Consider the following 72,089-nt stretch of genomic DNA (forward strand, 5'->3'; position numbering starts at 1 on the left):
TTAACAATATGGAAAATTACCTGGGTATTTCTTGCACACAAAAAGCAGAACAGGTGCAAACCCGCCAATTACCACCCCATCAGTCTACTGTTGATTGTCAATAAAATAGTGGAAGGTGTCATCAAGCCACCACAATCCCATGGCACCTTCCTCTGCAACCGCTGAAGGTGTAACACCTGCCCATTTACCTCTACCTTCCTTAATATCCAAGGTCCCCCAACATACATTCCAGTTGAAACAGCATTTTGCCTGCACTTCTCACAATCTAGTTTTTGGCATTCACTGCTCATAAATGTGGTCTCCTCTACATTGGGGAAATGAAGTGTGGACCGTGTGACCATTTAACAAAACACTGATGTTCTACCCCAAAAATGAACTTGTACTTCAAGTTGCCTGCCACTTTAACACAACACCCTGCTCCCTGGCCAACATTTCTTTCTCCGGCTTGCTGCAGTGCGCCAGTGAAAGAACAACACCTCATTTTCTGCTTGGGGACTTTACAGCCCTCTGGACTCAACATTGAGTTCAATAATTTTAGGGCCTGAACTCCCCCATATCCTAGCTCCCAATCCCACACACCAGGCCTTGTTCCCACATAGTCTGCCATCACACACTACCTATTTTTAGCCACTAACAGTCTCTATTAACAGCTACTCACTCTCCCAGCCAGATCGCTATCCACTTCTTTGTCTGTCCAATGTTCTTCTCTCTCTTTGGGCTGTATCTCCACCTATCATTTATTTCTTACCTCCTCCCCCACCCTATCTTCTGCATATAAACCAACATTTTCCTAGCTGCCATCAGTTCTGAGGAGAGGTCACCAGACCCAAAATGTTAACTTTGATTTCTCTTCAAAGATGCTGCCAGACCTGCTGAGTTTTTTCAGCAATTTCTGTTTTTTTCTTATTCACAGCATTCGCTGTTCTTTCAGCTTTTACATGGGAATGTAGAGTTCAAATTAAAGTCAAGTCAGCCATGATGCAATTGAATGTAGACAAGCAGGGGGCTGGAAGGACAAAGCAAGCCAGGCAGCATCAGGAGGTGGAGAAGTTGACATTTCAGGGGTTACCCTTCTTGAATGTTGTTGAATGGCAGAACAGGCTTGAAGGGACAATTAGCCCATTCTTGTGCCTGCTTAATTTGTTTATATGTGACTGGAAGCCTGTGTCGAGTGGTGTACTACTGGGTCAGAGCTCGGTCATAGAATTATAGAATCCCTACAGTGTGGAAACAGGCCATTTGGCCCAACAAGTCCACACCAACCCTCCGAAGAGTAACCCATCCACACCCATTCCACTACATTTACCCTGACTAATGCACCTAGCTTACACATCCCTGAACACTATGGGCAAGTTAGCATAACTAATTCAGCTAACCCACACGTCTTTGGATTGTGGGAAGAAACAAGAGCACCCAGAGGAAGAAACCAGTACATCGGTTGGCTGTTTTTTTTTTCAGTACAGTAATGATCTAGACATGAATGTAAATAGTTTGATCAGTACATTCACAGATGACACCAAAATTGGTGATGTTGTAAATACTGAAAGGAAAGCCTAGGACTAGTACATTACAGATAGGCGGGTCTGATGGGCAGAACAGTGGAAAATGGGATGTAGGAATATTAGCTAAGTTTCTGGGTTAATAATGCAATGATATCACTGGGTCATCACATACCCCCAGAAGAGATTCATTATGAAGTTATCTGGACCAGAGCAATTCACCTATGAAGAGAGACTACATAGGTTAGTGTTGCTTTTTTCCTTAGAGAAGAAAAGTCTGGGGAGGATCAGATTGAAATGCACATAGTTCTGAGTGGTATAGACAAGGCAGAAACATTCCCCCTTAGTAGAGAAATCAATAATTGGGAACATTGTTTTAAGGCAAGAAGCAGAAGATTTTAATTTGATTGTTTTTCTGATTTGAGTGAACGCTTTGTTTTTGCTTCAGAGAGTTGTCAGTATCTGGAACCTACTGCCTGAAAATGTAGTAGTGGCAGGAATCCACAAAGTGTTTAAGGTATAGATGGTGACATCTTGAAAAATGTCCATATTATGGAGGAGGAGGTGCTGGATGTCTTGAAATGCATAAAAGTGGATAAATACCAGGACCTGATCAGGTGTAGCCTGGAACTCTGTGGGAAGCTAGGAAAATGATTTCTGGGCCCTTTGCTGAGATAATTGTATCATTGATAGTCACAGATGATGTGCCAGAAGACTGGAGGTCAGCTAACGTGGTGCCACTTTAAGAAAGGTGGTAAGGAAAAGCCAGGGAACTATAGACCAGTGGGCCTGACATCAGTGATAGGCAAGTTTTTTTAGATTAGATTCTGTGCAGTATTGAAACAAGCCCTTCAGCCCAACAAGTCCACACCGACCCACAGAAGAGTAACCCACCCTACCCTATATGTACCCCGACTAATGCACCTAACACTACAGGCAATTTAGCATGGTCAATTCACCTGACCTGGACATCTTTGGACTGTGGGAGGAAACTCACACAGACACGGGGAGAATGTGCAAACTCCACACAGACAGTCGCCCAAGGTGGGAGTCGAATCCGGTCCCTGACACTGTGAGGCAGTAGTGCTAACCACTGAGCCACTGTGCAGACATGATGGACTGAAGGGTTGTAAAAATTCCAAAACTCTAGCTCTATGACACCTACACTCCCCACCATCTACCTAACTTCCTGCCATCAAAGCCAATTTTTCCTACTTATTCAGAACTTCCAAAAGGCTATATTGCTTACCTTATTAACTTATCACCTTTGTACTATACCCACTTGACAAGTAATTTCTTCCCACTTGGCATGTGACCCTCACCTGGCACACTACCCACACCCTACTGGTACCATATCCAGCTGCCACCTCATCAGGCACCCTATAGATTGGGCATTCTATGGCCCCCAACATTTATCCCACCCACCTTGCCTGGCATCCTACCCTCAAGCCTCTAACATCACTCTTACCATGCCTACTTACAGCTACTGACAAAACAGCTGTCAGAATCTTTACATTTCAGAAAAAGGCAGTAAAAACGTTGATACAGAGTTTGTTAAACTTTGTGAAAGATCGTGATTTGTGTTCAGTGAAATTGGGGTTGTTCTGCAGGACTTGGATATTCAGTCGACTGAAGGCCAGGTTACAGTGTTTTGCACCTTCACCCTATGTGAATGATACTGTTGTACTTCGCCTAGAAATAAATACCAAGCTCAGTGTATACCATCTACAAGTAACACATCGAACTTCCATCCGGAGCATACATTGTGGGCGAGTATTATACAGAGCTTGCGATATTGCGCCAGCCATAGCAAATACATTTACCTCTTTCTCATTTCCGTTTGCAGGGTGGTATGTATGGATCCCAAGTTTGTAAAATAGCTCTTATCTCTGCTCTAGCATAATTTCCGCCTACCGGTCTGCCTCTGCTCTTAACACTCTTCACGTTCATTCAGTTTTATGTTTCTTTTTCACCAAATGTCAGATGGACAGTGTCCACTACAGCTCGAAGTCGTGTTGCGGAGCCCCCAGATTGTGCAGGAATTCGGCTGTAGTCCCCTAAAATCCGCTTGGTTAATAGTCTGTCTTGTGATCTACGCTTATTCTCTCTTAAAAATAAGGAATCCTTATGGTGGGCATGTGTTTTGCTTAAGAGTAAAACACTCCTCTTGTCCACCAGGCGTTACTCTATCATGCTATTCCTACTTGTTGACATTTGCAATATAAATCGATTGAAAGTTAGTGGGTGTCTATTTTCACTCCTTATGTTAAGTAATTTGATACCGCGATAGTTGATTCCTAGAGGCGCATAGATATTCTGTCTAACGAACAGCAACATTGCAATGAATTTATTATTTAACTGTCATCACCGATTTGCTCAACTTAATTGAAACACGTACTGCAGAGAGCCAATTCACTGATTTAATTGTAATCTATGCATCCATTTGTCAACTCAATCGTCAGCAACAGAAAAATAAATTGCACTTTTTGAATGACAACGGTATAACATTGCAACGTAATGTTACCAAAGGGACTTCAACATTGCAATACCTTATCAAATTGAATCAGATTCATGCAGTGCTTTTTGTGGGATGGTACAGAAAATAAATGATGCTGATTTTAACTTCCTAGAACAGTAAACTCTTTGGGAAATTAGCTTTCACAGGTTGGAATACCAATTAAGTAACTGTAGAATTTAATGCATAATTGGTACACAATTGCAGAGTTTACATGCTCGTAGGATGCTGCCTGAACTGCTGTGCTCTTCCAGCACCACTGATCCAGAATCTGGTTTCCAGCATCTGCAGTCATTGTTTTTACCTCATAGAATGTAACTAGACTAGTGTGCACAGTTGGCAATATGATAAATATATGTTGCCCTCTTTATATAATTGATTTAGTTAGTTAGCCCGAAAACCTTGCACTTGTGTAGAAAAAAATAATCTTTTGCGGACAGCTGGAGTCTGAGATGCGCTCTCATGCCTTTCGAAGGAAGCGTTAGGTGAAAGCTTATCCTAGATACTAACTTTGAATCCTGGGAGAAGATCGCTGCACCTGACCTAACTAAACTGAAAAGGGTGCAGCCTCTTTAGAAAGTAAGTGCAGAGAGGAGCAGGGAGGAATGAAAGGAGAAGAAATTGCAGTTGCAAACCGACCTTAGCAGTCACTTATTTACCACTGGAACCCTGCCAAACACCCCAGAGAGGTAAACATGGTCATCGCCGCCTCAAAGGATGATCAAGATTAGCAGCGTGCCTCCCCCCCCCCCCCCTCCACTAAGATGAAGTAATATGCTCCCTCTACAGTTCATTTCACTTGATTTTGTACATTTCTTTCTACGATGATTTGGAGTGAAACAAGCGCAAATAACAACTTCTACTTCACCCGCAGTTTAACATCGAGATCTAGAGATAAAATTGACAAAACTAAGCAATTTCTTAAACACTTACATTTGTGAATCAATCCAATCTTTGCTAATTTGATTTGTCAGTCTAAAGCAATGTACATATATTAATTGAATTTACATATACAACAAAGTTAATATGCTTCACGATCCTTTTTATCTGTTTGTCACGTAAACAAAATCCATGCTATGCTAAAGAAAACATTCTCAACATTAATTACCGAGATTTTTCTAAGGCAGGAACAGAAATGGTGGAAGGCCGATCCTGCCTGGTTTTATTTCATGACTGTCTCTGGACAGCATTTAAAATTCAAACCTTCCTTTCAATGACTAATTTGTGTTTTAAAACCTGTAGCTATGATGTGCTTGATTTATTCCAGGCTATTGATGATGGTAACGGCAGCAATGTGCGGGCTTGTCCTATTTCTTACAGTCTAGTGAACCAAGTTTGGTCATTTTGTAGACAGCTATGTATTTAGTCTCTAATCTGTCCACAACCTGGCAGTTAAAATAGCCAGGGAGGGTCACTTCATGGAAAGAAAGAGATCCATTCCCACTTCGAAATTCGGAAGCCAGGTAAATCGTTGTTCGTTGGCTGCAGAGATGCCTCAGAGTGTCTACAAGTGCAGTGTAAGAAGATGAAGAATAGACAATATCCGACCCCAGGACGACATCGTAGTCGGTATTAAAGTTAATTAGGTCTTCACCCCAGGTCAGGGCACACACTTTTAAACGGTGCCTGCAGGCAAAAGGGACGTTAATGGAGATGTTGTTGTTTATTTGCCTCAGAATTGCTGGTTGGTCTGTCATGGTAACATTTCCACCTGAGAACAAGAACATACAAGGAGGGTTTATTCATAATATGCTCTTGATTCCATTTTGATCTCGCATTAGGTTCATCGAAACAAAATATAACCGCCTTCAAGGAACAATGTACGTCCATAAGAAGTTAGGAAGAGCAAGCTTTCTGACCCACTATTAAACTGATACTCAGACCACCTCTCCAGAAGCTACTGACAACAGTAATGTGAAAGCAATTGACACAAAGTATATATAATATTGAGCTATCGGGTACCCAGAAATTAGATTGATTTAAAATGAAGATTTTAAGACCACATTTGCTTTAAAGTATTTTAGTGCATGTTGATAGATGAGGAAATTCCAGCACTCGAATGTTTCAAACTTGAGGTCTTCAATAAGGTGTCGGTACTTAGAGTCATAGAGATGTATAGCATGGAAACAGACCCTTAGGTCCAACTCACCCATGCCAACCTAAATTAACCTAGAAAAATTTGTCAGCACTTGGCCCATATCTCTCTAAACTTTTCCTATTCAAATAACCATCCAGATTTAAATTGCAATTATACCCGCCTCCACCATCTCCCTTGACAATTCATTCCATACACACACCACCCGCTGCGTGCCTCTCACCTTAAACCTATGCCCTCTAGTTCTGGACTTCCCCATCCTGTGGGGAAAAACCTTGACGATTTACCCTATTCCTCTCATGATATTATAAACCTCTATAAGGTCGCCCCTCAGCTTTCGTTGCTTCAGGGAAAACAGCCCTAGCCTATTCAGCCTCTATCTAATAGCTCAAACCCTCCAGACTTGGCAACCTCCTTGTAAATATTTTCTGCATCTTTTCAAGTTTCACAACATCCTTCCAATAGAAGGGAGACCAGAATTGCATGTAATATTACAAAAATGGCCTAACAAATGTCCTGAACAGCCATAATATGACCACGCAACTCTTATACTCAATGCTCTGACCAATAAAGGAAACCACACCAAATGCCTTCTTTACTATCCTATCTACCTCTGATTCATTTTTCATGGAACTATGAACCTGCACTCCAAGGTCGCTTTGTTCAGCAACACTCTCCAGGACCTTATAATTAAGTTTAAAAGTCCTGCTCTGATTTGCCTCACATTTATCTAAGTTAACATCCATCTGCCACTCCTGAGCCCATTTACCCAGCTGATCACAATCCCATTGTACTCTGAGGTAATCTTCCTTACTGTTCACTACACTCCTAATTTTGGTGTCATCTGCAAACCTACTAGCTATACCTCCCATGTTCACATCCAAATCATTTACATAAATAACAAAAAGCAGTGGACCCAGCACCAATCCTTGTGGCACACCACTGGTCACAGTCTGAAAAGCAACCCTTCACCTCTCACCTCTGTTTCTATCTTCCAGCAAGTTATGTATTCAAATGGTGAGTTGACCCTGTATTCCAAGTGACCTAACCTTACTAACCACAAGGAACCTTGTTGAATGCCTTACTGACATCCAAATGGATCACATCCACTACTCTGCCATTATCAATCCTCTTCATTACTTCAAAAAACTCAATCAAGTTTGTGAGACATGACTCCCCATGCACAAAGCTATGATGACTATCCCTAATCAGTCCTTAAGTTGACACGGAGCTGGAACTGGATGAGATACATTGAAGGATACTGAAAAAAGTGAGAGTGCAAATTTCTGAGTCTTCCTGAAATTCATGGGCAGTGCCATTCATTCTGGATAATTGCAAATAAGAAAGAGAGAGCAAGAATTAACCAAGCAACTACAGGTCATTAAGTTTAAGTTCTAAACTGAGAAAATGATTAGAAATAATAAATTGAGATAGAATTAAAGACTTTGAGTTCAATTTGAGTTTGATTTATTGTTATCCCATGCCAAAGTACAGTGAAAAGTGTTATTTTGCATGCTATACGAGCAGATCATAATGTACAAAATGTATCAGGCTAGTAGAAGAGAGTATAGAATGCAATATTACAAACACAGAGAAGGTGCAGAGAGAAAGAGAGATCAACACTAAAATTTAAGCAGTCCATTCAAACATCTGACAACAGTGGGGAAGAAGCACTGGTCAAACTTTTATATCTTCTGCCCAATGGAAGAGGGTGGAAGAGAGTATAACTGGAGTGGTTTTATATTGGTTGCTTTCCAAGACAGCAGGCAAGTATAGATGGAGTCAATAGATGGAAGGCTGGCTTAAGTGATGAACTGGGCTGTATTCACGACTGTCTGTAGTTTCATGCACTCTTAGGAAGTGCAGTTGCCATATCACACTGTGATGCATCCAGATAGGATACTCTCCATTGTGCGTCTATAAAAATTGGCAGGAGTCTTTGTGGATATGCCAAATTTCTTAGCTTCCTGAGGAAGTAGATGCATTGTTCTGCTTTCTTGACCATCATACTAATCGATGTAGCCTCAGAGTATCTACAAGTGCAGTATAAGAAGATGGGTGAGGTGGACCAGGACAGATTATTGATGGGTCATCACTCCCAAAACTTGATACCCCAGACCATCTCTTCTTCAGCATAATAGAATCCCTTCAGTGTGGAAATAGGCCATTTGGCCCAACATGTCCACACCGACCCTCCGAAGAGTAACCCACCTAGACCCATTCCCCTGACCTATTTCTCCACATTTACCACTGACTAATGCACCTAACCTACACATCCGTGAACACTATCGACAATTTAGCATGGCCAACTCACCTAACCTGCGCATCTTTAGATTGCAGAAGGAAACCAGGGCACCCAAAGGAAACCCGTGCAGACACAGGGAGAACATGCAAACTCCACACAGACAGTCGCCAAAGGCTGGAATCGAACCCGGGTCCCTGGCGCTGTGAGGCAGCAGTGCTAACCACTGAGCCACTGTGCCACTCATCATTGATGCAGACAGGGGCATGCACTCCACTCTACTTCCTGAAGTCAATGTCCAAATCCTTAATTTTGCTGATGTTTTTAAATCTATGCTGCTAATCATTCAATCTCTTTCCTGTACTCTGTCTCATCATTCAGTTCCAAACTTAACAGTCCCAACCTCCAACCTCCAACCTCATAGTCAGAGAACCTTGCACTGCTTGATTCTATCTCCTACTGAAGGTTCACAAACCTGACTTCCCCAGTCAACCCATTGTCTCAGCCTCCTCCTGTCCCACTGAACCCATTTCTGCATACCTTGACCCATCCAGCCTGCCCCCCCTTAGTGTAGCAAATATCCACCTATGTTCAGGACACCACCCATGCCCTTCACTTCATCCAAGACTTTTGTTTCCTCAGCTCCCTACACCGTATCTTCACCATGTAAATCCAGTTCCTGCACACATCTATCCACTGCGATGAAGGCCTCCAAGCCCTGCATTTCACCCTTTTGCACCATCACAATCAGTACCCTTCCACTGACACCCTCATCTGCATGTCTAAACTGGTCCTCACCCTTAAGAACTTCTTCAAATCTTCCCATTTCCTCCAAACCAAACAGGCAGCCATGGACACGTGCATCGTCCCCAGCTATGCCTGCCTCTTTTTCAGGTACATGGAACAGTCCATCTTCCACAGTTACACTGGTTCCACCCCCCACCTGTTCCTCTGCTACATCAATTGGTGCTACCATGTGTTCCCACAGGGACATTGAACAGTTCATCAACTTCACTAACATCTTTCACCCCGACCTCAAATTCACCTGGGCCATCTCAGGCATGTCCCTCCCATTCCTGGACCACTCCATCTCCACCTCAAGTGACTGACTAACCATGGACATCTACTACAAACCCACCGACTCCCACAACTACCTGCACTACACTTCCTCCCACCCGCCTCTTGTAAACATATCATCCCTTATTCCCAACTCCTCCGCTTCCTCTGCATCTGTTCCCAGGATGACCAATTCCATAATAGAAAATTGCAAATGGCCTCCTTCTTCAAAGACTGAAATTACCCCTCCCAAGTGGTTGATGATGCCCTCCAGTGCATCTCCTCCACTTCCCGCACCTCTGCCCTTGAATATCACCCCTTCAAATGCAACAAGGACAGAACCCAACTCCCCCCCCCCACGTCCTTACCTTCCATCCCACCAACTTCCATATATATTGCATCATCATCTGCCACTTCCGCCAGCTATAAACAGACCCCACCATTAGGGATATAATTCTCTCCCACCCCTATCGGCATCTTGGAGAGACCATTCCCTCCATGACTCCCTTGTCAGATCCACAACCCCCACCAGGCCACACTGCACACCCGGCACCTTCCCCTGCCAACACCAGAAGTGCAAAGCTTGCGCCCACACCTCCCCCTCACCTCTGTCCAAGGCGTCAAAGGATCCTTCCACATCCATCAGAGATTCACCTGCACTTCCACAAATGTCATCTACTGTATCCATTGCACCTGATTGTGGTCTCCTCTACATCGGGGAGACAGGACGCCAACTTGTGGATGGTTTCAGAGAACACCTCTGGGACACCTGCACCAACCAACCCCACCACCCCATGGATGAACACATAAGACCCCCTCCCACTCCATAAAGGACATGCAGGTCCTGGATCTCCTCCATCACTAAATCCTAACCACCTGACACCTGGAGGAAGAACACCTCATCTTCCACCTTGGAACCCTGCATCACACAAGATTAATGTGGATTTCACCAGTTTCCTCATTTCCCCTTCCCCCACCTTATCCCAGTCCCAAGCCTCCAACTCAGCACCACCCACTTGACCTGCCCATCATCTTTCCCAACTATCCATTCCACCCTCATCTTTGACCTATCACCTTTCCCCCCACGTTCATCTACCTATTGCATCCTCAGCTACCTTTCCCCAGCTTTACGCCTCTCCCATTTATCTCTCAGTCCTCCTGGCCCACATGCCTCATTCCTGATGAACAGCTGATGCCCAAAATGTCAATTCTCCTGATCCTCGGATGCCGCCTGACCTGCTGTGCTTTTCCAGCACTACACTCTTGACTCTGTCTCATCATTGTTCTGACCTATAATGGTGTCATCAACAAATGTGTAATGGGAGTTCAGGCAGACTTTGGTCACACACTCGTGAATGTTTAAGTAGTATAATAAGAGGCTGAATATGGAATCTTGCAGAGCAGTAGTGCTAAGGATTATCATGGAGGAGGTGTTGTTATGTCTTCTTACTGATTGCAATGTATGGGTCAGGAGGTCAAGGATCCAGTTACAGAAGGGGGAGCTGAGACCAAGGTCTCACAGTTCGGAGACGAGTTTGATTGAAATTATGGTGTTGAATGTATATCTGTAGTCAATAAGTAAGACCTGACATTGGTGTCATTGTTGTCTAAGTGTTCCATAGATGAGTGTAGGACCAGAGAGATGGCATCTGCCATTGACCTGTTGCAACGTTAGACAAATTACAAAAGATCAAGGTAATATAGGAGGCTAGAGTTGATGTGAACCATGACTAATCTCTCAAAGCACTTCATAATTATGGAGGTCAGTAATACTGGGCAGTAGTCATTGGGGTATGTTGCATGAATTTTCTTTGGCACTGGGATGATGGTGGTCTTCTTAAAGCAGGTAGGGACTTCAGCTCATAGTAAGGAGCATTTAAAGATGTTAGCAAATACTCCCGCCAGCTAGTCCACATAATAGTCATATAGGTAAATCCAGATTAATGAAGGAGGGATGGATATATTAAGGGAAATTGTGATTAACTAAATTGTTTGACTTTTTTGAGGAGGGAACAGGGAGGGTTGATGAGGGTCATACTGGCAATTGTGTGTGCACTGACTGTAAAAAATAATTTGATGCAGTGCAGTACACACTGTGAGAACTATGAACAGAATTAGAGCTGTGGAATGAAAGCAATAGTAGAAATGGAGGTACAGTATTGACTCAGTGATTTGAAAAATTCCTATAATTTTGCTAAAGACTTGTGTTGCAGAATCTATCACCACCAGCCCACCAACAGATCCACACCCCCCATCCCCCACACCCCCCCCCCCCCACACACACCAAGCCAAGCTGTTATTAGCTTGACAATATGCAAACATGCCCAGTAATACCTTTTACACAAAACAAAACCTGTGTCCAACCAATAATAGTCACTCCATTGGTCCACTTTCAATCATCAGTAAAGCAATAATCTGCTTACTGATGCTAAACATGGGTTCTGTTAAGGCTACTTAGTTCCTAACCTCTTTACATCCTTCGTTCAATTGGACCAAACTGCTGAATTCCAGAAGTGATTTGCACATAATTGCACTTGATATTAAGGCTACACATGATGGAATGTGGCATCAAGTATTTCTGGAAAAGCTGGAATCAATAGGAATCCAGAGGAAAGCTTTTCTCCTGTTTTGAGTAATACCTGGTGTAACGGAAGATGATTCTGTTTGTTGAAGGACCACCATCTCAGTTCAAGGATATCTGTCAGATGTTCTTCAAGATTATGTCCTAGGTTTAACCTTCTACGGTTGATGGAACAATGATATTCCCTCTATCATAAGGTCAGAATTGGAGATGGCCACTGATGATTGCACAGTATTGAGCATCTGCAATACTGCATGACTCTGCAAAGACTGAAGAAGTTCATATCCAAAATCTTGCAAAATCTGGACAATATCCTGGCTTGGACTGACAAGTGGAAAGCAACATTTAAACCACAGAAGTGTCAGGCAATAACAATTTCCAACAAGAAAGAATCTAACCATCGCCCCTTGACAGTCAATGACATTACCAAATCTGAATCCTCTATCATCAACATCCTGAAGGATGCCTTTGACCAGAAAATGCATTGGATTAGCCATATAGGTACTGTGGGTACAAGAGCAGGTATCTTGCTGTGAGCAACTAACCTTATCAAAAGAGCCTGTGGTCTACCTACGAGACACAAGTTTGGAGTGTGATGGTATACTCCCAACTCCCAACTCCCATGAGGCTGGAATTGAATCTGAAGTATAGTTCCAACAACACTCAAGGAAGTTTGACACCATCCAGCATGAAACAGCCTACACAATTGGCACCAGACATCCAATCCCTACATTATTCAGTAGCATTAGTGGATACCAACCATAAGATGAACTACAGAAATTCATCAAAACCTTTTAAACTTCATCATAGATACCCACCGCTACTTCTGGCATTAAATACATGGAAGCATCACCACTTACAAGATCCCTCCAAACTCCTAACCACCCCATTTAAAATATCTCATCATTCCTTCAGTGTTGCTAGGTCAAAATCCAGGAATTCCCTTCCTTGTATCATTAGTCTATAGTGAATCAAGAAGGGAGCTTATCACCACTCTCTCTATGGCAATAAATAATGGCCCAGCCAGGGATGGCTGCAACCCATGAATGAATAGACAAAAAAAAATACACACAGGCAAGATCACATTCAGAATGCCCAAATGACAATTAAATTGCCAGTGTAAATCTTTCCTGGAATTAGCATCATTATATTCAGGTTTATCAGGATACTGTTGTCCAATTGTAGAATCTCATCTTGCATTGTGTGCTTTGTAAGCACGAGCTCATTGATAAATCTCAATATCTTGCTTGCAGTAAACAGTTGAATTGACATGGTGATTGATATGATCAACCAGTCATTGGGATGTATGACCTACATTATTGGGGATATTCTCCATTGTAAAGATTCTGCCAAATAGAGTTAACTTGCCAACCAGTCAGCACTCTCCTTTCAAGCAGTATAAATGTTGGTTCCAACATGAATTTGCATTCTGATGCAATGCCTAGATGTATGCAAAACAAAATTTTGAACAAAATGTGTATTTTCATCAGCAATTCCCAAATATTTAATTGGAGGAACTCTCCACTCACGCAATGCTCAATTTATTTTTACATAAACAGCCTGGTAATTCTGCAGTGGTTAAGGAGCTAAGTGAAGTGGCGGTAAGGTGCAGTTGGGTGTCATCAGCATGCATGTACAAATTAATGCCATATTTTGGATAGTGTTAGTGAAGCTGTATGTCAATATAAAACAGAAGGAACTAAGAATAGACCCTCAGGGGACACCCAGGTTTATGCTGCAGGAACTGGAAGAAAACTCTTTGTAAATGATTAATGAAAATAAAATACTGTGTATGCTGCAAATCTGAAATCAAAAGAGGTTTGCTTGAGAAACCCAACTCATCTGGCAGCATCTGTGGAGAGAGAAACAGAGTGAATGTTTTGACTCCAGCATGATTTTTCTTTGAAGCTGAAGCAAGATGGGACAGTCATGGATATTGAGCTGCTGAAAGGATGCAGAGACAAGTGGAACATAGGGTTTGTGAAATGATAAAGGTCATTTAGAGATTACAATTGTAGGATAAAAGGCAAAAGGAGTGGTAATTGTTAGAGAGAAAACAAGGATTAGATCCATAGTAAGTGCCAGTAACATTTGTCTCCAGTTCCAAAGAACAGCTGAGACTTTTGGAATGTTACTGTCGTATTATTGTAACATGTATTCTGCCTACCACTGGATTGTTAAGAATCATAACAGGTAAGAGCAAGATGGAATGGTCAAGTGCATCAATTCTGATGACAGACCAAGAAGGACACAGAAGGATCTGCAGTCAATAATTTGTGGCTTTGATCAGAAAAATTTTGGCAATTGACAGTGGTGGAAGCTTAATAGGAGGGATTGAAACGTGGTAGTCATGAAAGATAGGTCTGAATTAGGGAGTCAAGAATGAGATACCAAATTTTGGGAGAGAAAAGGGAAATTGACAAGGAGCTAAGGTTTTTCTTTTCTGTATCTGAGGAGAGAGATGAGGTTGACTGATGGAAAATAGGAGAAACTTACTAGCATTATTCTCTAACATGGGAAGTGCTGAGTGAGTTTTGGTGATGTGCAGTTTAGTGGGAATTATGGTCAAGGAAGCAGGTGGTGGGTCTAATGACAAGCAAAACTGGGAGATGAAATTAGGGTGAATATGGGAGGAACTAAAGATCACAATTCTAGGGAAGGGGCATCCTTATAGGACGCTTGACCTGGTAGGTCTGTGGACAAAAAGGACCTGGCAGAGACCACTTATTGGATGGTATTGACCTTTGTGGAAAATGTAGACCTACATTCCTGGCACAACTTGATATAAATGAAAATGAAAGAGACAGGGCAAGGGATATGATGCAGATGGTAAAGGAAGATAGGTTAAATCATTAGATGTTAGAAGAATAAGGATTGACTTCATGAAACATATCAAATTGCAATGGTTTGAGCAAGTAGGTGTGGAGAAACCTCCTGTCTGGGGAATGTAGAAGACGATTCACAATCTCAGAAGGAAGGGCTGATCATTTAGGCAGGATTACGCAGTTCATTGCATGCTGAACTTTGAAATTCTGTATTCTAAAAAGTTGTAGTCTTTCAGTCATTGAGTTTATTCATGAAAGATCTGGGTTAGACAAATGATTGCATAGTACGGTCAGTAAGAGATATGGGGTTAGTGAGGAAAAGGGAGTTGATGTACAATGCCATCCGTGATTATGTTCACTGACGTAGTACTCTCGAAGAGCCAATTGACTGCATGCTTCCCATTTCTTATATTCTTACGTTCATCACACAGTAGTGTAAATCTCTCGCACCCAGACCACTTTGTGATTGATATTGATGTGCCTTTCTGTTTCTCCACTCGCCAGCCTATTTTTGCTTCAATTCCATGATATAACTCACCTAGCAAGGTTGCTAGGATCCCCACGATTCCAGTGCCTGATCCCAATTCAATCACTTTCTTCCCAGTAAAACTGACGTTTTCCTTTTCGAAGTACCGGCAAAGCGCAACCCCCTGAAAATAAGAGAAAAAAATGCTGCTCACAAGCTTCTGTCTAAGAAATGTTTGCTTGGAAGCGGACGTGCCGTTGCAAGCAAGTTTGCAGAGTAGATTAGTCTCGACAAGTAGGATAAGGGAAGGTTCTATGCGCATTTCATGAATCGTTCATTGGTTGCAATAGCATTTCGATTATCTCTGAGTAGCACCTTAAGACTGCCCAAAGCGTCATGCAGCCGTTTGAGTTCATTTGACTTACTGTCCATGTCAATTCGCGCAGGGCAAAATGTTTTAGAGCGACAACAGACACCTATTTCAGTCCTCTCCATTGAAGGAATCGGCAGACAGAGTGAAACGCATAGAGTTGTGGGGCCTTACGTTCTCACTGGATGGCAGAACCGAACCTGACTTTAACGTTTACCGTGATGAGTGTCGATTACAATGCAGCGTTCCTCCGCGCTGTTACTCTAGATTGTATGACTATAGTCTCCAGTAGAGATTAACTCCACTAGCCTCTGACAGTTCTATCACCCAGCTATGGCTGACACTGCAATAAATGAAAAGTATCAGAAATTCCGCCGTGCATTCACCAAACAAATAATTTTCAGTCCGGATACGTGTATTTAAAACTGCGGGGTGAACTCAATTCGAAAATATAACACTCTCTGTAAATCGTATCTTCAAGGTAAGGCAGACAATTGGAACGTGCAACTCCTATTTATTCTATCATTTAAACCTCTGAATCCCATTTTAGTTTTGAAAAACGGATATGCTAGTATGTAAGAGGCATCGGTTACATTAATGCATTAAAATATGTGAAAGAAACACAATTCACATTTATAGAATGAACTACATGTAAATTATGCTTGACACCTGAAAAATGTTCAAAACTCATCTTCCTAAGATGTCAAATAATATGCAACTAAGAGTGGGGTTTTTTCGAAGTTAGTAAAATGCAGTTTCGCTTCCACTCCATTCTACTAACGCAGTTCACTCACAGCCTCCCAGACATACGAGGAGACGCCCAATTCAGCGTCCATGAATCGAACGATCTTTAGATTAAATCCGCAAAATTCGAAGTTGCTCCTGCGAATTGCAGCAGTCGGGGTGCGATTCTCACTCTCGCGAGCTTTGGAGCTACATTGCTCTCGACTCTGGGTCGCCGCCATGTTTTGTTTTCTATTTGAACTCCTGAACCCGTACACAATGGTTTGCAATGAGGTTGACGCCGGCTACAGATTGGCAGCAATTGTTGGAACTGGAATTATATATCGAGCTATGAGGCGTCATGGCGCCTCAGATTGCGTCACAGCCAATGATGTGTCATCATTTCTCAAGCATTCGTACATAGCAGTTAATTTTGCTAACAAGGATTTGAGTATCAGTAATGGTGGCCCCAACAACAAAGCACTATCTTAATGCACAGAGGATCGTGGAAAGTCGAACTTTCTTGCGTTTGCGTTGAATTATCAAAACAACTAGGCCCCAATGTCTCCATTGGTGAATTATCCGACTCCGCAAGATACCTCAGAAACAGAATATTGCGGTTGACGTCTGGTTCTAATTCTTGGAGCACAAAGTCTATTCTTAACGCAGTACTGAGGGAATACTGTTGTGCTCATAATGCTGTAACGTGATGGCCAAGTGGAAAGGCCTCTTGCCGCATGTGGACATTCACGGCCATTTTGAAGTTGTACTTGGGACCTAGCCTTGTGGTGTGGCCAATCGCTCCCACTCAATTACCACCGAAATCAGAAGATCTGGCGGGTGCCTCTTGCTCGTTTGCTCCGAGCGAATTAGTCAGTCGTCTCCTGTATACTAACAAATATTGTTCTTCAAAATAATTAATTTGAAAATACTTCAACGTTCAGTAATGGCTAAGGATCTATCTGCTCTTCCAAATGTAGGTGAATCCAAAAGCAATTTTCAAACAACCTCTTCCAAAAATCAAATGATCGACTCTGAAATTCCTGAGAAGAATCATATCGAACTCGGAACGTTAACTCCCCTTCTCTCTCCATAGACGCTGCCAGAATGACAGAGTTTTCCAGCTTTATTTTTAACCGCAGATCTCCAACATCAGCGGTAATCTGATTTCATCCGTTTTTAACAAATTCTCTTGTTGCAGAAGCTGCATCCATGGTACCGTCCATGGTGACTTGTCTATTCTCTTGCATTGATCGTGAAAACTTCAGTAGTAGTTCCAAACGCAGGACGGAGCTATCTCTTTTCCTGATGAGAAAGCCTCCCGGGAAACCTGGGCGCATTTTAAAAGGTTACTGACATCGTTATTTACTTAAGAAATTCCCAATGAAAAATTCTCCCTTAGATATTCGGAATGATAAGCAAATCTCCAATCTTTCAAATGGTGCCCCTTTACCATTTTGGAGGGCAAAGCACGAAGGACAACACCAAGTCAATAAGGCACATATCCTCCCGGCTTACTGCTATATAATCATCCATTGTCATTGGGCCAAAAACCCTGAACTAACTTCCGAACAGCAGCGCGGCTATACCTGAACTGAAATGAATGGCTCTGATCAGGACAGGAGCTCAACACATCCTACTCATTGAATATTATGAGCCACAACTAGTATTGTTCTTGTGAGACAACCTTGCCCTTCGTGAAATATTCACTTCACCATCCTGCGATCGTAAGTGATTTCACAATATTTGAATAACTAATAGAGCAGAGGATTGAGGGGCATAAAACTGATGTTCAGTTATCCCAATCGCCGTGAACGAAGTTTACAGCACAGTAAAGATAAGCATCCGTGTTTCAGAAGGGACCTAGGGGATAAGCGGCGACGCCGAGCCAATAGACAACAGTAACAAGTGGACTTCAGAATGTTAGATGACGAAACACTGGGATATGTAAGGGCATGGAGAAGGTGGGCGGGGGCGGAGGGGAGAGGGGGAGAGAGACAAAGTGCCACAACGTGGCAACTATTGCATTTTCATATTGATGGAAAGCGTTTCATACGCAATTGAAAGGATATTGAATACATTGAAACACGGTGCTTTGCAGCTCAAAATTCCTTTAGAGTTAATTTTGAGCTACATTCCTTTCAGTGACGACATAACAAAACACCAAAATATGCGCCCTTGAATAAATTATTACATTTCATTACATTGTTTCCCGAAGTTTTTGCATCTAGGTTAATTTAACTGCTCCTCACTTTATTAATCCAGTGACGAAAAAATAACTTATTTTTTTTTTAGATCCAGTGAGAAATGTCCTTTCAGATTTGGTGCAGTCGATCAGCAATGGTGCTCCTATGACAAGGTAGCGTCTTGGTGATATCAATTGAACCTGCCGTCCCCCATCTCGAGTACATTCTGTGTTGTAACCACCCTCAAAGTTTCTTAAATTTGGTGGACCATCTAATTTATCGCGAGGCAGGGACAGTTGGGGAGACAGGGGTGCAGGTGGTAGTTTGTAGACAGCAACTGGTTCCTTTACCCATGTTTGAAATGATATCACTAGACTTCCATGGGCTCCGAGTCAATGTTGAGAAACACCAAAGCAAGTCCATACTGATTATATGCCAGGACATACCGAGGCTTTTGTCGGTGGTCTTGGGAACATTAGTTGTAAGCTTAAATTCTGTGAGCATTTCTATCAGGTTGCTGCTTTATTAGTCTGCAGGACCTCTGTCCCAATTTTGGCATTAGACCCTGGATTTTACTAAGAATCACTTTGCAGGGTCGATTGCTTTATGTGTGCAAATGTTCCTCTCAGTGTGTCGGTCAATGCCGGGTGGCCCTTCCACTTTGTTTTTGTAATTGCAGACCACTGGAATGGCTTTCTGTAACATTTCGGAGGACAGTTATGACTCAACCGCATATATCTGAAATCGTATGTTGGCCAGATCAGGTAAAGACAGACCTTCAGAAGGACATTAGTGAGACTCACTCCTCTACTTCCTCCTCCACCAAGGTGTTGGGCAAACTCATCCTAACACACAGCTCAGGTGTTGGCAAGTTGTGCAACATCCAGTGCACCAGCGCAATTCAAATGTCGTACTGGTGGATTGTACCAGATCTTTCAAAGCACTAGACTGTGAACTTCGGATGCACAAAGCCAGTTTGATTGCTGTCCTGTTGGAGACATAAGAGGTATTTAGTATTCCAGCGCCCGTGGTCCTCTCTTATTTCCTGCGTGTCAACCCCAACGTCACCCAACAACCATAACTGAAGGCTTTCTAATGGCCAAGACATTTGAAGCACTTGCGACTGTCTCAGTCTCATCATTGCAATCACCAGAGAACGCAGTTTACCTTGCATAATATCACCTGGCATGTGCACTTCAGCAATATTGCAGAACGGCAATTTCTCAGCACCAGTTATTTGTCTAATGCAAGAAATCATCCTTGCTCTTTCATCTCTTATGCTGCTTATTACATTTCAATGTTATGGTCCTCTTAGCAAATGTGGGAATATCAAACTTTTATCGGCAAAATAAACAAAATCGGGAGATATCAACGTAAATTCCCAGAGCTGTTCTTAAAAACGAGTTTAAGTAGACATCCCTAATGCTGATGGAGGCTGATCGTTATTGCTAAGAAACATAATCAGTACAGCAATAGCCGTAACAACAGAAGAGACAAGGGCAGGGGTACATGATATCATGTTCCAGGCTGTTATACTACACAATGAGATAATAACTAACCTTATTCCCTGCTAAATCCACAAATCGCTTTACTTGCTTAGTGCCCAAAATGCAGTCAGTTTCAGTCTTGAATAGTAGAATCCATTGAGCCTCCTCTACCCTCTTGAGTAGAGAACTCCAAAGAATCAGGACACATCAAATCTCCTTATCGTTTAATCGGATACTGGGAAGATATTTTCTGTGTGGTGGGTGTTTAGGACCAGGGATTGCAATATTGAAAGAAGCAACTGCTATTTAAATCAAAGAATAGAAGAATTCCTACGTTCAAACAGTTGTGACCTCTGTAATTTTCTTGTATAGATAACTGTGGGCGACCTGTTGTTCAGTATCAGGTCAGAAATCAACAAATCTTAGAATGCTAAGAAAATCCAAGGATTTGGGGGCAGTGTGAGAAATGACATGAGAAGCGTCTGAGGACTCTGGGACTGAACTCGATGGAGTTTAGAAGGATGAGGGATGATCTGATTGAAACTTGCAGGATACTGAATAGTCTGGACAGAGCGGATGTTGGAAAGATGTTTCTATTTGCAGGAGAGATGAGCATCTGAGGTCTCTCCACCCTGGAGGCTCCCTGCCTCATTCTTGATATAGGGCTTTTGCCCGAAGCATCGATTTTCCTGCTCCTTGGATGCTACCTGACCTCCTGTGCTTTTCCAGCACCACACTCTCGCCTGATGTCACAACTTTTTAGACCTTTAGAGATAAGGAGAAATGTCTTTAGCTATAGAGCGGCGAATCTGTGGAATTCATTGCCACAGAAGGCTGTGAAACCAGGTCATTGAGATTATTTAAAACAGAGATAGATAAGTTTTTGATAGCCAAGGGGATCAAAGATTTTTTTAATGCATTTGTGCGACTTGGAACTCACTGGTTGGCCAGTATTGATAGCCCATCCCTATTTCCCTTGAGAAGATAGTGGTGAGCTGCTTTCTTGCATCGCTTCAGTCGCCTTGCTGTCGGTTGACCCACGATACCGGTAGAGAGGGAATTCCACGATTTTGACTCAACCGGCCATACTGTTTTAGGCATTGGTGTACATGAATCCAGGTTGGAGGATTTGAGTTATATGGGGAGGTTAGATAGGCTGTGGCTGTTTTCCCTGGAGCTTCGGAGACTGAGGTGTGGCCTTACAGAGGTTTACAAAATCATGAGTAGCACGGATAGAATAAATAGACAAGGTATTTTCCTTGGGATGGGGATGTCCAGAACTAGAGTGCATAGGTTTAGGGTGAGAAGGGAAAGATATAAAAGGGACCTAAGGGGCAACATTTTCACACAGGTTTTGATGTATGTATGGAATGAGCTGGCAGAGGAAGTGGTGGAGGCTGATACAATACAGCATTTAAAAGGCATCGATATGGTTATGTGAATACGAAGGGTTTGGAGGGATATGGGCCAAGTGCTGACCAACGAGACTAGATTGGGTTAGGATATCTGGTAGGCATGGATGAGTTAAAAGTGTCTGTATCTGTGTTGTACATTTCTATGATTCTATGACTCAGCTCTTTTTGTTTGTATAAAAAATTGTGTATCTATGTGTTACTGCAAAATAGATTAATTAGCACCGACTTGAATTCAGCTTCCCTGGATTTCAATGTTGACGGCCCCTTCTCGTGTATCATCCTCCATGCTGTAGTTAGTTGGTGAGAGGTCTTTGTGCCAAGCGGGTAAGAAGGTGATGCCAGACGACTAGGTCAAAGAAGCTTGGATGGAGATCACAGAAGAAATCAGCACCCTTGGGACCTTCCAAAGTAGCTGAAAGCAGTGTATTAAAAGGCTGAGTGGTCCCTTGCGATAGGAAAGCGTAAGTATGGAGCAATTCTGTAGATGTAATTCCAATCATGATGTGTGGATGTGAAAAGTGTGGAAAATAGTTACACCAGGCCCAAATGCTAAAATAGACACACCATGTTGAATAGCACTGAGGAATTCTGAGCCAGGGCTCCTGGAAACGCAAGATCTGTTCATTTTAAATGCCATTAGAAAATGGTTGCAGTAAGAATGGATATATTGGCTACCAGCGTGAACTGGTTACCCCTAAAATTTCATTACATTGCTGCTTTCCCTTAGGAGGGGAAACGAGGTCAAAAAGCCTATGGACAGAGAAAGGCCTGGAGGAGCATCTCAAATCTTGGCCATTTTCACTACCCTGAACGAGGGAACTCTACAGCTCAGGAGAAACTAATGCTATGTGACTGTGGGTCATCAAGACACTGTCTGACAACCTCGGGTGATGAAAATATGGAGCCACAAGTGTCTCCTGCTAAGATTATGCTGAATTGGTGGGTCGAAATTGGGAAACGGAGACTGGAAGGGAGCATTGATGGAGTGATTTTGGTCGATGTCAGGAGAGGCATGAGAAATAGATGTTTAAAATCTAGGCATCATTTGTTTGGGCATGTGTGTGTGTGGGGGGGGGGGGAGGAATGGGGACAGCAATTGTGTATCTCTGGACTAATTTCTCCAACAGATGAAAATAAGGGTGAATTTTTCATCCGGAGATATTTAAGACCTAGACTGCAATTTATTTAAGATTGGAAGAAGACGATTCCTTGTAAACGTGCAACAGTCATCTAGACACTTATGTGACTGGGACTAGTTTGCAGGGCAACATAAAATTGGGTTCTGAGATGATTAGATTCGATTCCCTACAACATAGAAACAGGCCCTTCAGCCCAACCTGTCCACACCGACCCTCCGAAGCGTAACCCACCCAGATCAATTCCCCTACCCGACATTTACCCCGACTAAAGCACCTATCACTATGGGCAATTTAGCATGACCAATTCACCTAAACTGCACACTTTCGGATTGTGGGAGGAAACCGGAGCACCCGGAGGAAAGCCACGCAGACACAGGGAGAATGTGCAAACTCCACACAGTCAGTCGCCCGAGGTGGGAAACGAGCGCAGGTCCCTGGTGCTGTGAGGCAGCAGTGCTAACCACTGAGCCATGATATCGGGCAATTTAAGTAAAGAACGGCCATAAACATGATAGTACGACTGACCTCTTTCTGCGTTGCAGGATTCGCTGACACATTGATATTTTTCGCGACAGCGAGCAAAAATCATTGTGTTTTATTTTGCACTGAAAATACCTTTGGAAATTCCCCCGTTTTTCACGCGCATCAGCGGCTGCCACAAGGGTGGGAAAATTAGATGCACAGGCGAACAAATTACAACGTTGCAATTTTAATTCTTCCAGTTATTATCCACTAGCCTGCGTTGAAAGTAATATGCCTTCGCCAGAAGACAGTTTAGCCCGTGGCATACAATACATTTATTTCATTTCATCTTTGCATTAATTTGTCACTCAGAAGTAGCACGACTGCGTTTTTCACAGTCACAATGAAACATATTGACAGGGTTCAACTTAACCATTCCCAAATTCAATTCAGCACTAAAACCGTTCTGCGTCAGACGCAGGTGCTCTATGTATTCGACGCTTTGCAGTAGAATATATGACAAAGGTGCTCATTGTTTCCAACTTATTATAAAGAACGAACAGGGAAAATGAGCCCCTAATCACGACCCCCAGCGTCAGTGTCTTTGAGCTAAAGTTTCCACATTTACATTAGGAACCAGTCCTCAGGACCTCTTCCGATTTTGGTCATTTTGTACACAGTAATATCCTTGTCCGCTAACTTGTCAACAACCAAGCATTTAAAGTACACGGGTAAAAGCACGTCATGAAAAGATAGGGAGCCATTTCCTTTTCGGAATGCGGAAGCCAGGTAGATGATGGTATCTGGATGAGCGAGATAATGCAATGTTCTGATCAGTGAGGAGTACGAAGCTGAGCTGTAAACAAGATCCGAACCCAGAATGAAGTCATACTCGTTGGTAAATCTAATGTGGTCTTCACCCCAAATCAGGGGGCGGACATTTATACGGTGTCTACAGGCAGCAGGGATGTTGATGGCGATGTTGTGTTCTATCTGCTGCAGTGCGTTCGGCTGATCTGTAAAGGTAACATTTCCACCTGACAAGACGAAGAGAGAAATTATTCATCCACGTTGAAGGTTGGCCCTGACAGCACACTACTATGCTATTTGATCACAGTACTCAGTGAGGTCCTGGTGAATTCCGGGATTCACTCACATTGAGTAATTGGAATCAGCATGGACCGAGACGCCCCTAACGCAAATGCTCAGACATTGATCTAAATAAGGAACACTTCAGCGCAACGTAAATTCCGGTCGTTTAAATAAGGAAGTCTGATTTATTTTAAAGTGCGCGGGGAAGGAAGTTAATCTCGTCCCTCCAATGTAGAGGAGACCACATCGGATGCAAAGGATGCAGTAGATGATGTGTGTGGAAGTACAGATAAATTTCTGATGGATTTGGAAGGATCCTTTGGGGCCTTGGACAAACCTGAGGGGTGAACCCAGGTTCTGCACTTCTTCCAATGGCATGGAGGAGAGGGTGAGTTGGTGGGTGGTGTGGACCTCACAAGTGTGCCAAGGAGGGAATGGTCCCTCTGAAACGCAGATACAGGTGGGAAGGAAATATATCTCTGGTAGTAGGGCATGTTTGTAGGCAGCAGAAATGTGGACAATCATGCCATGTATCCAGAGGTTAGTGGGGTAGAAGGTGAGTGTGGGGGGGAGGCGGTTCTGTCCTTGTTCCAATTAGAGGGGTGGTGTTCAGGGGTAGAGGTGCAGGAAGTAGAAAAGATGCACTGGAGGGCTTTGTCGACGACGTGGGATGGGTAATTGTGGTCTTTGAAGAAGGAAGCCATCTGGGATATTCTACGGTGGAATTGGTCCTCCTGGGAGCAGATACGGTGGAGTTAGAGGAATTGGAAATAAGGGATAGCGGTTTTACAGGAGGCAGAGTGGAGGGGGGGGGGAGGTGTTGACTAGATAGCTGTGGGAGTCTGTGGGTTTGTAGTAGTTGTCCATGTTGAGTCAGTTGCCGGAAAAGGAGATATAGAGGTCTAGAAAGGGGAAGGAGGTGGCTGAGATGGTCCAGGTGAACTTGAAGTTGGGGTGAAAAGTGTTTGTGAAGTTGATGAACTGTTCAACTTCCTTGCGGGAACATGAGGTAGCGTCAATACAGTCATTGATGTAATGGAATAAAAGGTGGGGAATGATGCCAATGTAGCTGCAGAAGGTGGACTCGTTCCACATACCCGATGAAGAGGCAGGCATAGATGAGGCCCATGCGAGTGCACATGGCTATCCCTTTGGTTTGGAGGATGGGGGAGGACTGGAAGGAGATGTTGTTGGGAATGAGGACCAGTCCAGCCAGTCGAATGAGAGTGTCAGTGAAAGGGTACTGGCTGGGTCAGCGTGAGAGGAAGAAATATAGGGTTCAGAGGCCTTTGTCATGGTGGATAGATGTGTGCAGTTATTGGATGTTCATGGTGAAGATAAGGCATTGGGGGCTGCGGAAAGGAAGTGGAGGAGGTGGAGGGGGAGGGCGTGGCTGGTGTCCTGAACATAGGCTGGGAGTTGCTGTACTAAAGGGGACAGGATGCAGAGATAAGTTCGGTGGGGGAGGAGTAGGCTGAGACAATGGGTCGACTGGGGTAGTCATGTTTGTGGATGTTGGGTAGGAGGTAGAATCAGGTGGTATGGGGTTCCCAGACAATGAGGTTGGAGAATGTGGGTTCCTGAAAGTCACCATTGACACTGTTTCTACCAGCTTTTCATGTGGTATATTGTGGAAAGGAAGTGAGGTAAATGCTCCTAATATCTCTCGTGATTTTTGTCAATTATCCTAAACATGCGCGTTTTCGATAACAACCATTCGGAAGAATCAGCTCTCCCATTTTACTCTATCAAGACACGTGCATGATTTTAAAGATATTATTGGATCGAGTGAAGTTCACAGCTGTAAGAAAAACGGTGGCTGTTCATCTCATCTTTCTAAAGTTTGTCATCTCTGATAATCCCACAATGCAATATCTAACATGAACATTAAAATAATTGGTTATCATCTGCACTGAGACTGAACGTCGCTCTGCTTTACCACTTAACTCCAATTTACAAGCTCAACGCGTTCGATGGCCCCAAACCACGACATTCTGGATCAGTGGTGCTGGAAGAGCACAGCAATTCAGGCAGCATCCGAGGACATGCTGCCTGAATTGCTGTGCTCTTCCAGCACCACTGATCCAGAATCTGGTTTCCAGCATCTGCAGTCATTGTTTTTACCAAACCACGACATAGTTACATCATATCACTGATATTTGGATATTGTTTTGTATTCGACATCAATGTTGTTCCTCTGGTGTCACATGCAGTATATTACAAAGGCAGGAGTTTTCATCTTTGAAATGGTCAATGTTAAATATATAGAAGCGAGTGGGCAGGTTGTTAGAACGTACTGTGGATTTACTGTCACTCTGAAACTTGCCATAGGGTAGAGGAGGGGGGCGGGGTAGGAGGTTTTCCGCCTTTGAATGATCAACTACAGTGTTCTATTCTTTTTCATTGTCACCCTCCAACACACACAAGTGCGCCCGTACAGTCCTCCTAACACGCTTTCCCTCCTTCACAAAACTATTTTTATGTGGCCAGCATTCAACAAAATAGTAAAGGTCATCTGTTACTCACCTAGCAATGTTGCTAGAATTCCCACTATTCCAGTGCCCGATCCCAGCTCAATCACTTTCTTCCCAGTGAAACTAATGTTCTCCTTCTCAAAGTAGCGGCAAAGAGCAACACCCTGAAAATATTGAACAGACAACACACTTTTCAGGATTAACCCATTTCACGCATTTGTAATTCACTGCTTACCCCAAATCAATATGGGTCATGAATGCGAGCGACTTCCTCTGGAGATAGGGGTACACTGGTAACAAATATTATCACCTGGCAACTTTTATCGAATCAGGACTAATCCGCTGACTTATGTGTCGCTTGCTGCAGCGCTGAGTCAGGAAATACATACTTTCCATTAATTGTGTCTTTTTAAAATTAAGTTTTTTTTTCCAATCAACTTGTTCAGAGATGTGCTTACACAACTCTGGAGCAGGTGGGACATGCACTCGGGCCTCCCGGTCCAGCGGTAGGGACACTATGTGCTGCTTAACCCAACCCCGTGAACGTTAGCTGGACGTCATGACACAACATGATGCCGTGGTGAAGGTAAAAGTGGATTTGTCATCAGTATCTTTGGATTCCGTATGTGTTTGGAACCGGGGTTTCCTTTTTAAATAGCTGCTCAAGGGAGGTCACCAGAGGCTGATTGTAAGACAGCATGGGTCAGCAACTTCGGCAAGAAAAGAAAGCCGACACTTCTGAGCTCAAGTTATTTAACCAGTTCGAAAAGTCTAACCTTTGCTGTGAGCAAGACTTGTCAAATGTCTGTGAGGAATTCATGCACAGGAGAGACAATGCATTTGGGGTTGGCTTTTACCGGAGCTACGGGCGTTAGACAGCAGGTTGGCGGGACAGCAAAATCCATTACTCCTCCCCATTTTGCGCCACTCAGGCGTTTCACAGTCCAGTTGGGGTCAAGGGCACCTGGGGTGAAAATCCCACGATCTGCCACTGTCAGCCATCGTGAGGAAGGCAGGTCCTTTGGTCTCATTAAGAAGCTGAGCTGATGCAGGTAGAATCGAAAAGGGAATCCAAATGGGAATGATGAAGAGAACGTGGTTGGAGATGGAGATCAAAAGCACGGTTGCGTTTCAATTATGCCCAAACGCCCCCCAACCCCACCCACCCCTGCCCGACCTCTCCTGCCCCCAACTCTCCACCCTATCCATCTCCTTCCCTTTGCTATTTCAGCCATGGCCTTAGGGACGGTGCCCGGGTTACCCCGCAAGGACACGTGGTAATGTTTGCTGGCTATGGTCCCCACACTTAAGGTCCTCAATTGCCATGCCTCTTCCCGATCCGTATGTACCGGGGTGGAGATAGGAGGCCGACAAATTCCCTAGCTGCGACCATTCCTCCCTCGGACCCTGCACCCACCCAAATTCAACACGCCAAGGCACTGGATACCAGCAGACATTACAAATTGCTGAACTCTTTGTAAATCGAAAGTTTCTGAGCAATTGAAAAGTAGATGGCAAAGTCTTAAAATTAACTCGTACATCAGGGTGACAGACCGGCTTTTCTTGGATCTGACCAGTTAATGAACTTACTGCGTCCCAGACATAAGCAGACACACCCAGGTTAGCGCTCGTGTTCCGAGCGACCTTTAAGCAGTAGCCACAGAACGCGAAATTGTTCTGATTCATGTAATAGATCGAGGGCTGAATCTTGTCCATGGTGTCGTCGTCGTTGGAATTCTGCGAGGAGCTAGCGGTGGTCATAGCTTCCAATCTACTTCCAAACATTTCCCAGCGGATGCTGGCGACTCTCTTCAAACGTCTGACTAGCACAGGGAACGAGCATTTATATCACGCCCCATCCACTGCAAATCCGCCCCGTCCTTGGGATGTTCCCAATGTCCTCATAGACAATCCTGCGCAATTGCAGTTGCTAGTCAATGAAACATTCCGTCTATTTTGTACACCGCAAAAGAGTCGAGAATTAATTGATCCGATAATAAGCATTGTCGGGGTTTGAGGGACAACGGTGCTGCTAAGTTTGGCATAAAGGTAATATACTGCTTTGCGCTTCGAAAAAAACCTTTCTGTTCAACATTTAAGAATGTCATAATCGACAGAGTATTCATTGTGCACGGAAGTGGATTCTGTGCCCAGACTGTGTAAAAACAATGACTGCAGATGCTGGAAACCAGATTCTGGATTAGTGGTGCTGGAAGAGCACAGCAGTTCAGGCAGCATCCATGGAGCTTCGAAATCGACGTTTCGGGCAAAAGCCCTCCATCAGGAATAAAGGCAGTGAGCCTGGAGCATGGAGAGATAAGCTCGAGGAGGGTAGGGTGGGGAGAAAGTAGCATAGAGTACAATGGGTGAGTGGGGGAGGGGATGAAGGTGATAGGTCAGGGAGGAGAGGATGGAGTGGATAGGTGGAAAAGGAGCTGGGCAGGTAGGACAGGTACGGACAAGTCATGGGGACAATCGGAACCCACCACCGAAGTTGGTCGGAAGTTGCATTACTCCGACTCAGCCGAAACGTCACGTCAACTTGACCGAGCCATTACTTCATATCAGTTCCAATTTTTCAATAACTCGCAAAGAACTAATATAATGGTATTCGTAACATTCACATAAGTTCGACTTATAGCCAATTGGAAAGCCGCATGAATACTTTAACATTGAACCTTTGGGAATGGAGTGTGGAGGATAGTATGTTTATTAAAAACACATGGGATGCAACTAGATCTTTGTGATACATTTGGTCGCCACTTATTTGTAGTGGCCACATTGCATCATAACGTTTGCACCCATCTCTTAATATCTTATCGAGATGGTCATTCACAGCTCTCTGTAAATTCTACACTCACTGCCTCCCTCGAGAAACAATCTCTTGCACTAGATAAATTCTATTTTAAACTTTTTAAAGCTATATCATCATGCTCTCCCTTCCCCATTTCAACCCCACAAGCATTTTGTGTATGTAGCTATTATGGATTCCATGACTCGATGAATCATATCGGTCTTGAAATTCAATTTTGCGTCCCTGATTATCTGTACGGCTGTTCGTTATGTCTTACTGCATCTTTGTCAGACTGTTTCAAGTATCAAGCATTTTAAATGAGGACCTCCATTGCCCCTATGAAACAATAGTTTGGACACTCGTTATGGAAACCCTAAGAGAGTTTTAGAAGGTTTCTTTGGCAGCCGTACTTATATCGATATCTTCTGCCTTCTGATATGGGATGACTCCTATAAAGTGATTTAGGCGTGATCGTATCGACTCATGGCCGAAGAGCTCTATCTATAGTTAAAGTGTGTTCTCGATTTGGAAGTTAAACAAACGCAAATTGACTTTAATGTGAGCATTATTCCAATAAATAGAAAGAGGAATTGAGCATACTTTACTAGCCACCATGCTCTGGCATTCGGTAAGATCAAGGCTGAACTCTTACATTAAAATTCTCACCCCATTGATCTGCATATTCCCTTGCTATTCCGAAGTGTATCAACCACACACTTCCATACGCATTGACATAGCTCCTCTGAACAAAGAGTTCCAATGATTCATGATGCTCTGATTCTCATCAAATTTCATGTAGTCCTACATGGTCCGCTCTTTACCTGAGATGGTGATCCTTAGATTGAGTCTCTGCTGCCATTAATCAGCACTTTTCTTGTCAATTCCTCTGTCAATCGCATGTTACGACCGGTCCCATTTCCCGTTTCCAAACTCCAAAGAATATTTCTACTCAACTCATAAAGCAGACCTTTCATCCCAGGATTCAAGATAGTTAATCTCCATTGCAATTAGATTACTTAACGTGCGAAAACAGGCCCTTCGGCCCAACAAGTCCACACCGACCCTCCGAAGAGCAACCCACCAAGACCCATTCCCCTACATTTACCCTTGCACCTAACACTATGGGCAATTTAGCATGGCCAATTCACCTAACCTGCACATATTTGGAATGTGGGAAGAAACCGGACCACCCGGAGTAAACCCACGCACACACGGGGAGAATGTGCAAACTCCACACAATTCTTCTGAAGAAGCACCCTCTTCCTCATTTAAGGAGACTGCAAACGGACCGTGTTCTTGGGCTGCGGTATCTTTAAAATCCTACATAATAGACATTAGTTTTCAACATTCGTGCACTCCTACAATAAAGTTCTAAATATCATTTTTCTCCCTAATTATTACATTTCCGTTATAAAGAATAATCTGTGCTCTGGGTGCACGAGTAACCAAATCCCTGTTAACACCAAACTTTACTAGTCTCAGACTTTCTTAAAACTATTATTCTTCTTTCCGGGTCTTTGGCGCTGTGAGGCAGCAGTGCTAACCACTGTGACACTGTGCCCCTCAGCTATAGTTGCCAATTTTACATTGGCTGCTCGGACGATCAATCATTTTTGAAAAGTTGATGCTAAGGACTGTAAGTAATCCTGCTGTACCCTTCCCATATAATTATGCGCACAGGAATAGATCTATAGGAATAGATCATATAGATTGTTTGGATACCTGAAACAATAGATCATAACCGGAATGACATAGATTTGAGCCTAGAATAATAGATATTAGCACTTTTAGTAAATGTTAAAAATAATAAATTCTAAGATGCTTCAATATAAGCGTCGGCACTAGGTAATGGTAACATTGCACGAACATAATTAAAACGGGAGCAGGAATGAACAAAATCGAAGAGATCAGTTCGTAACAAGTATCAGTTTGTTACTGCAACATATTTCACACACAAGTCATAGGACATCATAAATTGTAACATTATACATGCCAGAATAAAAGTCGTTTAATTAAAGTTAATGTTGCAATACATTTCTTCCTGGGTAAGAACAGAACAAAGTAAGCAACTCTCAGACCTTGAACAAAGTTTAAATTTGGTTACATTATTTGGCTGAGGCTTTCGTCTACGTAATCCTCTAACGACTCCACACTTCAGCACTCAATTGACGAACTTGACAATAGTTCACGTACCACATTTTGGTATGGAGGATTGAAGTCCGGCCTGCAAGAAACGACAAGTCAGATATCTTCGAACATAAAAATCGGATGAAAAGTGGTTCATGTGGCCATTGTAGCCTGCTCCAGAGAGGTAGATTTGCAATTGATTGGTGAGGGTGAGAATGAATATGGTTTCCTAACCACCCAAAACAGGCACAATTGGGAGATACGTCCTTAAGATTTGACCAGCATTTTAATCTCTTATCCAAAGTAATACCCATTCAAAGTGGTGTCTAGAATTGAAGAGCACTGATTCCTCGCCTGAGAAAGGACAGAAGCAGTTAGCTAAGATCTGATGCCATGAAGATCTAGAGCCTAGATTAAGATCTAGAATCAACGTGGATGTCTCCATCACGATTGTGTTGAATTCTGCTGCGACCTCTGGTGACGTAGCCTACTGGTGTTTCAGAGTACAGTAAGACTGCTGGAAATCCTGAAACATTGGCTATAAGTTATGGTTTGTTTTGCTGCACTGTGCGACAGCCAACCCAGTGTTGGCACAATATTCAGTGAAGTTCGTAAGCAGTACTTTGCTTAATGTAATAAATGGAGTGTGCTATCCAACTTTATTTCTTGCTCACATTTATGTAGTTTCTTTTCATATAATGGAGTTGTTCCTTGAGCATTTTAGCGGGCATTTAATGGTCGAATCAGTCAACGACAACTTCCTAAGACCAGAAGAAATAGGAGTGGAGGCAAGGCCACTCGCCCTACAAGTCTACTCCGCCATTTAATCATGGCCTATGGGTGTTTCAATTCCACTTACCCGCACTCTCCCCGTAACCCTTAATTCCTTGGGAGAGCAGGAATTTATCAATCTCTGCCTTGAAGACATCCAACATCCCGGCCTCCTCTGCGCTCCGTGGCAATGAATTCCACATGCCCACCACTCTCTGGCTGAAGAAATGTCTTCTCATTTCCGTTCTAAATTGACCCCCCTCTAATTTTAAGGCCAGGCCCACGGGTTCTAATGTCCATACCTAACAGAAGCAATTTCCCAGCGTCCACCCTTTCTAAGCCATGCATTATCTTGTAAGTTTCTATTAGATCTCTCCAGAATAACCATTATCCCGTTTGCCATATTCACGTGAAGGTTATTTGTAATTTGTTCCTCAGAACAAAACTTCTTATTTCCCACGCTGTCAGGATGCATGTGGAGTCAGATAAGTCTCTGACATCAGTGAAATGTAACATTTTGACCTCGGTGAACCGAAAGATTCTTGTGACCTCTCTTGTGCTCCTTTCGTGCCTATCTATTAGAAGTTCGTTAATGTTTTGGGACGTCTAGTTCTTGCAAAACAACGGTTAATTAAGATCTCTACTGCACAGGAAATGTGATAAAGAAGTCAGTTTTGAAAGGATACCAATCTTCAACAAGTCTATAAATGATGTCAGTAGATTCAGTGAGTGAACTAAAATTTGGAAATGCAAAGTGCGGAAAAGTGCAAAATTGCCCATTTTGGTACAATTTTGTTATGGGGATAAATTGCAGAGCTCTAGGAATGGTGCTCTAGGCTGGCTGTCCTACTTAATGAATCCAAAAGATAAGATCTCAAGTGCAGGAAGTAACCAGGAAATCAAACAGGATTTTATTCTTCATCTTTGAATCTATTAAAATATGCTCAGATTTGCTCTCAACATTATGAGGTTAGCCCTCATCCTGCTTCAACAACTTATCGGGATTTCTCCTATCGTTCCCTACTACAAGTGTTATGATGTCAGTTGATGACATTCTTCAAGATCAGATCCCAGAATGAAAATTGGCTTGAGAGATTATGTTTATTAAAAGCCTTAAAATTTTCACATACGTATCATAAACTCAGCACATAAACATATTTCCATAAAACCATAGCTCTCTGTAGTCACTTATTTTCTGATAAATCTTGGATTTAAGCCTCTGATCCAGAAGGACTTTCAAATGTTTTTGTTTGAAGATAAACATTGACAGAAATTGCCTCTGTTCTGAAAACGAAATTCCAAGGATGATAATAATGTCTAAGAATAATACACTTTTCAACAAAAGAAACCTACACTGCTGTCTGACACCGCAGTGAATCTGCACAACTACGGCCTTTGCTGCTTGAGTTCAAGTATCTCTGGACATCAGAGTGCATCTAAAAAAAATTAACTAACAGTGAAATTGACAGGTGACCTTGGAGGAACTTGTGTGGGAGAGCTCACAGCTCTGGAGAAGCTAAGTGCATGCTTTTTACGTGTCACCTTACTGCAAATCTACAATTGTGAGTAGAGTGGGTTCTTTTTTGATTATATATTTTATTGAAATCTGTCTTGTGATTAAATTTAAAAAAATAAAAGGCATGGGTACTAAGTCAGTCTGGAACAGTGTATTTGAACAGTAAGGTGGTGCTATTTTCTGAGTCTGTAGATTGTTCAGGTGCAAAGATGGCCTTTCGTAGAGTGTTGTGCTCATCCTGTCAGATATGGGACATTATGGAGAGTTTCCATGTTGCTGATGATTATGTCTGCAGAAAGTGTGTTTGGTTGCGAATCCTATCAAATCACATAGCTTGTTTGGAGCAGCAGTTCGAGACAATCAGGAATTTACAAGAGCTCGGGGATGTGATGAATGGCAGTTATATGAAGGTCGAAAAACCACAGATACAGTCAGGTGGGTTACCTCCAGGAAATGTAGGAGAGAGAGGTGGGTAATGGCTATCCCCATCTCAAAAAAGCATACTGTTTTGGACAATGTAGGGGGTGATGGACTGTCAGGGGAATGTAGCACAAACTGCCAGGCCTTGGTACCAAGGCTGACTCTAACGCAGTCAAGGGTACGTCAGGTTCTAAGCAATCGAATTGTGATAAGGGGACTCTCTAGTCAGAGGCACAGACAGATTTTCTGCAGCCAAGAGCGAGAAATCACAAAGGTGTGTTGCCTCCGTGGTGCCAGATCAAGGTATCTCAGAGAGGGTGCAGTATGTTCTCAAAAGGGCTAAGGACCAACAGATTGCACACATTAGAACTTATGGCATAGGAAGGGAAAAGGGTGAGCTTCTGAAGGAAGATTATAGGAATTCAGGGTGAAATTTAAAAAAGAGGTCTTCTAGGATATTAATATTTAGATTAATCCCAGTGCTACAAGCTAGTCAGAGTAGGGATAGGAGGCAAGAGCAGATGAATGTGTAGCTGAGGAGCTGGTGCAGGGGAGAAAGGTTCGCATTTTTGGATCATTGGAATCTCTTCTGGGGTAGCCTTTATAACCTTTATAAGAAGGATGGATTACACCTGAATTGGAAGTGGGCTCATTCGCTGGCAGAGAGATTTGCTGGAGCTGCTCATGAGGATTTAAACTAGTAAGGTGTGGGAGGCGGGGAGCTGGGGTGGGACCTAGAGAGACAGTGAGCAAAGCAATCGGACTGAGACTAGTACAGTTGAAAAAAGGTGCAACTCAAACACTGAGGGCAGACAGGAACAAGGTAAGACTGATAAATGAAACTGCATTTATTTCAATGCAAGAGGCCGAATAGTGAAGGCAACTGAACTCAGGGCATGCTTACGAACATGGGATTTGGATATCAGACAATTGCAGAGATATGGACAGGAATGGCAGCTTAGTGTTGCAGAATAGAAATGCTATAGGAAACATAGAAGGGGGAGAAAGAGAGGTGGGGGTTCTAGGGGTTGGGAGGTGGTGTTTTTGATAAGGGACAACATTACAGCTGAACTTAGGAAGGATATTCCTGGGAATACATCCAGGGAAATTATTTGGGTGGAATTGAGAAATAAAAAAGGGATGATCACTTTACAGGGATTGTACTATAGACCCCCAAATAGTCAGAGGGAAATTGAGAAACAAATGTCTAAGGAGATCTCAGTTATCTGTAAGAATAATAGGGTGATTATGGTAAGGTATTTTAACTTTCCAGACATAGACTTGGACTGTCATAATGTTAAAGGTTTAGGTTGAGAGGAATTTGTTAAGTGTGTACAAGAAAATTTTCTGATTCAATGTGTAGATGTACCCACTAGAGAAGGTGCAAAGCCTGACCTACTTTTGGGAAATAAGGCAGGGCAAGTGACTGAGGTGTCAGTGGGGGAGCACTTTGGGGCGAGCGACCATAATTCCATTAGTTTTAAAATAGTGATAGAAAAGGATAAAGAGGATCTAAAAGTTAAAGTTCCAAACTGGAGGAAGGTCAATTTTGACAGTATTAGGCAAGAACTTTAAAAGTTGATTGGGGGCAGATGTTTGCAGGTAAAGGAATGGCTGGCAAATAGGAAGTCTTCAAATATGAGGATATGACGTTAAAAGGTCCTCAGTGTCGTGTCCTGAGTCCAACCATCTTCAGCTGTTTCGTTTTGTGCTCTCCTCCATCCGAAGTTAAAAGCGGGATGTTGGCTGATGATTTCACAATATGCAATATCATTTGCACTTCCTTAGATGTTGAAGCAGCCTGCACTCATATGCAACAAGACCGAGCCAGAATCTTGGCTTCTCATGATAAATGGCAATTAATATTTTTGTGTTACCTAAATGTGAGGTAATGAAAATCTCCAATGTAACCATTGCCCCTTGAAATTCAATGGCATTACCAACGGTGAATTCTCCATTGTCAACCTGGAAATCAACATTGACTGTAAAGTGTACTGGACCAGCCATATGTAAACTGCAGGTGCAAGAACCAATCAGAGACCAAGGCAATTAATTACGTGTAGTTCGCCGCCTATCTTCCCAATTTCTATCCACTATCCAGGTAGACATGTCAGGAAGGGTCACCGGACCAGAAAAGTAAAGGTTGACTTCACTTTCCAGTAACTTCTGTTTTTCATTCTGATTTACAGCATCCACAGTTCTTTCGATTTGTATTAGTACGTGTCCAGGAGTTCGATGGAATACTCTCCAGTCGCCTAGATGTGTGTAGGTCCAGCAGTTAGGGATGGACAATAAAATGCCGTCCGAGACAATTATGCTCGTATTGTCTTGAGCAAGACAAAAGGAATTACAGTGAAAAGGGCAAACCCGTTGCCTTTATCTCGCTTTGTAAACTCCACGAAATCACGATTAATTTCATCTACATCTTGGGCAATTACCTGAATCTGAACTAGAATATCAACAGTGGGCGGTCTCCACTGTTGAGCATATAGATAACGCCATGTTGTAATTTCACTCTTAGTACTCTTGCTCATACGTTTTCCTTCATAGTAATGAAGGGGTGAGGAATAGTTTGACCATGTGATTGCAGATTATTTGATTGCACTTCTGCTACTCTTGCATACCAACTCAGTTACATATGTTGACAATGTCACATGGGATAGAACCCTTTGCCCTAATGTTTTCACACCAACTGCTGCAGTCTGTATTTCAGGACTTGTCCAAATCGGTCAACCATGGAACTAGCAAGCGCAGTTCTTTCTATGGGCGTGTTAGTTGATTATGTGATATTTCACAGGCTCCACATACTGACAGTGACACAGAACAAAACCAGGCATGGTGATAGAGACATCGGCTGAAATGTTTGCCCGCTTTAAATATCTTCATGTTCATATCTCTCTTGGAGGATGGTGCTCAAAAGATTTTGCAGGCATGGATGCTGCTTCCACGGTCAACAATTCGGAGGTGGAACCTACATCTGAGACCTTCCAGCTCGAACGCATAATCCCTCCCAGCTGAAACACTGGGGTTGCCTGACTGAAATGTATGAAGCTGTTACTATATCAACAGTTTGCTTGACGAGCGTGTGGAGCGGCCACCCCCACTTTGGGGTCTTTGTGAAAAAAGCTGTTTCAACAGGTATTTCCGGCATTGCTGAATAAATCGGAAGTTAGCAGTTCACAAACGCATTGCAAATTCGCAAAACGTTGGCTCACAGACTTGTCGCAATGAGTACCTGGAGCTTGGATGTCCAACCAGGAGTAGCCTGTTTCATGCTCACGTGACTGAACGACGATTCGGTCTCATCACGCGCACTGCGGTTGGAGACAGCAGAGTCTTCATCTGCATTCAGGAACTGAACCATTTCTCTCAATGGAGGCATGAACCTTGGTTTCAACGGAACCTCACAGTAGCCCCCTTATAATAAAATGAACTTTAGAGCAGTTGTTAGATTCTTATTTCATAAAGGAGCTATTACATGGACATCCTGCTCATCTAGGTGGTAAAAACAATGACTGCAGATGCTGGAAACCAGATTCTGGATCAGTGGTGCTGGAAGAGCACAGCAATTCAGGCAGCATCCGAAGACAGGCAAAATCGACGTTTCGGGCAAAAGCCCTTCATCAGGAATAAAATATTCCGGATGAAGGGCTTTTGCCCGAAACGTCGATTTTGCCTGTCTTCGGATGCTGCCTGAATTGCTGTGCTCTTCCAGCACCACTGATCCAGAATCCTGCTCATCTAGACAACCAAGAATGTTACCATTAGCCCAGTACTCTTTACTCCTGTTGCTACTTCCAGAACCTCACACCTTTCCGCATTAAACTCCATTTGCCACTTCTCAGCCCAGCTCTGCAGTTTATCTATATCCCTCTGTAACCTGCAACATCCTTCAGCACTATCCACAACTCCACCGACCTTAGTTTCATTCGCAAATTTACTAACCCATCCTTCTACGCCTTCATGACACACAGCAGTGACCCCAAAACAGATCCTTGCGTACACCGCGAGTAACTGAACTCCAGGATGAACATTTCCCATCAACCACCACCCTCAGGCTTCTTTCAGCTAGCCAATTTCTGATCCAAATCGCTAAATCACCCTCAATCCAATGAAATCGCCCTCAATCTTAGAAAAAAAACTATTCTGCCAAGGTTTATATGACGTGTTATTTAGTGAAAGGATGGCTCAATATGATTCCTTTCGGGAGTAACAAAGATTTTAATAGCCAACACGACAGCCAAAACATTTCCGACTATAGTGAATTCCACAAGCGATCTGGACTGATACGTGGGGAGAGTGAGACTGAGAAACTATTGTGTTTATGTCCTGAAGTTGGTGGATGAAAGAGTTTGTCAGGGAAAACATGGAGGTTTCATCAAAAATTCAAAACATGGATACGTTGTTAGATGAAATGTTGACGGCGCAGATTGTGCTGGTTGGACGTAATGTGTCGGAAGAATGGCCAAACTTGCTCTGAGCGATCGATTGTTTTGTATTCCAGCATATATAGCGGTCAAACTGCCGCACCAGATTTCGAAACTTGGCCGGCTAATGGTATTGGATGTAGTTGAATCGAGATGGATTGCATTTTAAGGAAACCATTAGTAAAGCTCAAAATAGTCCTGAAGCAGGTAATTGAAGGTGGAATACAATTAATTTCGCTTCCAATTTAAGTGACCTTTCGGCTCAGGAGAAAAGCTCTGCTGCTTCAGCAAATCATTGCAGGCTCAAACTATAGCAGAACAGAGTTTAGAACAAAGCAATATTGCAGAGGAGAAGGGGTATTTGAAGGAATTGCTTTCTTCATCATAAGTCTCTTTTAGGTGTTAATGGATCCAATCGCATTACTTAACATTGGGCCGCTAAGGTCTTCCCTGTTGCCTTCACTGTTTAATTTCCTGGATATTGGTAGGACATGAGGATGGAAAGAGGATGATGGTAATGGTTAGACTATAATGCCATGATTGGCTCAACGAAGACTAAGGACCTCTAATGGGCTCGAGAAGTGTTGCCTAAATATGACATTCAGCCTCAATCCGAAGTCTGGAGCCCATCGCACATCGCTGAGGATTCAAATGGCGGATTTCTAGAAGTGGATGAGCGACCATGATTAAAGCGCTGAGCTTCGAGGGTTACGAATCTAGCATAAATTTGGAGAATTCCACCCATGCTTCGATATTATCCACAACCACTTCCAATTCTGCAAATTCAAATGAAAGATCACCAGTAACCCGTGATGGTCGGTGGTTGCCTCGGTGCATCCGCATATGTCATAGAAACTGCATTAGTCAGTTAAAGGAAATCCAGTCCCTCGATTTTTATACGTTTTTGGGATAGCATGCAAGTTATTTCTCTGTGCTAATTGATTTTGTTTTGCAACAGTTCTTCTCTCATTTGAAACATTGAAAACTGATCACCTCTGTAACTCATCTCGCCCATAACTGTTTCTGTGACTGGTTCCAGTGCTTAGTTCTTACGCACAATGAAATCAGAACATTGTAGTTTTATCTCGACTCAAGTTGGGTCACATAATATTATGCTGCATGTCAAAATTTTAAAAAAGGGACCTTCCAGTTAATTGACACTTGGTGCCACACGAGCGTTTAGTTCTTTGTGTAGATTTGAAGATTTAAACGAAATTCCTTCCCGAACATGGATGGAGAACCAGTTGACAAAAAGAAACAAAGAGTACGAATAACCGAGTCTTTTTGTTTCGAGTGGGATTCTCGAGTGTTTGGACCTTAGCTGTTCATAAGATACATGAACGATTTAGATGATTGAACTAAATATAACATCTCCAAATTTACAGAGGACACAGTGAACAGTGAACGGAGGCAGAGATGTTTCAGTGTGATTTGAACAAGTTGAGTGAGTGGGCAAATGCATGTTAGATGAAGTATAATTTGAATAATTGTGAGGGTATCCACTTCAGTAACAAAAACAGGAAGACAGATTATTATCTGAATTGCCATAGGTTAGGCAAAGGGGAGGGTGCAACGCGACTTGGGTGTCCTTGTACAGTAGTAGCTGAAGGTAAGCATGAATGTGCAGCAGGCGGTGAAGAAGGGAAATGATAGGTTGGCTTTAAAACAGGAAGATTTGTGTACAGGAGTAGGGATGGCTTGCTGCAATTATATAAGGCGTTGGTGAAACCCCGAAGGTTTAAATATTTTTCCTGCACTGTATTGCTTTCAAGGTTATGATCAGATACGCCAAGTTCATTTAGCAGCTTTTTGGAGGGTCATGAGACGGTTTAAACCAAGTTCTCAGTGGTGGCCATTAACTCTTCCGCACAGATCCTATTCTTCACTCACTACACTCATTACAGTCCGTCCAATTTTATCTCTATCGGGCTATTTTATCTTAACAATCATATATCTTATCTTTACAGGAAATTGTTCTTTGAAAGTTCATTGAGAAGGAGAACATCCGGCTTTCCAGGAAGACGGTGATTCAGTTGAAATCGGCACTGCAGTGACGGGGGCTTTAGCCACCCTACTTGGTGAGTGAGAGGTTGGAAACGCACAAGCCGCACCTTCCTGCCACATCAAAAAGGAATATGGATGACAATGAACAGCCCTGTCCGTTTTAGGGTAGAGGATTATTAAATCCAGCAGAAAATATGGTTTCACTACGTTCTCTTGTCCTTGGTAAACATACATTGCGAATTCGTCAGTTGCAACGTTTTAGTTGTCACTGAAGTGAAAGTAAGCGGGACTAAAGAAGTATATCAAAGGCGCATCCTTCTGGATGGCAATTAGAAGCTTCATGGCATGCTGAGAGTCTAAAGCAGTATCTGGCGCACATATCCGTGTATGATAGATATTATAAATACACCGGGCAAGTGGAAGGGGATTAGAATCTTATTGTCTATAAATCCAATGCACAAGCTCAAAAAATTGGCATCAGGTGTGTAAATCACTACAACTGACATTAAAAAATGTAACATCATTAATAATCTCATGGCGTTTCAAGGTGATGTGATCAGGCAGCGCTAACACTGAGGGTAACTGAAAGGTAGACAGGCTTTGAAAGGGACATTAACCAGACAGAAAGGTTGAAGGTCGGAAATCTAGTTTGGAGGCCTGAACGAATCCTTGTCATTCCTATACAGGTGGAATCACTACAGATTCTCAAGAAAGCAGAGCTCTGGCTGTGGGGAAGGGGTACAACACGCTCATTATGAAGGACGCAACAAGTTCAGAATTCTCTTGCATAAGCCCTACCTAAACAGCACTCACCAAGGGAGCAGTTTAGAATACAACAATTCCGTACAATGCTCAAGACTGTGTAGAGAAAAGTTGGCAGATGGGTCACCTTTGAATTTAAGGCTCTTTTGCTACCATGATCTCAATAAAGGGTCGATCATCAAGGGCAAACCAAAACATAATTGTTTTCTCCCTCTTATCAGATGGAAATGTTGCCACGACAAATCAGTTAAGCGTCCTGGAACAAGTACAAAACAATGCCATAATTAACATTCCCGGGTGTGCAGACCACATGTACAAATCCACCGTTTGACACTGGGCAAGGGTCACACTAACTTTCTTCGGGATCATGACTTCATCCTTGCTTCGAACGGTGCGTCTTCCTTTCAATCCCACGCCAAGTTAATGCAGACATTGTGCAACCACTCAAACCAAGGCAATTTATTTTGCTGATGAATTGAAACTTTCGGATCAAAGCGATCTTTTCGACCAAAATCTGTATATTTTGATTGCAGCGTTGTTGACAGCATGGAGGACATGGAAATCTATGTATTCAAAATGGCCAAACGTGGGATGGCCTTCTAACGTAAAGAACGCAATTTCCTGCCTCTACATTTGATATTATGGTTTCTGAGCTTCTCCGTTGTTGGCTTTACATTGAAGTTATACGTGATAACTAAGATTCGTTTTCTTAAATTAAGCTTAATTTATCGCTTCCTAATATGTCACATGATTTCTCTCTCGCCGATTATTTCTCTGCTATCGAGAAGTCACTTGATACCTTGGCAAATGACAAGGTCCAACTATCACAATTCGCTGGGAATCTGGTAATCATAGCAGGACCCACACACCGATCTTCAAGTTTCCTCCCAACATTATACATTAGGATATTCTTTACAATAAATATATAATTACTGAGCTGGCTTGAACAAAATAACCAGCGGATGATGAGTCGATGATTGTGTTGAAATGTTCAACTCTTTTGCAATGTGTTGCGCCCTACCTACCCGCTTGTCTCTTTAATGATGTCTGAACGCTTCGTTTTGTGTGTGTTGAACATTAACATGGGCGGTCCGCGTTAGTGGTAGGAGGTAGAACGCAACCTTTGGCATTTGAAGTCCACCGAGTGCTGACGAAATTAAATTATTAACTGAGTCATTCACTTTCGACATTGCATTCTCCTTTAGGAGTGAGATTAAGGGGAAAGGTTGACAGGGAGCCCAGAGGTTTAAGACCCAACAACTAACAGAAAACGAATTCGGTGTCCATAATATATTTTCGAGTAATTATGAATGGAGTTGCAGAAAATTGAATTTCGGTTTTCTCAATGACAAACAGTAATGCACATCGTCATTAATTGTGCGATTCCAATGCTCCAATATTCGCAAGCGTGTGCAAACACGCTACAATCTTTTCGGGCAGTTTTTTTCTTCGAATGTGGGAGTACGCCAGTCAGTTTTAACGCCGTCAATATAGTAACTTAAACGTTGTTCCATTCGGCACACACACCTCAAGGCAACGATTTCGTCAGAAAGTCTTGATGTAAGAGATACCATTTAGTTATGATAGATTGTCCCTAGCAACAGAGAATGGGTCTCCTCATGAACCAGCATCAGACAGCCTCGACAAGCGACAATCATATTAATTCCCTACTGTTTACGCAAAAGCTAATTTGAAACGGATGTGGGGTAGGGGCCAGCCAATTTTGTTTTAACATATATTATTGCGACAGGCCTGCTATTTCATCAGAACTTTAACTAAGGTAGCAACATCACAATGGCCGTATTAGAGAAGATAAGGCCCAGTTCACTGAGTGGATCCGTCTGCTTTTCTACATTGCTCTACTTGCCATTTGCAGCATCACCTTCATGAGATGAATGGAATCATGAGCACGGCCCGTCCATAATTGTCGTTGGCAATGTTGTGGTGAACCAATGAAGCTAGCGTGGGAATGTGGCGGTGAGCCAATGCATCTCCTAACATGCTGTCGTCAGTGAGTTCCAGGATTTGTTAGCACAGTGACAATGAAGCAATCCTGGTCTACTTATAAGTATCGAGGGATCATATCTTATCCAATAATTATTTTACCTCAATAGTTACCCTACAGACTGTGATTTTCCGTGGGTTTTACTGCAGATCCGTTCACTCCTCCGTAGCATTGGGGGAAATTGGTGATGGCTCTCACCACTTATTGCTATTCTCACTCTCATAGAAGACGTGCACAGCTCATCATACTCTTCTCCTACTAACGGTCAGAGCATGTGGCTGAGTACGGGACACGGTGGCTCAGTGGGGGCGGCACGGTGGCTCAGTGGTTAGCACTGCTGCCCTCCAGCGCTAGGGACCGGGTTTGATTCCAGCCTCAGGTGACGGAGTTTGTGTGGAGCTTGCACATTCTCCCCGTGTCTGTATGGGTTTACTCCGCGCGCTCCGGTTTCCTCCCACAATCCAAAGATATGCAGGTTAGGCAAAATGGCCGTGCTAAATTGCCCATAGTGTTCAGGGATGTGTAGTTTAGGTGCATTAGACAGGAGTAAATTGTAGTGTGGTGCTGGAAAAACACAGCACGTCAGACAGCATCCGAGGAGCAGGAGAATCGACGTTGCGGGCATAAGACCTTCATCAGGAATTGGGAGTGGGTTGCCTTTCGGAAGGTCGGTATGTACTTGTAGGGCTGAAGGGCCTGTTTCCACACGTTAGGGATTCTTAGCCCTACAGAATGATAGGGCGAGATAAAATCAGTGTTTGCCTCTTGTTGGCTCTCTCAGCACTTGTTCCAAATAGACAGTCAGTGGAATAATTAGATTTTTATGACAATCCAGCAGTTCAGTGGTTCAAAGTTACTGAGACTAAATTCACAATTCAAATATATTAGCGAACTTTATATAATATATAAGTGGAAGCAGAAAATCGTCTTCAGCCCCCTAGTTCCCGGTCCACGATTCACAAAGAATCTGATTGATTTGATTGCCGCTTCTGTGGTGTATTTGTATAAGTATGGTGAACTGGAAATTTAAGCGCCCGATTACGCAATGGTGACGTCGCTTGGACACTTTTGGGCCGAGAAACTGCTTCGTCGAACTTTGCTGCCTATAGAATAAACAACTCCTTAATAAAGCACTTGCGGTTTAACATTTCGGCCTCTGTTCTTGTAAATTAGCTTCGACCTCACTTTCTTGTCTGCAACACCTGCAACCAATCTTACCCTTCCCATAACCCTAGATGGCTTGTCCAACTTGCCAGGATTGGAGGACTTGATGCATAGGAAGAGGCTGAAAGGCTGAGGCTGTTTTCCTGGAGCCTCGAATGCTGAGGGGTGACCTTATGGAGGTTTATAAAATCATGAGTGGCTTGGATAGGGTAAATAGACAAGGTCTTCTCCCTGGGATGGGGATTCCAGAACTAGAAGTCATAGGTTTATGGTGAGAGGGGACCTAAGTGGCAACTTTTTCACGAAGAGGGTGGTGTGTGTATGGAATGAACAACCAGAGGATGTGGTGGAGGCTGGTACAATTGCAGCATTTAAGAGGCATTTGGATGGGTATATGAATAGGAAGGGTTTGGAGGGATATGGGCCGGGTGCTGGCAGGTGGGACGAAATGGGTTGGGATATCGGCATGGACGGGTTGGACCGAACGGTCTGCTTCCATGCTGTACATCTCTATGACTCTATGATCCGACTTTACATTGCTCGTGGGCATGAAAAAAATTCCAAACATTAATAACCATCTGAGAAAAGAAATTACTTCTCATCTCCATCGCAAATTGAAGACACTTTATTGCTAAACAGCTCTTGGTTCCCCACAATTGGAAACATTCTCTCAACATTCCCTCAACCAACTCCACTTAGAGTTCTCCACTTTAACAAATTCACTTCAAATTTTTCTAAAGTCCACCAGCATGCTCATTTTCTCATGATATAACTCAATCATCCCAGGAATCAACCTAACTAGTTTTCTCTGGACTCTATCCAATGCCAGTATATTGCTCTTTAAAAGATATTGTAAAGTTGGGATGTATAATCGATGGGGTCTCACGAAAATCGTTTACATTCCCTTTGCAATAAAGGCCATATCCCAGTTAGCAACCTATTTCATCATCATGCCTGTTTGCTCTTTGGCTCATGTACAATGACAGCATGATCCTTTGGACCTAAGGCAGAGATCAAACACGGAATATGGTCTTCAGGCGAAGAATGTTAATTATATCAAATGGATTCCACGCCAGTGAGGAGTAGCTGTATGCCTTCTCTGAATAAAAATCGTAAAGCAGTAATTCAAAATATGCATTTCTACTCTAATCTCTGAAGTGCAGCATCGACTCCTCTAATTCTATGTTACTGCTAACAATGCTTTACGAATTGAACACGCTTCCCCGTTTCAGTGCAATGGCACAAGCGTGCAACTGAGTTGTCCAGTGGTGGCCCGCTGTTAAGAATCATCAAACGCACTTAAAAAAAACTGTAAATAGGGTCGCGTTTTAATGAACTTGCATCTGTTTAGGTTTAGTATTATACAGTGCAGGAAATGGTCCACATATTGCAAAATCAAGCTTTAATTTGCAAATTTAGTCATTATTATTGTTCTGTCTATAGTTAATCGATTTGAACCTTTGTTTTTATTGCAACAAATGTAAAGCTGCCATTATTTAATCTGCACCACCTACTCCAATTAAGCTCTGGAACACATTCAAAGGTTATTATCTTTGTTGATGACTGTCAGTATAATTAACGCTCGTGGATGAGTTGAAGACCAGAATATGTCAACTATTTCCCATCTCTAAAATACTATTGAGTGTTTCTATCAAAGTCTAAATATATGCACTGCTCACGCATGATGCCTGCTTGTCTTGTAATTTATTTCTGTCAACGAAAAATAAGCTCCTGCAGTTTTACTTTGTTTGTATCTCAGTTAATGGCACTTATTTGATGCAGCAAAAATGAGCACGGCCGCAACATAAAGCCCAAAACAAAATTATTTCAGTAAAAAAAAATGCCTTTGCAAAATTTCTCAGGTTCAGCTATGCAAAAAGAAGAAACGACACCAAGGATTTTGCTTCCTGAAAAACATCTTTTTTCACTACAGAATGCGGATTCCAATCCTTAGCAGATTAAATTAGGAAGCTTCATTCCAGAACCGGATAGAACTTCAATTTCACCTTCACTCAGATAATTAAATTCTCACAAAGCTGTGAGTAGAGTACACAGTTTGTGGATTGCAACGTGAGGAAATAAATATGCATCAGAAATTAGTGCCCATGGCGCGGGTGTTTTCTAGTCACTTTGTAAATGCAATTACTTCCACTTGTATGAAGTATTTCGCTGTTAAACTGCTTGGGTAAGAGGTCCTCGTGAAAATTGATGGCTCCTTCTCTGGCCGCCATGTTAGAAGACATATAAACAATAGTTTTGTCCGTGGAGAGGTACAACAGTGTCTGCAAAAGACCAGGAAATTGCGAGGGGTTGTACACAATATCTGAACCCAGAATATAATCAAAGTCATTTGGAAAGTTGCACTGATCGTCACCCCAAGCTAGGGTCCGGATTGATGAACGGTGTCTGCTGCTGGCTGGAATGTTAGCTTGCACGTTGTATTCTATTTGGTTCAAAACATAGGATCTGTCCGTCAACGTGACATCTCCACCTGGTAAAAACAATGATGTCACATCATTATCTGAGCACTGCCTCATATTAAAAGGTATGTAATGCAGATTTCTCACTCAATGAATTGCAACACCGTTGGCTATGGGCTCCTAATGACTTTGAACCAAAAAGCCAGACAGAAGCTGCATGCACCTATTCTGTGTGTCATAGCTGCAACTTAAGCTTCAGAGGAAGATCAAGTGTAATCAGATCTTTCCAAAATCATATCCCTAACAAGAAGAATCAATTCTTCTCGAAATCACTGTCCACTCGCCTTACATGCGAGTATCAGCGCGTTGGATAATTCATCCGTTTGTTTGACTTATCCCAGCATTTTATAATACGCTCAGCTTGTGAGCATTTCACCGCGTGTGTCAAAATATTAGACTACAGCGGTCTGCCATTGTAGGCTGCTCAACCCTCTCGACCCTAAAGAATAAAACGGACGAAGAACAGTACAGGGCGCGGGAACACGATTATTAGAACGTCCACGAGCCTTACTAGTATCAATTGTAAGATTGCTCCAAAGCCTTGAAATTGGATAACAAATTAGCTTTCCCTATTGAAATTAATACAGAAATTGCTGAAGACTCAACAGGTCATGGCGCAAGTAATGGCAAAATTTCAAAACCTGAGGCTTTTGTCAGAGCCTTATACCAATATTTGCATGAATAACTAAAGAAACATCGCCAGTTTTATTTTGTTCCTGATATTTAAGCAGCGAGAAGGGACGCCTTACCCAGCAGCACTGCTAAAATGCCGACGATTCCAGTGCCAGAACCCAGTTCAAGCACTTTCTTCCCAGTGAAATCAATTTTCTCGCTCTCAAAGTAGCGACAAAGGACAAGACCCTGAACGAGAAACAAAACGCATTAGCGCAAACGGATTTACACATGGATATTAATAGATTTGCAATGATCCAAACACATTGATGCCAATGGGTTGACAATCTTTGCAAATCAGTACAATAATGTGGGAATATCATCACAGCGCAAGTAAAAACAGTGGCACTCCTGGCCTTGTAGATTAGAGATATGGAAATCCTTTCCAAAACATGGCGCGGTTTTGACCGTGAAAACATACCACGTTAACTCACGGTTCTGATGTCTCAGTCAAGCTGCCATCACTTTTATTGCTACCAAAGACATTCAGCTGAGTTCGGAACCTCATAATCCAGTGAGACCGCAAAGTCTAAAAACATCCGAATGGCATATGGCCCAGGAGATTCACGATAACAAAGCAGAGATTGTCAAAAGCCAAGCGTAACGTGCACAATTCTTTCAGAATTAGGGCGTTCTGTTTCGGTTCAGCCCCTGCTCTGTCTTCAAATTGTAACAGATCGAAAAGGCAAAAAAGGGAAGGAAAATTGAAGACGAGCTGCAGAAGAAATGGGAAGTCTATTTGGAGTCATCAATTTTGGAGCACATGATATTGGCGATAAAGGATTTTGCGGGGTGGGGGAGAGGTTATTCCTGTTACAGAAATTCCAGAAGTATGGAACAAAGTAAAAAGACAGTATGACAGATTACATGAAGCAAGTGTTAATCGTTGCATAGGTAGCAGATCGAAAACTGATGCAAAATTCCCAATACCAACCCCTTGGGAATTCCAATTCACACCTTCCCCGAGTCTAAGATAGCCATTAACCATTTTTTAGCTGATTTCCTATCACTCAATCAATTTCCTATCCATATTTCTACATTCAATGAACTGGGATAATTATGGGGGTTGATAGAAAGTTAAACTAGAAAGGAGAATGGCCGTGTGCAGATTGCATAGCCTGGAGAGGAAAGAATTAGGAAATGAGATAAAAATCAGGTCAAGGTAAGATTAGATTACTTACAGTGTAGAAACAGGCCCTGCGGCCCAACAAGTCCACACCGCCCCGCCGAAACGCAACCCACCCATACCCCTACATTTACCCCTTACCTAACACTACGGGCAATTTAGCATGGCCAATTCACCTGACCTGCAGGTCTTTGGACTGTGGGAGGAAACCGGAGCACCCGGAGGAAACCCACGCAGACACGGGGAGAATGTGCAAACTCCACACAGTCAGTCGCCTGAGGCTGGAATTGAACCCGGGTCTCTGGCGCTGTGAGGCAGCAGTGCTAACCACTGTGCCACCGTGCCGCCCACAAATTGGGACAAGGATGCAGTAAATGTACATGGAATATTAACTTATCTCATAGAGGAATAAGCTGTTAAAAATGAGAGTGCAGGAACAACTATAAATATAAGATTAAACTGCCTGTACGGCACTGCACACAGTATTCAAAGCACAATCGAGGAACTTGATGTAATAAGCTATAGTGACTAACTATATGTGGCAGCAATAATTCTATCATAAAATAAACTGTACTGGCAATTGTTTATGGAAGGTGGTGATGTAACCACAAAGACAGGAGTGGAAGAAGTGTAGCGCAGACTACAGTGTAGTGAAGACTAAAGAAATTACACAGTGTAGTGAAGACTAAAGAAATTACACAGCAAATTGAGGGTCAGAAGCAGAATCAGTATCGATGACAATAAAAGAGTTAAAGGTATCTTACTTCCTTAAAAAAAGTTTTTTTCACAGAACTTAGGTGTCACCGGCTGCTAGCATTTTTTGCCCATCCCATTTGCCTTCGAAAAGGTGATAAGCTGCCTTCTAGGACCGTTGCAGTCCTGGTGGTGCAGGTGGACCCATAGTTCTAGTAGGAAAAAAGTTCCAGGAATTTGAAACTGATACGGAAGAAATAGTGATAAATGTTCGGATGAGGCTTGTAGGAGAACTTGAGATCGTGTTTAGCTCCATGCTGCCCTTGTATTTCTAGGTGGAAGCAGTCGTGGGTTTGGAAGGTGGTGTCAAAGCAACCTTGGTGAGTTGCTGCAGTGCATTGTGTTGGTGGCACAGTGTTTCATTGTTGGCCAGTGGTGGAAAGAGTAATGTTTAAGATAATGGATGAGGTGGCAATAAAGGTTTCTGCTTTGTTCTGGATGATGTTGAACTTTTAGAGTGCTGCTGGAACTGCGTTCATCCATGCAACTGGAAAGTTACCCATACCACTTTTGATTTGTAAATGATGAGAAGGCTTCAAAGAGCGAAGTTCAAGTTTCTGACCTATTTCAACCATAATAACTTCAATGATGTTGATAGTGGGAAATTCAATGATATTAATGCCATTAATTGTAAAGGGAAAATTATTAGATTCACTTTTCTTGGAGCTGGTCATTACCTGGTACTTATTTAGTGTACACGTTACCTGTCACTTACCAGCACAAGTCTGAAAATTATCCAGGTTTTGTTCCATAGACTTGAGGAGTCACGAATACTTTGGAATACTATCACATCACGAATGAACAATTCTTCTCCTGACCTTATGACGGAGGCACGCCTCAAGACAACCCCGCTGACTATATTTGGGCAGAGGACATTGTTCTGAAGAACTCCTGGTGCCTTGTCCTAGGACTGAGATGACTTAGTTTTCAACAAACTGCAATCACCGTCCTTCATGTTAGTAATTATGCTTACCAGTGGGAAATCATTCTCATTGACTGCAGACTTTTTCTACCTCCTTGACCTCATATTCGGTCAAATGCTACCTGGCTGTTGGAGTTGGTCAGTGTCACATCACCACATAGTTTGTTCTCCCTTCGTGATATTTGCACAAGACTATAACTTGATCAGGAGCTGAGTGGCACTGGCAAATTATTGTTTGATACGAAGCTCTTGATAGCACTAATGATGGTCCTTTCTATCACACTGTTGATAATCAAGAGTTGACTGATGGGACAGTAATTGGCCAGGTTGAATCAGGCCCTTTCTTTGTGGCCAGAAATGGCCTTGGAAATTTTCTGCAATGCCTGGTAGATTGCTGTATTGTGGCTGTACTGAAACACCTTGGCTAGGAGATGGAAGTTCTGGAGCACATGGCTTCATTAACACTCAGAATGTTGTCTGAACATAGGGCGAACTTGCCAAACATTTTGAATGGAAGACTACGTTTCAGATTTTCTCTTTTTGAGGGTGAGAGGAAGCAGAGACAAAGTTTCATAATGACAAAGTTTGACAGAACATTGAAAATTAACTTAAATTAGATAATTGCAAAACAATAAATTGACAATATAAATAACTGAGTAATTAATGAGAATAACTATTAAAATGCCAAGAAGCAGAAACAGTTAATTAAAACTGGCCTTTTCAGGAAACAATCAAGATTGTGAGGAGATAGAATAGAGTCCTGATTATCAGGAAGGGGAGTGGGGGGATGCTGCGCCTAAGTTGTGAGTTGAATTTAATTAACACTACAGATACCTCTAGCGACACACACTCCAAGACTGTCTCTCTGGAGTTCATATAAAAATGGAAGTTGCAAACAAGCGGGCTTTCAGTTCAGGTGTTTATTTTGTTCACTCAGTACAAAGTTTTCAAACACACTCCACACCCCAGCCCCAATCCATCCTTCAAACGTAAAAACACTCACAATCCTTCATTTACCTTCTCTAACATACACACACCAGCTCACTCCATTTCCAGTCCTTTCTCTACAGATAGTCTCACACCCTACTCTCACTCCCCATTCGCCCACACTAGTTCTCCCTCATGCATTCACACTCCCACTCCCTCATTATCTTCCCCCCACCCAAGCAGTCATGTATTTCTCCTTCCCATATAAATCCCCACTCCATCTGATTAACTCAGTCATCCCTGATGCACATACACATCGCTCGCATGCATCTTTACTCACCTTACCCTCAATCACTCATTGCATATTCCTTGGTCATTCGCTTGCACCACTCATTCACGTATTCCTTCTCACTTCATCCTCACTCATTCTACAATCCACTCACTCTACGCGACCTACTCATTCACTCACACCCCTCTCACTCGCGCGCGCGCACTCACGCACACACACACACAGACACACGCACAGACATACACAGACACACACACAGATACACGCGCGCGCACACACAGCTCCACACACAGAGATACACACCCGCGCGCGCCCACACACAGATACACACATGCGCGCACACACAGATCCACACACACCGATACACGCGCGCGCACACACAGATCCACACACACCGATACACGCGCGCGCACACACAGATCCACACACACCGATACACGCGCGCGCACACACAGATCCACACACACCGATACACGCGCGCGCACACACAGATCCACACACACCGATACACGCGCGCGCACACACAGATCCACACACACCGATACACGCGCGCGCACACACAGATCCACACACACCGATACACGCGCGCGCACACACAGATCCACACACACCGATACACGCGCGCGCACACACAGATCCACACACACCGATACACGCGCGCGCACACACAGATCCACACACACCGATACACGCGCGCGCACACACAGATCCACACACACAGATACACTCGCGCGCGCACTCACACACACACACACACAGACCTACACAGACCCACACACACACACACACAAACAAGCGCGCGCGCACCGTAATCCCCCTTCCTTAACTCTGACCCAGATCCATGCTGAACTCGGGAGCTCTCCGCGGAACAGTTCAGCACCTCAACTCGGGATCCTCTCGACTGCGTGCAACCTCACCCTATCACTGAGAGGAATGCTGTCACCCCGGTTTCCCAAGGAGAGCGGCATTACCGCCATCGGTGGTGCTCAGGAAACGCAGGCAGGCAGCTTCGCGTAGCTCACTGCTGCCCTGAATCAGTGGCCACTTCTTTTTGGTTTGGTTGCAGTAAGGAATCGTTATGTGCTCAAACTGCCCTGTTTATCATTTCAAGTCTACTTAGATCATTAGCTTATGAAATAAGGAGAGAACGTGAGGACTGCGAGATGCTGGATATCAGAGTCAAAAATATGTGACGCTGGAAAAGCATAGCCGGTCAGGCAGCGTCCGAGGAGGAGGAGAATCTAAGTTTCGGACATAAGCCCTTCATTAGGGCTCACGCCTTCGCTAGCACCCACTTTGTGAAGGTTCTAAAAAAACTACCTTTAGATCTCTACAACAAGGAAGCAGGCCATTCAGCCCATATTGACCCTCAGAAACGCATCCCATCCAGACCAGTCCCCCATTCCCTATAACCGTGCATTGGCCATGGCTAATCCAGCTAGCCTGCGGCAGGAAACCCACACAGACAATCGTCCGCGGTTGGAATTGAACATGGATCCTTAGCACCGTGAGGCAGCAGTGCTAACCACTGAGCCCACCTCATTGACCATTGCTGTTTTCAGTCATCCGTTCTGACACCTGGTGAGTGCCTTGATCTCATTTCTATTGATGAAAAGGTTTTAACCATATTTGGTCACTTTTCTGCATGGAAGCCGCTATTTAAATGTAACTTATTCTGTCCTTTAAAACTGCAAAGGTTTCAAGGAATCAAACACAAAAAAAACCCTTCGATCTGGATAGATTGCATCTCCATATCTCAAAGAAAGATAGGGAAGACAGGGCAAAGCATTATTACAAACAGAATGTTTAACCAGAAGATGAGTAGCGTAAACTGGTTAACAAATTGGCATTTGATTAATGTGAGTTCTTTTCCAAAGAAGGAACGGGAACAAATGCAGAAGCTGTTGCTTAACATTGGATACGTGGTTAGAAAACTAATCTGGTCCCCGCCAATCAGGTGTGATATTAAAACAGCTTTAAAAAGTCAAAATGTAACAGAGTTCATAAATTCTTCTTCCTGAAAGAGAGAAAAGGAACTAAGGTAACGCAGTAGACCGAAGTGTCTATTGTTCACATACTCTAAATGGTTTAGAATGGAGAATCAGAATGTATGGTTAAAAATTTGTGGGATATGGCAAATTGTGGGTTACATTGTAAAGAAAGGAGACTTTTGAGACAGTACAGGGTGACTTAAATAAATTTCATACAATAGGAACGCAACTGTCAAATAATGTAGATGAGCGCCCGACAATGCATCTTGGAAGGAAGAATACAAATAGGGAAACTTTGTACTCCTTAAAGCAAGGTGGATAAATTGAGAGGTGTAAGGGTGCAGATGAACAAGTGATTCAAAATATCGATACAGCAGTCTAACAGAAAAATGCAAAGGACTCTAATGTTCATTCTTGGAGGAGGATAGAATTGCGAAGAACAGAGGTCAGGGTAAAACATGTACAGAACTTTCGAGGACATTTGCTAGGCCTCCATGAATTTAATTCTACGTTAATAAAGGAGAAGGTTTTAAAAAGGATTTTCAGGGATTATATCAGAATGAAGAGGTCCAAACTGTCAAAAAAAGAATGATCGAGCTGGAAAAGAGCGAAGTGAGTGGGAACGGAATCTGCTCAAGCAGGCTTCGTCAGGATGTTCTCACTTGAAATGTATTATTTACACGACCAGAGCATCAAGAGAAAGCAGGTAAACCCGCGAGGAAGAAAAGAAGAGCCGATGTGTTCAGTGGGTGAGGACGAATGAATGACTTCTGGTCTGGGCCATAAACAATGGAATTGAATTGAATTTATTGTCACGTGTACCGAGCCACAGGGAAAAGTTTTGTCTTGCGAGCAATATAGGCAGAACCAGTGAATGGTCCTCCAAATGCTGTGCACATCCACGTCAAATCATCCAGCAAATTAGTTGCACACTGGTTAGGAAGTATGCTTTCAAATCCAAACATTGTGTTGCAATCGGCTGCTACACTTACAGGTTCCCAGACAAAAGCCGAAACGCCTAGGTACGCTCCTTTAAAGGTGGAGATCTTCAAACTGTGTTCACCAAAGTCATAGTTCTTCTCCTCCAATTCCAAAGGGGGGTTGCTTTCCGCCAAGCTACTCATTCTTTCTGATTCTCAACGGATCTTCTGCGATTCCCACGCAGTTTCCTTCCGATCCTGACTGTTTCAGGTCTCCCTGCTCACTCCAAGTATTACCTCTGTTTCAAAGGGAAAAAAAACATGAACAAAACTTGCATGTGGAAACAGCAAACCATAGTTTTAAATCGCAGAAGAAAGCAAGAGATTCGTACTAAGACCTCTCAAACTGAACATGGAGATGGCTACCGTGTAAGCCACCAGATTCATTATGAACTCAACATTGGCCTCGGGTCATAACAATGAGCAGGGTTAATTAAAATCGATGGCACAATTCAATGCCCGGGGCACTTAGTACGAAATGCAGTTTATTTGATTGACGGTCAATAAGCCGACTTGCAAATGGCTAAAGGGGAAGTAATCTGAGGGCCAAACAGCAGATGGAATCACAGAAAATAAGGAGCAGTGAGAGAACGAAAGTATGACTTTCAAGCAAGGGAAGGCCATTGGAATATTCAAAGAGACATCAACATATTAAAATGACGGCAGAGAGTGGAGTCACAATATCAACTGGCTTTCTGTTATTATGTACGCCTCCCCAGAGCCTGCTACAAATGTTGTTTCTGCCATTGAATTCTTCGAGGAAGGAACAAAAAATGGGATGAGTCAGTGTTCTACTACAGTGAAGCAGCGACTCCTAGGTGGCATTGCTCTTTAGAAATCTAAAAGCTGAGAGTTATCGGAAATGCGTAGGATTGGGACCTCACAGATTAACATTGGGGACAGCAGGGGCGCTGAATAAGCGCAGGATTCGCAGCTGACAGTGTTGATACATAACGCAGGCCTGACGCCCCTCTTTAAGCGGTAGGACCCTGCCAAGTTAGACGCTTGCGTTGCTGAAAGACAGGTAGAATAGATTTTGCGACTTCCTATCCCCAAAAAATGAATTAACCAGCGAGTCTTTGGAACATGGAAAGCCAATATAATGTCTCAAGAGAACTTGGTTTCCTTTACGAAGATTTAATAATGCTTTTTTCTTAGTTGCTTTTGTTTTCTGTTTCTGGCGAATCTAAATGTTACTTTAAAGAGTGGTGAAAACTATTTATCTTGCATGCAAAAGTTCCATGTACTCAATTTTCACATAAATAACGCCTAGAAAAATCCAGAACGAGGAAAATATATGTGACAATGGCGAGTAATGCGCCAGACGTATCTTCAAATACGTAGAAATTCCGCCTTGTGGCAGAAAGGGGAAGCTACAAGTGTCATTAGGTGTCACAAAAGAATAATTCCCACGCAAAGAAAGGTCATCATAATTCAACGTGTGATATGCTTACTAGCTCTGAAAGGAGCTCTGAAGATCAATTTGACCATTCAAAAACGCTTTCCTTCCCTAATGCTGACAATTGTTTCGAGGTATTCATAAATTCTTTGGTAGTAAATTCAAACTTCTTTCCGTTTAGGGAGATGCACTTGTTTTGCCTATATACATCTACCAAGCATCTAATCCTCGTACCTCTAGCCCACCTGACTACCAGAAAATTTCCAAACTTGTAATTTATTAGCTGTAGCAATTCGCCACCCAAACATCTCTCTTACCGAAATTTGTCTAAATGCAGCACAAACCAGACGCAACGTCTTAATTATTTCTCTGGAAAACAAAAGGGTAAATGAATCTAAACAGGTAGGCTAAACGAGGAAACTAGGTGCAGATAAACTATGATGATAGACAGCGATGACACACACTTTACTGTTCTTATCAATAAAGAGGTAAGTATAAATATGAAGTTTTCCAGTCCCTGTAACATACTACAACTCGGGATTGACTATTTAGAATGAACTTGGTTTGTAACAAATGCCTTGCTTCGGACTCGTCCATTTATTAACACTGGGATCAGTTACAGAACACAGAAAGGGTCAGTCATTTGACTGTATTTAGCTCTCGACTTGCCCACAATTAAAGTCCTAGTCACAGTCATTATCATAATTTGAGAATATTATTCTGCCGTCATAACCCATACCCTGGCGCTGAGAGGTCGAGCCTTGAAGTCTGTTAATATTTTCAACTTTTACTGCCGCCGGTGAAAAGTTGCGGATTGTATCCTGTTCTTTATGCATAATGTTACGAGAGTAGTGGAGAATGTCAATGTTTCACGATCTGCCCTTTATCTAATAAAATGATAAAGCTACAAGTTTCCACTTGTATAAAAATACATGAGCTAAGCAGTGTAAACGCCATTAACGAGACACCACCTCACGTTATCAGTCATGTATTACACTCAGAGAGAAGCAACAAACATGATCGTTTACTTTAAAACTGAACGCGTCAACTAAAGATTTTCTTTTGACATTAACTTTCCCTCCGAAAGTTTCTTGCCATTTTTCTATCTCCCAAAGATTCCTTCACTTCCTGGATAAAAACAGAAGTGCTGCCACGCTCGGAGATCAACTTGATGTCCCCGCGTAGTTCCTGCTTTCCCCCGAAGCAGGAGTTTTACTGCGGTCTTTCCACCAGCATCCCCTTCATCTTCCCTCCACTTAGGGTTCAGCACTTGATTATAAACGCCACAGTTCGAGCATGGACTCCATTACACTCTGACTAAATGCCCTGTCGTTAGAAATTCTATTTTTTCCTTACACCCCCTTTGCTTCTGGTCAATCACAATTTCCATTTCTCAGTCTCTTTTTCTATGTCGTCTGAACTCTTGGTTGGCACCCACCGACTGAGATGTTTTCAGATCCAACTCCGACACCCTTATTAAAGAAAAGGCAAACATCTTGCCCGACTTCCAAACAAAACCTCGCTCGGAATCATTCAAACCTTTGGCATTAAGCGTTTTTTGAGCTGTCCACGAAACAGACAAAACAAGGGCTCCTAGCCCTGACGTCGGCATGAATAATTGAAGTATCTAGTGAAGATAGGACAATTCCCATTATTCTCTGCCACTCCACGATTAAGTGAAGGGAAACTGCCATTTTATGGTCTTCGCACCCTAACTCTGAACTCATAGTTACATTTGGGAACTATTTGAACTGCCGCTACTTAAAGTGTTTTGGCAATTTTATAAGTGCAGAATTTTAAGGACCTTACTCATGGATCTAATCTATAACAAACTCAATATACACCAACAGTTCAGCTATATATTTCCTAATCAACCTGTTCAGAGATGTTATTGCACATCTCAGGAGCAAACGCGGCATAGTCCCAAACCTCTGGTTCAGAGATCGGGGCACTACCACTGGGCTACAAGAGCCCCCAAGCAGGAACTAGATGTGCTGATTGGCAATGTCCTCATCGATACGGTCATTTGCTTCGAATAAACCGAGCGGGATGTAGAGGTATGTTCATCGTAAAACAACTTTCGGTTCTCTCTAGCGTTGATAAGGTGACTTCTTATTAACCGGTCCCAAACACAAAAATCATTTAGGTGGTTGATTCCCCAGCTGTAACAATTCCTTTTCTCGCAGACAGGAAATCCGTGCTGATGATTATTCTAACAATAAGAGTAGTGGTGCAACTAACTGAAATAATAATAGCACTGGTCATGATAAATGGTTAGCTTAATAAAATGATACAAGGATTGTTTAAATTAAGTCAGAAACAGCAACACATCAAACTCACTTCAAGATGCCTAACCGCACCTCAGTGATCGTTTCGCCTCTCTTTATTGCAGCCTCTCGTCCTTCACTAAATGACAAGATAGCACTGCAACTACCGCACTGTGCGCTTGCCTTTCCTTTTCGTCTGGCAGCAATGCACATCATGGAGCCTGTCGCTATTTATAGGCTTAAAATGGCCAGGTTTTATCTCAAATTGTCATTGCTGGCCAATGAAGTAAAAAAAAAGCGTGAAGCTGGTGGAACGGTTTTGCATGTTTTCTTTTTCAGTGGGCGGGACTGAATTTATATTGCTCAACTAAATCCCGCGAAGCAATGTACAATTAAGTGAGCAAGTGATTAGTTCATTCTAATCGTAATAAAGTAGAACCTCTAGCTAGAGTTCATCCGTCCTCTGGCTTCCATCATTTCAGAAAAGTTGTCTCTCACTATTAAACCCGAGTTACATAAACTCTTTAATAAAAGCAAAATAATTGTAGTTGCTGCCCCGGCACTCATCTCAACCTGAAGACTCCTACTTATACCCTTCTTATGTTATCTTTGTCCCCAGTTCATTGTTTTCTCCCGTTTTAAAGCAGAGAAGTTCCAGAAGACAATTGATGGAGGGGATCTCAACCACTGTTCCTCCGAGACTGGCAGAAGAGCCCGGAACCAGAAGATACAGATTTAGGGTGATTATCAGAAAAATTAGAGTAGACATGTTCCTTTTTAACACTGTGAGCTATACTGATTAGGATGGTTCTAGCTGAAAGGCAGCAGATTTTTAAATAAGTTATTAGATAATTGGATAAATATTTTAACAGAGGAAAAGACCATTGAGATAGGAAGAGAAGTGGCAGTGGGATCAATTGAGAGGCTCTACCAAGCAGGAAGGGCTGAATGATCTCGGTATTTGTTTTCTGAATGTTTTCTATATTAAGAAAACTCCTGTTGCCTTCAATACCCTCATTCGATGAACGAAAAAAATGAAATTATAAATCATGAACGATTCCTTTGTTTTTAGTTTCTTTTAAACACGCATACTGACCGTTTAGTGGCATCGGTTAGAAATAGTCAGCGCACTGCTCCACCAAACTACGCTACTTTGCAGCACAGCAAGTTAACGAACATTTGGATGAATGGAACATACGCTGAGCCGAGTCGCTCTCTATTCGCCATAATAGGTACTATATGTACTGAGTCAGCCTATGCATTTATTTATCTTTTTCGTAATTGTTTTGATCATAATTGTTACCTTTCAGGCCTTATGCTTTAAGTAAAACAATGTGCAGATTTTGACACTTCAGCTTACCAAGGGATGCCCAAGTCTACTTAACAAGACTTTAAATGAGTTCAGATGTAAATTAACTACCCAACTTAGATCAGCGGAGAATGCTATCATTGCATCTCCCGGTTATGCTATTTTTGCAGTTCAAAAAGCTCCTAAAACTGACTCGGCATCCTAAGTTGGGCCTTAATGTTCAATAGATTCGTGTAAGAGAGTATTGCACGGATGTGTAGCAATTGAATACGGCACTGCTGTGAGAGGTCTTGAAACGAAGTGGTAGCGACCCTGCCTCTGAGCCAGGTGGCTCGAATTCAAGTCCCATCTGCTCCAGAGGTGTGTAATAATATTAACAGGTTAATTAGAAATCATTCATGTGGTACTTGTGCAACAATACAGACTAATGAAAGCACGGGCTTCCCCGTACCCTTGGGTCATCTCATTTGATTTCATTACTGTAACTCATATATTTACTCGTTTTTTTCTTTCCGAAGGTTTGTAGAAATTGACTTTTGCTTGAAGTATTTGCTCTAGACCTGGCTCCAGTTTTACGTGCTCATCTGTTCTACCACATGGCATCCTTTAAAACTTAAGGTGTCTGCTTTACTGTGGTATTATTTCATTTTCGAGCGGTAGAAAGGAATCCGCGACTTCTCAACAGATAAGAGCAATCTCTAGGGATTCACATTGTTTATAGTCTGTGGAGTATTCGCATTTTTGTCATCCCGAGACTCTGTACTTTAAAATAAACCATCTAAATGCAGACTGTTTAAAGTACAAGGTGAAATGGAACTCTCTGAATAATTTATTTAAATATGTGTCTGTCAGTCTGCCTGTCTGTCTGCCTGTGCGCGTGTGTGTGCACCTGTATGTGTATACCATGTCTATGTCTGTGTGCGCGTTTGTGCCTGAGAATGTGTCTGTCAGTGTGTCTCTGTCAATGTGCATGTGAGCGAGCGAATATATATGTGAGTGAGTCTGTGTGTGCTTGAGTTTGTATTTATGTCAGTGAGTATATGTGTATGAGTGAGTGTCTGTACGCATATGTGACTATCTGTGTCTCTATTTGCGTGTTTGTGTGTACATGTTTCTACGTATGTGTCAGTGTGTGTCAGCTGTTTAGGACTGAAATGAGGAGGAATTTATTCACTTCACTCAAAGGGTAAGATATCTGGAATTCGCTACCCCAGAGAGCTGTGTAAACTCACTCATTCCGTGGGATCAACTGATACATTTCTAGTTACTAAGGCCAGCAAAGGATATGGGGATAGCGGGAAAATGGTCCTGAGGTAAATGATCATTCCTCTAAAATAACAGAACAGGCTCCATGGGCTGAATAAGGCAATGAGACATAGAGCAGTGGTATATTTGACAAAATTACCAAGTTTTTCCTCACTCACATAGCCAGGCTGCATCCCTTTGTAGACTTTCTGTGTCATGCTCACCACTTGCCTTCCCACTTATTGTTTGTGGCATTCATAAACTTAGTGATAGTACATTCACTTACTTAATCGAAGTCATACATGTACATGCAAAAAATTCTGACTCCAACACTGATACTTGTGACACTCAACTAGTTACAGTTTGCTATCCCGAAATTTCCCCCTGTATCCTATCCCTTTGTCTTGTATTAGTTAGCCAATTCTCTAACCGTGTTGAATAGATTACCCCAACATCATGGGCTCGTGTCCAATAAGTTAATCTCAAGTGCAGTACATTATAAAATTCTTTTTGGAAATTTAATCCATTCCATCTACACGTATCCTGCTTGTTACCTGTTCAGAAAATTTTAATACATTTTTTCAGGCATGATTTTCCCTTCATGTAGCTATGCTGACCCCATTTTACCATATTTTGCGATTCTAAATGCTCTGCTATTACATACTTCACAGACTCTAACACTTTCCCTAACGTCAGGTTTTAAGACAACTGGCCTGTGGATTCTTGCGTTCATCGTCCTTTCTTTGAAATAAGAGTCCTACATTAGTAGTTTTCCAATTCTCTGGGACTGTTTCAACATCCAACGACTCTTAGATCATTACTACCAAAGCACACATTTTCTCTGTAGCTACTTACTTTGTTTTACTGGGATACAACCCCCCAGGGACATTAACTCCATTAATTTCCCTAGTACATCTTCTGTAGTGATAGTCATTGCACTTACTTCCACTCCCCTTTTTGCCCTGAGGGCAAAATGGCTTAGCCTTGTTTCGATGTTCCTAAATTGGAAGTTGGTTTTATCCAAAATATGAGTTTTCATTCAGTATTAGCATACAGGTTACATTTACAATTTGATTAGTGATGGAATTGGATGAATTCAAAAAATCGTAAAACAGGCAATACCTCAGAGCGAGTAAGATTAATTTCATGGCTAATAACCACATTGTTTAGGATGGCTGATATTGTTTGATAGCCCAAAATGGCTTCCTTTTGTACGGTAGACATGCTGAGTGAAAAGAATGTGCGTTACGCAACCTCAGGACAAAGCGCTCAATGATTTAGGCGTGAAATTAGGAGAAACTCCTTCACTCAGAGAGTTACGAAATTTTATAGTTGTCCACCTCAGAAGATTGTGCATGTTCCAGAATCGAGTATTTCACGGCTGGGTTGAATGCATTTTTAATCTCTTGGGGAATGGAGAGGTACAAGGAATGACCAAACAAGTGGAGTTGAGGTAAAAGATCAATCAAGGTCCAGTTGTAAAGAGAACAGTCGACGCATGGAATAGTTGCTATTTCTTATTTCTTCTGTCAGAGTCGGGAGGGGGCTATAAAATGGGAGTTTCGGGGATTTGATTTGTCCTGAGGTTCACTTGTCACAGTATTTGAGGAAGGGACTAGGACACCGGTAGGGACCTGACCTAAGATATTTATCAATTATTTTTGTTATCTTAACACATTCTGAGCACTGGAAAGTCTTGTTATTCAAAAGGAGATGCCCCTGGCAGCACATATGGACGCTAAGAGTTATAGCTTTCATTACTCATCTGAGAGAGAGAGACTGGGCTACAGATTTGATGCCAGCAAGTAGATTTTCAAGATAGTGGATAATGATACAGAGTGAAATAACCAACTACTTGTTTACAACTCGAGGTTTCAAGCTGATCCTAAGTAATAATCCCATCTGGGTTATACGGCGTCAGTTTTCTTATCAAATGAAGCGCCTTATCTGAAAAAAAAACAAAATGAAACTGGTGTTTTTCTTGCATGTTGAAAACATAATTGTTTCTTTGAATGGTTGTCATTTTTTGAATGACGCACAGCCATTGAACTTTTTTTTCATGCCGAGGTCACTTAGCACTGTTCTCGGGAAATGTTCTGTGTTCTTAGTACTAGTTGTTCGAGGTTCTGGCATTTCCAAAGTGCATGTGTTCACCTTGTTTCGGGTTTGTGAAGTTTTCACTTTTCATTTACCATCGTGTCTCCTGTAATATAAGCAACATCTGTGATCATTTTGTCTTGTTCTACTGCACATCTCAGCTGTTATCAGTGGTTGTGAAATTTGGTAAAGTGTTCCGAAATGTTCCTAAATGACTAAGGTTTCATCCGGACAATGTAACAATGGCAAAAAAGTTATTAACAGTAAGCTGCTTCAGAGGAGAGTTGACTCCAAGAGATGGCTTGACGGGGGTGGGGGTGCGGGTGCTCCAAGGATATTGATGTGCTTTTCTGCAGTGCTTTGCCCCGTAATTGCTTCGGAAACTCATTTCATAATGTCTCAGCAAATTGGTCACTATCTGGCGCTTAGTCCACTGGGCGAGATGAGTAAATCTGAGATGTAACAGCCCTCACAGACTGGAAAGGCGTGGGGTGAGGGAAGTGATAATTTGCTATCTGTAATCAGAATTAAGACCTAGTGGTGCTATTTTCCAATTTCACAGAAAAAAAACAGAGCGAATGCAGAATTAATGTGGGTTTTCTATACCTGTAGCTGTCCTCAACTGACGTCAATTTTATTTCTTCATGTAAATGCATTTGAGATATCGTCTTCAAGTCTCCGAAGTACTTACCGGGTTTTTTTTTAAACATCCAGTCCATGTCTTAACAATCTACCCGTTATTTCAAGCTAAGTTAAACATTCCAAACGCAGTAAAAATCCAACTTTATTTTTGACGATGTCTTGGGAACTCTGGGCAGCGATAATGTGGTTAAACTGGTAATTCGGAACCGCAAACTAATTCTCTGTGGAGATGGGTGTACAGCTGCCCAAGATAGGTGCTAACGTTTGAACTCAATAAACTACAAAATAAATTAATAGCAAGTTTAATGCCGGCCGTGTTTTGAGATGAACAGTTGAGATTTGTTGCAAGTTTAGGTCTTGACAGAAAAGTTGCGGATATGCTCAGATCGAAGGTAGGAAACTTACTAGAACAGCATTACAATAGTGTTGTTCCAAAAAAGGCAACAGTCAAGCTGAGTCAATGGTGGGCACAAGTTGTCAAAGATGGAAGAAAGCAGTATTATTGATGAGGCCAATGTAAGTTTGTAATGGACCTCTGTATCGAACAGAAAGCCATGATTGCAAGTTGTACTCTTCAGCATCAGCCTTGCTGGCAAAGAGAGGAGTGGAGTTGATGACTAGAGAGCAAATATTTAAGGAAACTGAAGCCTTAATATTTCTTAATATTTACAGTGGTCCTTGTGGAAAAAGCAGTGTGGCAACTCAAAGGCGTGATATAAAGAGCTGTTTTCAACACTGTTCAGGTTAAATATCCGTTGTATTTTTGGAAAATGTCATACAGTGGCAGTAGGTGGGGAGGAGTGATAGATTGGTTCTTGGAATACTCGAGCAGTATTGGTACAGTATAGGGAAGAGAAGCAGTGTAGGACATTCCCTGACTGTCGCTGGATATGCGGGGATGGAGCATGGTGCGGCTGTCTGCCAGCTGGAAAACAGAGAAGACATTGAAAGAAGATCGTGTGATTAACCATCTGAATTCTGTAGCTTCTTCATACTTTCAAAAAGACTGTGTATTGAAAGAGGATCAAAGGTTAGCAGGAGTAGACAAGAATGTTGAATTCAAAACACAATCAGATCAGCCTGGAGCAGCAGGCCGAAGGAGGTCAAATAGTTCATTTCTTCCAATTCATATCGTTTATTGTTCAATGAATTCATTTGTTAGTTAGATATGACTCAACATCATCAATTTTGATAAGAATTGCATCCAGATCCAGAGAACCACAATTAAAAATCTGGAAACATTGCTCAAAGTAAGCGCAATTTCTTAAAGACCTTGGTACAGCATAAATTATAATATTGCACTCTCCCCGTACCATGCTAACTCAAATGTGCCTGAGCTGAACAATATATTGAGTTCGGTCTCAAAATGTTTCTCTTCTTTCTTCGACCCCGTTTTTCGACGACAGAAGACTCACCTGCAACAAGGATATCTATAATATCTATCTTTAGCACGAATGTTTACTTTCTGGACAGGAGTGATCGCACGTTTGTCTGACTCTGTGGTGCTCCTTACTTTGTGAAAGAGCCGCTATTGGACGGAGATGTCGGGGAAGCTGGAGTAAAGGAGCTTTGGTTGCAGTAACCGCCCATAGTTTTCCTTCCCTACAAAGGGAGGTGATTGGACTGGGTTTTCTCAGATATAAAGATAATATGCTGCACTACCTTACACCCGTTTCAATGACGGTGCCTTCTCTGAACGTCCAAGTACTGACGATTAGAGATTTATAGTGGAGGAAAGGAACCTGTTGGCCTGAATACATTTCTTATTGAATTGCTAAGAAACTGCATCAATGGTATGGCACAAAATCCTGCATTTAGATTGGAGGTAGCTTTCCAAATGTGACTTTCTTGATTTTCATTTGATTCAGCTGTCGTCTTCAAAGCCACTTTTGTCTGTCACTACCAACCCCTCCGTCTCCCTAATACAAGTGAGATCAAGGACAGAACTGGAAATTCACCCTATTCTCCCCCTACCCCCTTATATGGAAAGTAATGACGAACACCGTCTCCAACGGTTAATGGACGCGAACGTTGACTTCTTGTCCAAAGATTTGTGGTTTTCCGCCGTTGCAAGCATTTTGACCAAGATAAACTGAATCTATGGACGAGAAGTCTAAGGGGGGATGGTGATTGCTGCAGTCAAGATATTCACGATCCCGACGAATGCCAGCATGTTACAGACCATCTCACCGTTCACAGGAAACGAGAATAGAAAGTTGTCAGTGGGTGTCAGAAGGCTGTCTGAATTACTTAGTGCAGAGTGTAATGAATGAATTCAATCGTCTACCAAAGTAGGCAGTGAGATTGATTGGCTCACAAAATGTAATAGAGTAATACATGAACAAAATTTTGGAATGGCATCAGGATGCGTTGTGGAGCATAATACTGTGCACACAGGAGCTGGTCAAAATAAAGACTCTTGCTATTTCATAGTACATATCCCTAGTAAATGATTTCGTCCAATGAATGTGAAACTCATTCCGAGTCTTTGGAACCAGATCTGAAAGGATTATTTTATGAGCATCATTAAAGTGATCCATATAATGTTCAATTCCGTACCGTCTCTACCGATTAGTAAAGACAGTGACGGCGGTCCGACCTCTGCGCGCTTAAAGGGGGCGTGCTTTGTGGCTGGCGGATCACAGAGGGTGCTCTCTAGCAATCGTAAAGGAACCGCTAGCGGTTGGACTGGAACGTGGCGGCCCCGTCCATAGGAGATACTTCGCCTCATCACTGTTGCTACTACCTGGCGGGCGGCGGCAATGACGGCCTTGTTTATTGCACAACAATAGGCAGCACGTGTGATTGGCTGTGGAGAGCTGTGGGACGTCCGGACTGCACGCTTGGCGCTTTCTCAATGCAAGTGGACACTATGGTCGGGCGCCCCGACCCCACGACAAACATCGGACAATCCGTTGGACAGGATGACAACTACGACGATGCAGTCCTCCGAACCTTCCAGAAACGACGCTCCATACGATGAGAGTTACTCTCCGAGCTGCTACATCACACATAATAACTTTGAGTTCTGCGGGTATAATCTGAAGATCGCCCAAATTCTGGGCGCTAATCTGGGCGTGTCGGCGTATGTCTGGGACGCTGTAAGTTTGCAGCATTGGCCGCTCGGAAGAGAGGCAGCGCCTTGTATCTCACATGAAATCAAAAGTAACGTTCCCACTCTGTCTTTTGTTCTCAGATTTCTAATAATCCTCCTCCCTCTCTTCAGAGAGTAAACATCTCCCGACAGTCCCCAGACCCTGGAGGGTCTGCTTGGGATATATTTCGAGCATACGCGTTTGAATACGAGCAATTTCGCTTCCACGCGCTTTCTTCCTCCGGGGTGGCTTCAACGCGAGTTAGAAAAGTGGTGAAACTAACGAGGCCATCTGACCCGTTGCATGCGGAGTGCTCGATATGACTTTCTTGCCGTAGCCCTCTCCTCTTGGACTTACTGATCCATGCTGCCTGCGCCTTCGCCCGGAATGCTGTTTTACCAACTGCTGGCTCAGGGGTTCACCATAGCAGGGGGAGAGGGGGATGGAGAGAGGGATGGCTGGAGATGGTGCTGTTCTCACAGTGTAGAAGCATTAGGCGAATGTCTTTGAATGACATCTCTTTGAAACCCGGTGTTTCCTCTTACAATTCTCCCCCAAACTCGGTAATAACGGTGTGTGGCGAGAGTGTGTGGTGCTGGAAAAGCACAGCATGTCAGGCAGCATCCGAGGAGCAGGAGAATTGATGTTACGCTTATGCCTGAAACATCGATTCGCCTGCTCCTCGGAAGCTACCTGACCTGCCGTGCTTTTCCAGCACCACACTCCCGATTCTGATCTCCAGCCTCTGCAGTGCTCACCTTCTCCAAATAAGGGTGTGTGCTGCAGTTTGAGCCAGAGATGCCGCTTGCTCCCAATAGTGAGTTGGATGAGGCACTTGATAGGACTCCCAATTCTTAAGTGTTGGGTGGCGCGGCAGGCTCGGCTCCTTCTTTGTCCCAAACTGTGCAGTTTCAATTCAACTTCCATTCAGAGAGGACCTGCAGGTCATAGAGTTATACAACATGGAAACACACCCTTCTGTCCAACCCGTTCACGCCCACCAGACATCTCAACCTGACCTAGTTTTATTTGCCTGCATTTGGCCCATATCCCTTCAAATCCTTTTATTTATACACCCATCCAGGTGCATTTTAAATGTTGTAATTGTATCCTTACACCATTTTACTCAGGTAGATCCTTCCATACACGCAGGTCCTTTTCAAATCTCACCTCTCACCTTAAACTTATGCCCTCTAGTTTTGGACTCCCCGACCCTAGGAAAAGGGACTTGGCTATTCACACTATCAATGCGCCTCATGATTTTAGAAAACTTTATAAGATCACCCCTCAGTCTCCCATGCTCCAGGAGAAAATGCCCCAGCCAATCCAGCCTCTCCCTTTAACACAAAACCTCGAGTTCCGGCAATCTCCTTGCAAATGGGGCGGCACAGTCGCTCAGTGGTTAGCACTGCTGCCACACAGCGCCAGGGACCAGGGTTCAATTCCCGCTTCGGGCAACTGTCAATGTGGAGTTTGCACATTCTCCCCGTGTCTGCGTGGGATTCCTCCGAGTACTCCGGTTTCCTCCCATGTGCAGGTTGGGTGAATTGGCCATGCTAAATTGCCCATATTGTTAGGTGCATTAGTCAGGGGTGAATGTAGGGGAATGGGTCTGGGTGGGTTGCTCTTCAGAGGGTCGGTACTGACTTGTTGGGCCGAAGGATCTGTTTCCACACTGTTGGAAATCTATTATAAAAAAATCTTTTCTGCACCCTACCACGTTTATGAACATCCTTCCTATAGGTGGGCGACCAGAGGTGTGCGCAGTAAACATCAAGTTAGATAGCATCTATGGTGGGAGAAGAGGGTCAATGAATTTTCATCAAAGAAAGTGGGGTGGAGCTGTTAGGAGTGAGAGAGGTACCAGGTTTCCAGCAAGGAAAGGGAGCAAGGTGGAGAATCGAACCAGAGAGAAGGCTGGTGATAGAGTTGGTGAGCTGGAGATAGGAAACATCGTGATGATGCGATTCTCCCCAATAACTTCCGCCTCGTTTTGTTTCCTTGCTATTTCAGCTATTGGTTTCAGTCTCGTTTCTTTTTCAATCGATTTCGCTTTCAGACTGAGGTCTATGGTCATTGACTCCCTATCCAGGCACTCCTCATTCCGTTCCTCGCCCTATTCCCACTTTCATTGGTCTAGTAAGACCGTCAGGAGGCGGGAACCTGTTCGTCCACAGGGCGCACACCACGCAGGGAGATTCCGCCAGGAGCATGGGGTCTGAGATTGGGCCTCGAGGGCTGAGCTGAGGCCTTCCTAGTTGGGCGGTAATGTCCGGCTGACAATCGTCCCAGGAGCCTTCCTCACTCTTTGCAAGCAATTATCTGAGAGTAGAGCTCGCCGGCTCTTTGGTATGCAGTGTCAGGTCCAAACGTTTTAAATAACTTCATTCTGATCTCTTTTACAGGGGCTGGCCCTTTGCCGGTATTTTGAAAAGAAAAACATTAACTTCAGCGGGAAGAAAGTGATTGAATTGGGATCGGGCACCGGAATCGTCGGGATTTTAGCGACGCTACTGGGTGAGTGGAGGGTAGCAGGGAATCCTGTCACTTTGTTGACGCCAAACAGGAATATGGGCGATAAAGGCCCTGGGGATCTCCAGATCGGGGGTTGTTAGGGCTCCAGCCAAGCTTGAATGAATGAATGAATGAATGAATGAATGAATGAATGAATGAATGAATGAATTTATTGTCACATGTATCTTGAAGATACAATGGAATGTGTTTTGTCACCGCAAGACGGCATCATTTTGAGTTATATTAAGGATAAAAAGAAATTACTCGAATAAGACTTCATCTTCTTATGGAGTGGATGGGTTCCGGAGATCCCGAACACTGCCTACCTTGCCGGCGGCAGCTTGGACCGTCCTTATGTTGGACTAGTTTGCATTCGAAGAATTTGTTTTCTTGGTATAACCTTTCATTTTTCGTATCATGGTCAACGAGAATGTAAATCAGGTCCGCACCAGCGACTCGTTATTGTTAACTGATTCAATTAGTTAGGCGAAGAATATTCTAGAGAGAAAAAAATCGAGCCCTGACCAGAATTTATTCCCTCAATCAATATTATCAAAACAAAGGCGTATTGTCTGGCTAGTTAATCCAGACTTACTGCATTGGACATGGTTGGGAAGAAATGAGGTTATGAACAACTAACGTCAATGCATTGAACTGCCATAACACCGGGCCCTCCAAGCAGACTGCTTTTAACACATTTGAATTTTCGCCAAATCCAGACAACAATCGTTTCATCTTCTGATCAGAGATTAAACGGAGTCCCTGAACAAATTAAAACAGCAGTACTAAACGGAGCAGGCCGTGTCCCCATAAAGCAAGACTTCAAAAAGATTCAGGATTGGACTAATGATCATTTCTAACAAGAGACAATTTCCCCTTGGTAATCGATTGCATTGCTGTCGCTGGATGTCTCACTATGAACATCCTGGATTTACCGCTGACCAGAAGCTGAACAGGACCAGCATTTGAATGCTGTGACAATACGTCCAAGTCAGAAATTTGGAATTCTGCAGGAGGTCAATCTCCTACTTACTCTCCAAACCTGTCGAGCACCTAGAAGGCATGAGTCAGGAGTATGAGAGCATATTCTCCGCTTATCTGGCTGAGCCTAGCTCCAACAATACGCGAGGAATTCGACATCCACCAGGTTAGACACCCACTCCGTCCATCACTCAAGTACAGTGGCAGCAATGCATATCTCCAGATGCATTGCCAACTCGCCTAAACCCTATTACACAGCACCTTCCAATCGTTTGGCCTCTAACACCTGGAAAGACGAAGACAGCAGACGTGTGGGAACACCACCACCTCTAAGTTTCCCACACAGCGCATCCTGAGTTGAAAGAATGCCATTGTTCCTTCACTGTCAGTGAGTCAAAATCCAGAAACTCTCTTTCCAACCGCCTTGGGTTGCCTGTACATCAAATAAACTGCAATAGTTCAAGAAGACAGCTGACCACCACCTTTTCAAGAGAAGCTGGGGGTGCGCAGGAAATGCTACCCTTGCCGGCTTAAATAAACAACGCATTACTTTGTTCTGTGTCATTTCGCGGCTGTTACAATTACAGCAATATGACTTAGTAACAATAACTGTTGAGCGTGTAAATGCACGATAGAAAGCAAAATTAAGTAAAGAGAAGATTAATTGTGTTTTGGGATTTTTGAGGTCAATGCTCACTTTGCAAAATGAAAGCATAAATGTAAACATATCAGGCATTTAAGATATCAAACCCCGGACAATCAGACCGAGCAATGGTACAGTTCCAGCAGCAGTACAAGGATATGTGACGAAAAGGAACACCTCGAAAGCAGAGAGAGGGAGGGAAGATGCAGAGATGTAGAAGGAAGACAAAGCTGAGGTCCAAAAGGTTAATGACACGGCCGCTAGTGTGATAGACAGGAGGTGAGGGTGACAGAACATAACAGGGCTGAACGATGTAGAATTCCATGCGGCATTGTAAGAGAAGGATGTGGGGATAATACACAGCAGCGCGCGGAAGGTTAACGCACGAGAATGAAAATTGTGGAACGAGCTGTTGTAGGATTGTTAAGAATTGTTAAGAATAACTGGGTAAGTCGAGGATGCTCTAAAACTTGAATTCAGGAAATCAACCTGTGCGTGTGTGCGTTTCGATGTGTGTGTGAAAACTGCTTTTTGACACAGAATAATGCAAAGACCGAGTTGTATTGAACGTTTTCACAATGTCAAACAGTGCATCAATTTACCCAAGATGTTCACTGAAAATTAAGCAAGTTTTAAGTTTTGCCGGTCCAGATGATACTCCGGATGGAGCTTCTGAGCTGCTGCACCATGAAAGTGCACAAACATTGCTATTCAGTGACCCCTTCTGGCAGAAATTCAGTACACTGCTGTATAAATTGTCATTTTCTTTCCAAGGGTGGTTTTCTTGCATCTTAATCCTGATGCATAGACAAAAAGCTTCGACCTTTTTTCTAAAGGAATGCTTTAAACCTTGCACTGTCCAGCACTGTGTGGGTTAATGCCTCGCCAGAGTTCTCCCCTCGCGTTGTTTCTTTTTGATTATGTGATCACAATGTGCAATCAATTCACGAGGGCAAAGTAAAACTAATGCGGCTCTTCTCCCCTCGTTAGGTGGCGATGTAACCATAACGGATAAACCGGAAGTCCTGAAGCAAATCGAAACAAATGCCCAAGTAAATGTTCCCAGTGCCTGCAGACATCGCTTGCAAATCCGTCCGTTGACATGGGGCGAAGATCACACGAACTTTCCTGCTGACTATG

The 72,089-nt window shown here is 43.0% G+C and overlaps 4 protein-coding genes across 4 annotated transcripts in view; 1 reads left to right on the forward strand and 3 right to left on the reverse strand.

The window, feature by feature from the left end:
- Positions 1 to 4,995: 4,995 nt before the first annotated feature.
- LOC122553996 (EEF1A lysine methyltransferase 3-like) lies at positions 4,996 to 16,538 on the reverse strand. Its single transcript, XM_043698483.1, has 3 exons — positions 16,444 to 16,538; positions 15,352 to 15,463; positions 4,996 to 5,725 (listed from the first exon to the last, which is right to left on the reverse strand). The coding sequence occupies exons 1-3, from the start codon at positions 16,483 to 16,485 to the stop codon at positions 5,322 to 5,324; spliced, it is 558 nt and encodes a 185-aa protein (XP_043554418.1). The 5' UTR covers positions 16,486 to 16,538; the 3' UTR covers positions 4,996 to 5,321.
- A 7,147-nt stretch (positions 16,539 to 23,685) lies between these two features.
- Positions 23,686 to 28,388, reverse strand: LOC122554019 (EEF1A lysine methyltransferase 3-like). The gene is made up of 3 exons (XM_043698505.1): positions 28,218 to 28,388; positions 26,680 to 26,791; positions 23,686 to 24,098 (listed from the first exon to the last, which is right to left on the reverse strand). Exons 1-3 carry the CDS (start codon positions 28,386 to 28,388, stop codon positions 23,686 to 23,688), a joined length of 696 nt encoding a protein of 231 aa, XP_043554440.1.
- An 18,325-nt stretch (positions 28,389 to 46,713) lies between these two features.
- On the reverse strand, positions 46,714 to 54,901 carry LOC122554020 (EEF1A lysine methyltransferase 3-like). Its single transcript, XM_043698506.1, has 3 exons — positions 54,770 to 54,901; positions 47,847 to 47,958; positions 46,714 to 47,108 (listed from the first exon to the last, which is right to left on the reverse strand). The coding sequence occupies exons 1-3, from the start codon at positions 54,899 to 54,901 to the stop codon at positions 46,714 to 46,716; spliced, it is 639 nt and encodes a 212-aa protein (XP_043554441.1).
- An 11,754-nt stretch (positions 54,902 to 66,655) lies between these two features.
- The window catches only part of LOC122554021 (EEF1A lysine methyltransferase 3-like), a 6,799-nt gene continuing 1,365 nt past the window's right edge, over positions 66,656 to 72,089 (forward strand). The window contains exons 1-4 of the mRNA XM_043698507.1: positions 66,656 to 66,817; positions 66,943 to 67,071; positions 69,217 to 69,328; positions 71,940 to 72,089. The exon at positions 71,940 to 72,089 is cut by the window's right edge and continues 1,365 nt beyond it. Of these exons, the coding sequence (XP_043554442.1) occupies positions 66,656 to 66,817; positions 66,943 to 67,071; positions 69,217 to 69,328; positions 71,940 to 72,089 (553 nt within the window). The remainder of the gene's footprint in view (positions 66,818 to 66,942; positions 67,072 to 69,216; positions 69,329 to 71,939) is intronic.

Source organism: Chiloscyllium plagiosum, chromosome 10 (genome assembly GCF_004010195.1).
Source record: "Chiloscyllium plagiosum isolate BGI_BamShark_2017 chromosome 10, ASM401019v2, whole genome shotgun sequence".
Taxonomy (NCBI): Eukaryota; Metazoa; Chordata; class Chondrichthyes; order Orectolobiformes; family Hemiscylliidae; genus Chiloscyllium; species Chiloscyllium plagiosum.

Excerpts from the sequence above, each read along its gene's own strand:
- LOC122553996 (XM_043698483.1), bottom strand. The coding sequence starts at position 16,485 with ATGGACGCTGAATTGGGCGTCTCCTCGTATGTCTGGGAGGCT. Across the intron at positions 15,464-16,443 it reads CCTCGTATGTCTGGGAGGCT|GGGGTTGCGCTTTGCCGGTA; the intron begins GTGAGTGAACTG and ends TCTTATTTTCAG. Across the intron at positions 5,726-15,351 it reads GATCCTAGCAACCTTGCTAG|GTGGAAATGTTACCATGACA; the intron begins GTGAGTTATATC and ends TCTTGTTCTCAG.
- LOC122554019 (XM_043698505.1), bottom strand. The coding sequence starts at position 28,388 with ATGACCACCGCTAGCTCCTCGCAGAATTCCAACGACGACGACACCATG. Across the intron at positions 26,792-28,217 it reads CTGCTTATGTCTGGGACGCA|GGTGTTGCTCTTTGCCGCTA; the intron begins GTAAGTTCATTA and ends CAATATTTTCAG. Across the intron at positions 24,099-26,679 it reads AATTCTAGCAACATTGCTAG|GTGGAAATGTTACCTTTACA; the intron begins GTGAGTAACAGA and ends TCGTCTTGTCAG.
- LOC122554020 (XM_043698506.1), bottom strand. The coding sequence starts at position 54,901 with ATGAGTAGCTTGGCGGAAAGCAACCCCCCTTTGGAATTGGAGGAGAAG. Across the intron at positions 47,959-54,769 it reads CGGCTTTTGTCTGGGAACCT|GGTCTTGTCCTTTGTCGCTA; the intron begins GTAAGTGTAGCA and ends TTTCTCGTTCAG. Across the intron at positions 47,109-47,846 it reads CATTTTAGCAGTGCTGCTGG|GTGGAGATGTCACGTTGACG; the intron begins GTAAGGCGTCCC and ends TGTTTTTACCAG.